We start from the raw sequence: 72,089 nt of genomic DNA on the forward strand, positions 1-72,089 counted from the left end.
TGTGTGTCATACGAACACCCCAAGCTGCTCTCATGGCTCCTTCATAATTTGCATAAGGTTTGCCTTGCAACAAACCTCATGCGAATGCAGCTGTGAACGCCTCCTGAATGGACTTCTCTAGCTTACTGTATGTATGCCAGTATCTCAGTAGTTGTGACTGTCCCACTCATGGAACAGTGGCATGGGAACCCTGGTGCCCTTTCTGTCCATCAGATCCTTCCCTGTTCACATACGCTTCAGGAGGGCAGATAGCCTATAGTGCTGCTTCTTATGTGTTGCCAGCCAGGGGTTCCAAGGGACTCAGTTAAACAGTGATTTACGTAAAAGTGCATAAAAATATCTTTAGACTGCAGACAGCTCCTTAGCAAGTTTGTTTTCAATTAACAGCTGTTTAATAAAGTTTTTCTCATTGACATATCCCCGTTCTGCTTAACCCACTCCTCCATGAAATTGTATGACCCACTTCAACCCATTTAGCCCTTGATCTAATACAAGCACTTTTAGCACTTTCTGCAAATAATTAATCCAGTTTGGGTTAGAGGGATTATACGTGGTCTTAGTCCTCACTTGATAACACTTCATTCTTACCTGGCACTTTCAATTTTACCCAGTATTATGAGATACAGGAGGCAATCAGGAATGTCTCATTGTAAATGCTCGTATATCATGATGTAGTATGAGAATTGCTGCTCTTGTTGCAGAATCAGGGACATTGAGAAATTCTGCTTCTTGCATGAACGGGATGACATTTATTACAAAAAAATGTACACGTCAAAGGAGCAAATGGTTGAATTTTATGTTCAGAGGCTGCAGCATTAAAAAAAAAAAAGAAAAAAGAAAAGAGAGGTGAACTTTAAGGAAAGCTTTATGGGTCACATTATCAAAAGTTACATTTCAGAACAGCTGAATGGATGTTTCAAAGCTCTGATCCCAAAAACGCACTTCAACTCTGAACTACTTTTCTTAAATCATAACCTATTTAATAACATTTGTGTAACTTCCTTCTCCTACTTCCCAGGTAACTTGGAGAACTTGCACAAACACCCATACCGCTGATGAAGCGTGCAAGAGTAGATTTTGCTGTTCATGCTTTGCTTTCACTCCACCTACCTCAGTAGGTAACTGGTCCCATTACCTCCCACCCAGTGATTCCCACCAGCAAGTACCAGTGTCCCCGGCTTGCCTTGCAGCAGCAGCTGTGGTGCAGTGGCAACGTGAGGAACAGAGAGTCCGTGGGGATTTTGGCAAAGGGGAGCAGTGCAGATGAGAGGGAGCACCAGCGGGACTCTCTCTGATAGCTGAGCTCCCCTGGGATATTCCCTAGGTAACTTGCCAATTTCGGCATAAATGGCGGAGAAGGAGCAAAGAGGTGAGTGAGCAAGGTCCTCCGCTGCCCTTCCCTTCCTTCTCCTTAGCCGGAGTCTTAGAAGAGCATCCTTGCGTATTTGCCAGAGAATTTCATGTGACAGTAACTTTGGACCTACAAGAGGCCTCACAGCCCACAAAAACTAAATTACAAATCAACCTGCAGCACTTTGAAGCAAATTAGGGTCCAATAATGGTTCATTCAGATCCTTGAGAAAGAATTACAGTGGTTTAAGTGATCTGGGAACCAGATCATACCACAGAAGGTGTAACTTATAAGAAGCTTTATTCTGGCAAATACACTGGAGTGAGGTGGGTAGAAGCAGACCTGCCTGCATTCCTGCACACATGGGGAGTACTGTTTTAGCAATAAGCTCCTGCACTACCAAGCTGAGGGTGTCAGACAATTGTCCAAGGAAATAAACCCGTAAAAACACTGGAATTGGATCGACACACTGAAGTTAAAGGTGGTAAATTTATTTTATTTTTAATTTCTGGAGAATTGGAGCTCCGCTCTAAATCAATTAGAACAAGTCCCAGGCAAATCTGAAGGTTGATTAATGAAGGAGCAGCTTCATCTGCTTGGATCACTGCTGTTGATTGGAAGTGGTTGGGAAGTTTGTTTCCAAAGCAGGAGTAGGGCAAACGTGCCACAGTGGCTTCATCGTTACCTTTTCCTGACAAATAAAAGTGAGTCATCCTGGATGTTATTTCTGTTCCAGTGGTGAAGTTGTGATGGTTTGCACCGCATAAGCACACATACAAACAAGTGAAGCTTCTGCCTACACCATCTACATCCATCTACACCTACATCCATCTACTGCTCCACGACCTTTGAAAAAATTACACGCTTGTATGGCTGTTTTTCCATTCACACTTAGCATAGGTGCTGTGCAGACCGGACGTCTTGCGCCACTGGTCACACAGGCACGGGAAACTTGTGCCTTCTTGTCCAAACAGTTCTGTTGTCTCTTCTGAAAGTGTTGCTATTGATTGCTTTACCTCCTTTATTTATTCAGTATAATCCATATTGGTAAGCTCGTTTCCAAACTGTCTGTGGCCAAATGCTAACAGGGGCAGTGCAGAGCGATCTGAGCGTGGTTGCCCAGGGTATAAATTAAGCAGATGGCAGGACCGCCTGCATTTCTGGGATGGTGGAAAGGAGCCCTGTCAGGTGGCAAGTGGGTCACTGAAGGGAGCCCCCTTCCATGCTCGCTGCGGCCTCGGCCTGGCAGAGCAAAACTTTGAAGAGATAGTAAAGTTATCATTGTGGAGGAGTCACCATTACCTTACTTGCCCCTTCACAACCTGGCACATTTTATACCTACATTTACTCTGAGCTCTACGTGGCCATAAATCATGCAATGCGTTTGGAGTACCATATTCCTCTAGTCCGTCATGAATTAATACGTCCTGGCATCCCTGCCACATTCAAAACATTATTAAACTCTGTACGTCAGCAGAATCCGTGATACCAGGATAGCCGACACCAGACATCCCTTAGCGAAGTGTCCTCACCGCAGAGTCGAATCGCATCCAGTCCCAGAAATGAACACATTCCAGGGCTTTATTGTCTAAGTACCTAATTAACAAAAAAACTAATGCCTTCAAATGTGTTGGTGGCAAATGATCGCAGGCACCGCTCTGCTACACCAAGTTGCAAGGCTCCCCCAGCAGAGAACTTTTCATGAAACATTTCCTGTCTATTTTTTTTACAATTTCCAGAAAGCTTTATTCCTGTCAACAGGCTTGACCAAAAAGGATTGTACTTGTCTGTGGATTCTGCAGGGTGTCTGCTAGATACCAGGATAATACCTTTGCAAAGGAGACTAGGTTTGGCTGGAAATCAGGAGGGTTGCAGAGATGCTCAGAGAAAAGCTGTAATTTTATATTTTTTTTAGCTATGAGAAAACAAAGTATTCAGCCTGAAAAAAAGGAAGAACAATATTTTTATGTAAGACAAAACAAGTAAGTTTCAAGGAATTTTAAAAAAAAAGGATTTAGGAAATGTGTTAACCTCTTTAACCTATACCTTTCCCTAGAATCCCGGCCAAAAATAACTTCTTATTTTTTACACATTTTCGAGGGCGCAATAGCTTTGCAACCAATAGCAAAAGAAGAAGTAGGTTTCATTTTCTTCCATTTGCTTTTCCTTTCTTCTACCTTTAAGGTAGAAGGTGGGGGGAGGGGAGCAGACTAAAAATCCCTTTGTTTTCAAGCATCTGAACTAATATTTTAAATAACATGTACAGAAAATACATTTCTGATGAAAACTAATGTCAGTAAATCCAGCCCAGCAAAACTGAGCAAATTTGGGATGTTTTCATAGTCATCTTCATGCTTTTTGCTTTTCCTTTTCAGCTGTAGCCTTTTGCCAGGACCCAGATGACAGAAACAAGGGCTGTGAGGAACTTTTGTGGGCCTGTGTTGTAAGCCCTGATCTGAAGATGTGGCCGGAGGTAACACAACAGTCTGACGCTCACGTAGGCAGTGCTGGGACTCGGTTATCAGCTGGAGCTACAGGCAGTGCTTCGCGGAGGGGACCAAAGGCAGACGACGGGAAGATAAGCAGGGCTTTCGTACAAGAACCAAAACCTCTCCTCCCTGCAGGGATGTGCTGCTTTGGAAGCGGGGATCAAGCAGGGTCTGGGAAGGAGGAAATGCCTTTTGTGCTGGCAGCCACCAGACGTGCGGAGGACGTGGTGAGGCAGGGGGACGTGGGGCGTGCCGGAGTGCCCTGCGTGAGCAGCGGTGACCCGGGGATCGCGGGGCACGGGGGCGCGGGCTCCACACACCGCGACCACCCTCCAAGGTGGCAGAAACACCAGCTCTTCCTAGGGTCCTACCGCCCTGCCTGGAGCTGGTGTGGACAGCTGCGAAAATGTGCTGGAGGCAAGTCTGAAAGGGCACAGTGGCAGGAGACAGATCTATTTACTGACCTTTTTTTGCTCTTTTGCTCTTATTATTTTGCTTCTTTTGCTCTTATTCTGTCTCATTTTGTCGCTGCTTTAAGAAGACGCGTTTCCCAGTTTCTATTCCAATGAAACCTGCCTTGATTTCTGAACTCCCTCACTCCTTTTTTAGAGGAGTGTCTCTGATAGGAAAAAGAGAAGCAGAAACTTCCCCCATACAGGAAGAAAAGAGCAATCTGGATGTTTTTCAGGACTTCTCTTTACCTTCTGCGCCTCAGCAAAGCCTTCTCGCCAGAGGGATCTATCTCCATGGAGCTCTCTGGAGGGGCTGCTCCACCCCACTCCCATCTGAAACACCAGTGGAAATGTGGGGCAAAAAAGTGCTTTTGATGGACTGTATCTGAAGCTTTCCAACCAGTAGACCATACTTTCTGCCTCCCAAAAGAGGAGAAGCTTCTGAAGTTTTTAAGGAGACAGAAGTAAATTTGCTGGGAATGAGATAACCCAGATGGCCCATTTTTTTATGCTGGTGTGACTGCTCCCATGCAAGGTACCTTTGCTTTCCTGTCCATACCTTTCAGAGTTGGCCAATTTCTGTCTGCAGGGCACTTTGCTTTACATCAGTCATCACATCAGAATACCCCGTCCTTATTCCCTACCCTGGGCTACTGCCCCTGGAGGTCTAAGCCGAGAGGTTGGGTATCTCTGGTGAAAACTGTCAGACATCAGCCCAGTAGTGAATCTGGCAATGCCTAATGGGTTGTGTCTTCTCTGCCCTAGTTTCCTATCACTTCCAAAAGAAAGAAGAGTTGATGAGGAACTGCAGGGTTGTTTCTGGCTGGCTCAGAAGGATTTCCTTTCCTGTGCCTTTCAATTACTGAAAGGTGGAAGATGGAATGAAGAGAGCCTGTTTGTCCCTCATGCTGCTGGTCCCTATGGACACCACCAGCCTTTCAACTTCATTGCCCGCAGCCTGGCACCCTCCAGCTCCATGGCGTGCTGGCACGGCCATCCCCTTACTCCCGCACACCACATGGGACTGCTCTTCCACCCACCTTCAAATCCTCTGACACAACCATGCCACTTCACTGTCATACCTCTACGTCTGCTCTTAGGTGTATCTGAACGGGTACTGCGCTGGTCTATCCCCATCTAACCACACACTGCTCCATGCGTGATGGCTTCTGTGGAGTCATGCCCACATCATGTGTACCTGTGCGTTTCCCCACACCGACCACTGACACAATACAGGATTCCATTTTCCAGTGTGACACTCTGTTTATCAAGGCAAGAAAACAGAAGGCTTTCCAAAAACAGCCTGGGATTCCTCTGAAGTTACTTCTGGAGCAATTTTTTCCTCCCTCCCTCCCTCCCTCCCTCCTTGGAACATCCAGTCAATATTTGAGTTGTTAATAAAAAGCTGTTTTCTTTTCAGCTTCCCTGACTCTGCTCCACTCAAGAACAACACGTGCCTTGTGTTTCCTTAGCTTTGCTTATCAGATCTCCAGCCAAAATGAATGGCCAAATCTCTTACAAACAGAGAAATTAAATGAAAACAACACCAGTGCCAAGTTCTTTGCAAACAAAGAAGTGAAATGAAAAATGCCAGTCTCTGTTGGTTCACCCGGCACATTGAATTATTATCTGTCATGGCCTGTTCTTACATTTGTCCTTTCCCTGTGGTTGATAAATAAGACTTCCCACAAGTTCTGAAGCTGTATCAGAGTTGCATAGCAGATAATGTTAATAAATCTTAGGGGTTATCTCTCTGACTTGCCTGGCAGCCTCATAGCTCAAAAGTCTTGTGGTTTCTAATGTCTTGCTTTTTCTAAACGTGTAACTTTGAAATCTTTCTTTCATTGACCACAGGCTCAGTGGCCAGGTTGATACGGACGTGACTGCAAGTCCTGATTTTCAAGGCAAGACCTCTGGGCTGATGTACCACAGTTTTTTTCCCAGAGTCTGTGCCTTCATGTGAATGGTAGGTGCCATTCCGGTGTCCGTGCTACTTGCAAGTGCTGTGCTTCCTGACCTTGCAGCCCCAGGGTTTGGTACAGATGGGTGCGGCGGGGCACAAGCCGACCCTCCTTGTCAGCAGTTTGGCTCACTGTTGCCAAGAGGCACCAGCTCTGGCTTGCTCCCCTCTGCCCTCCCACCTCCTTTGCAAACAGTAGAAAGAAGCTGCCTCCTCCAGCCAGGGGCAAAGGCTGAGCCGCATGAATTACCTTGCAGATATGTCCATTGCTCCCTGTTGAAGGGGCCTGAGGGTGATGAAGTCAGACTTGGGTATTAATATATAGACACTTGAGGTGAAAAGAAGTCCAGGCATGGGACTAAAATAGAAAAAAAAAAAATCAGAAGCCTAGATCGTGCTTAACAAGACTCCTTCTAGGCCACTTTGAATTTTTTTGCTTGGAAGCAGACCCCGGTGAAACAGTGCTTAGGTCCCCAGGCACAGGAGATGAAGAGCACCTTTCTTTTTTAGGTATTTTCCAGTCGGTCAGCTCCTCAGTTCACCTGACATTTTCTCACTGCTCTTTGGCTGCTGCTCACTGTGCAGTTTCCACAGGGGTAATGAGGACTCTAGCTGAAGACTTGCCAGTTCCTCCTCCACCAGTCCTCATAGAGCAACGTGTTCCAGCTGTCTCATAGGCTGCATCGGGGTCTATTTCTAACTTTTGTTTGTCTTCTGGGCACCCACCTGCAGAATATTGCCTTAGGTTTGGTTTGCATGCTGCCAGGTTCCTTCTCCATTATGTTTCTATGCCCCAGTGTTGGCCTTTTTGAGTACTGGCCACCAATGCCTTTCTGCTCAAGGTTGCCTTTTCCCTTGTTCAAAGACCTCTTGGGCAGCATCACGTTTTGTGGATTCTTTGTGCAAAAATTATTTCATGCACAGATTCAGTTTTTAGAAGTGTGCTTGAAATAATTAATATTTCTCCTACCTGCTGGCGTTGTGGGAATTATATCCCAGGCCGTTCTGTAGCCCAGTGTGTAAAGGACAAGTCACCAGTCTGATAGCAAAGCTGAGAAATGCATGACTGGCAGATGCCTTCTGTAGACTATCTCTGGATCTGCTGAACTCCCTGGAAAATCACTTCCAACAGAAACCCAGGTGCCTATACTGCTGCCAGCGTGGCTGTGTCATCTGGAAACTAAGTGGCATCAAATAGGATGGGCATTTTTCTTCCTTTTGTAATGCTTTTTGCAATATCTACTGTGGCCTCAGCTGTCTGGAGAGGGAATTTGTCTGTGACTGTCTCCTGTGCTGTGACAGCCTGTGCCTTTGTCACGGTACTGCACTGGAGGACACCCAGGCAAGCCACTCCTGCCTTGCCATGGTCTGATTTCTTTCCTAGGGTGGTTCAGATGTCTGCGCAGTCAGATCTGGAGTTAGATTTGTTCCTCCAAACCGCTTCTACCTTAAAGGTGAAATCGCATGCCTGACAATTACCTTGTCTTTAAATAGGGAAAATTTTCCACTTCCAATGTTACATGCGGATGCCAGAGTTTTGCACACCAATGTAACTATTTATTCCCCTATTTCTGTTTTTTTTTTTTTGTTTTGAATTGAAAATGGTATCCAAGTCCTGTCTGCTCCTGGCTGGAGCTACATTGTTCATCAGACATATTTAATAGCTTGTCTAGTGGATTTGCTATTATTTCTCACTGAGTTTTCTCTCTTCCTCTAGTTTTTGTTCCTTGACAAAATAACAAAAGCGTTACTTCTGCTGTCTCATTTTTATCCCTTCTCAGCTTCTCCTTATCACACTCTTTTCTTGTTTCTGTTATCAACATGCTTCAGCAAAGTCTTCTGTCTGCAAATCCAGTATTTGTGCTCAGTCTGTCTGTACAGCATGTATGGGGTCTTTCTAGCTTCATTTTCCTCTCATTTCTTAAAGTTGGTCTCGATAGACTTTGGTGCCCACATTTCATGTGCTGCTGCTTGCTAAGTACATGAAGGGACTCCATCTTTCAAATACTGAATTTCTGCAAAAAGTACTTCTGAAAACAGTCCAGTTCAATTAGCAGCCCAGCTCTGGGTAAACCTCTGTCCTTAGAGGGACCTCCATTAATCACTCTTTTCTTTCATCTATGTTTTTTTTAAGCTTGTTGCAGCAGGGATTGCTGTCAGCAGGGAAGAAAACTGCAGGACAACACCTTATCTCCAGATTGTAGGTAACCCTCCACTGAATGCCGGGAGCAGCCCCAAGGAACAGGACAGGCTGAGCAGTCAGGCTGTCTTTCCCCATATGTCAGGTAGCCTGTGCAGCTGCGATCTTGTGTCATCCCTTGACTCCGCGCTGCAAGCTGAGTGTCTTCGGCTGGGCTGAAGATGGCACCAGCCATGCACACCCACATTCGCGTTTATAACCAAACTGCATGTTTCAGACTCTTTTGGTGGTATTTTCCCTTATTCTAAAGCAAGGGAGAGAATAACATCTTGCTCTTTGTGTACACCTCTTCTTCTTTTCCTCTCCAGTCAGCCCATTTCTTGGTGGGTGCTTCTCCCCTCCCTCTGGTAAAGCCCATTGGTACACCTGGGCTGGCTTCCTCACCCCTCCCTCCTTCAGCTCCTTGGGATCTTCCTTTCTTCCTTTTAATTTTACTCAACATGTTTAGCAAGCCTCTGTGCACACAGCATCTCCTGGACCCACCAGTCCCTCAGTGGCAGGGAAGGTGTTGACATTTCCAGTCTCTCCTTCCTCCAAACGAGTTGCCCCCTTCCCTCCCACCACTCAGCATTTCTCCTCCTCCCAAGGGATACTCCCCGACAGCCACCTCCGTCCCGTCCCCATCCGCCTCCTGAACCAGGGCAGGACCCTGGGGGGGAAGGGGGAGCATCCCCAAGGCAGTGGTGTGCGCTGGATCTTTCTCTGCAGCCACCAGTCCCATGGCTGGGGAAGAAGAACGGGCACGGTCCTGCTGCAGCCTCTGCTCTTGGAGGGCCTCATTAAAGGAAAATGAAAGATGCCAACAAATACAGTGGGCCCTAAAGCCCACAAGAGCCTCCTTGCATTCAGGTTTTTGCAAAGAAGACAACTTACCCCAGAAGCCATGAATACCGAGGGGAATGTGTAAATAAACGACCAAGCAAGCATCCTTTTCCCGCCTGGCTGTACATATTTCTGTTGCTGGGTTAGAGGAACAAAGATGTCTTACAGGTGAGGAGATGCAGCATTTGCTACACAGGAAAGCTCTTGCAAAATAAATTAGGGCATGAATATAAAAGAGCTGTAGTATTCCTCCCTGACTCACTGAGAGGGGGCTAAAAGGGACCCTGCAGAACTGTGTATCTCCCTGGTAGAAAGACAGCTCATGATCTCTCAAAAGCAGAGTTGAAATCAAGGGCCCTTGACAGTCTTCCCAACGGAGCTGGCTGGGCTAGTCTGTGCTGCAAACGCGTGGCTGAAAAGGAGATGCTGGGAGCCAAAGTGGGCAAGCAAGAGATGCAGTGACAAAGCAGCAGCGAAACTTCCAGCAGGTGCCAGCTGGAGTGACAGAATGTGGGAAAGGACTCCAGAAGGTATGAGAACAAAAGAAAGGTGCCTTAAAAGAGAAGAGTCAAGGCTGCAAAAAAAGGTGGAACCCAGGCCTGTAAGCTCCTGTGGATCAGAAAGGCTTGCAGTGATCCAGGGGGAGCTGTGGACGGGCTTTGATTCCTCCAGGGAAGAAAGCTGGAACTGCGGGAGCACAGACCCTTTGTGGAAACAGTCGGCGAAACACACTCTCGCATTTTGGAAAGGTGTTCAGGATGAGAAAATAGCGCAGGGAAGTTATTATTAGTGAGGTGACCGAGGTTCGTTGGATGAGGCTTCATTGGCAGTCTCACGTCTGGTTTTGGAGCAGAATGGGAATGATCAGAGTAAGAAGGAAAAATGAAACAAAGGTGTTTTGTGGCTGTGTTGTATGAGGAAAGGTATCAGGGCTAAGTGGCTTCTAAACAGCCTGGGAGGGATATTTTCACCCTGATTCGGTACCACAGGATAAAAAGTTTGTTTTCTTTCCTTTGGTACCACAGACACTGAAATAGGTTAATCATAGCTCTAGATAGCTTGATATCAAAACAGGGCAGATTTAAGATCATTTAAGTGTCCTGTACACAGATTCAGTTTAGCATCTAGAAACTGGACTTGCCTCTGAAATATAGTGGTTTCCAGGGGAAATTCAGCTCATGTAGTTTAGGGAATGGGGTACACTTACGTCCGGGGATAATGAAGTGTGTGAAACAGCCCCATGGCTACTCCATGTAATCTGGGTTTGCCTGTACTCACTCCTCACAACTGGACATACATTTCCCCTCGGTCAGCGATTGCTAATGCATGCAGTGCTTATGTGTAAGGCCGTGCTCACCTTAAACAATGACGGATGGTGGATATAAAGGTGATGGATGAAGTCTGTTAATTATACAATTACAGGGGAAAGTGGAAAATGGTACTGGTGAAAACTAAGTAAAATAACTTCGCAAGCTGATAGCAGCTTCTGGACCAGAGGCAGAAAGCACAAAATAGCACAAGACAGGGTTCAGGAGGACTCTTTTGAAAGCTTGCCCAAGCGAACTCCGGTGTGCTTGGGTCAGGTGGAAGGTGGGAGAGCTGTATATTTGCATTTTATGTCCAGGGCTACAAGATCATTTTTATACATGTGTTCCCTGGGTTAATCCCAGTGAGGGAGGAAGCTCAGATGGGGTGGTTGCCCTGAGCACCTTCTGTGGAGGCGGAACAGGAGCTTTGGTTTAAACTCCCATTCATTAAAATGTAACTGTATAACATCACTCAAGCAGCCATTTCCTGCAGGTCTTGTACCCAGAAATAACCCTAGGAGCCTGAGAGCCTAGAGAGGCTGGTGGGGACTCCCTCTGGGATCCAGCATCTGCTCGCGTTGGTGCGCGTTGCATTCCAATCACGTCTGAAATTGTTGTCAAGGTTGCGAGTGCCCCTGTTTCTGTAATCAAAGCCTTCCCGAGATTTGTTACCCTGAAACGCAGATGCTGAGAAAAAGCACATTACATAACAGCCAGCTTTGTTTATTTGCTTAAACCTGAGCTTGTATTACATTTGAGAGGTAGCGGGAGAAGCGCCCTTTCCTGCGCGGAGGCCGCCACTCGGCGGGCAGGGGCAGCCTGGCCCGGGTGGGCTCTGCCCCCTCGGGACCAGGCTGTCGGAGAGATTACATGGGAATTAGGGTAATCAGAGGGCCTCGCCACGGAAACGCAATTAAAAATTCACATGCTAAGCCAGAGGGCTCATCCAAAGAACACATTTACATTTCTCTGCTACCTTTTATCCCAGAGGATCCCCTTAGAGCGTAGTGTGATGTTTTCATATACAAAGGGCTTTTATTCCCTACTGGCTTTCACTGTAGAGGCGGGGTGGGGGGAAAAAAAAAACCACCAAAAAACACCAAAAGATTTCACTTACACGCACACAAAGTTTTCTGGGAGAAAGCACAACGCGGACATGAAAAGCAGCTAGAGGCAAACTGCTTGTGACCCCTGCGGGGGGGGTGAGCTGTTGCCTGTGCAGCGTTCCCTTTGCTAAGAGGGAAGCTGAACCTCGTCTTCAGGCAATTGCCTCCTCCTATTGATCCTTCTGCCAAGGGGAAAAGAAGCAAAACTGCATTAAAAGGGCACCAGGAGTGGGGTTATGCAGGCGGCTTTTCTGATGGGCAATTTCAGAGAGAACTTTTTGGAAACAAGGCGACTCCAGGGTGCGATCTTTGGTAAAGCTGTGGGGTTAAATGCCCCCCGGAACGGTCATTTGCAAGGCTCTTAGGAGACAAGGAACGCCTTCATTCGGTTATCGATCGCAGTCCTCCCAAAAGAGATGGGCTGAAAGGGTGCAGGGTGGGGGGTTGTTTTGGCGGGGCACCTCTGGTTGTCACCGGCACTGCCTCTGGGCCAAGCTGGCTTCTCCTAGACTCCAGGCTCCTTGCGCTTGTCTGGCTTCACTTCTGCTCCCTGAAATACATTTTTGCCACAAAGATGCCCCTTTTTACATGATAGGCAGGTAATTTCCTCTTAATTTCCAGGACCCTCCTAAGTGTCAACGCTTCCTATCCAGACTGTACAAGAGAAGTGAGAGGAGCACTGCAAGAGTGGGAGGTGCTAAATCAGGGACTTGGGGCACAAAGGTTTGCTGAAAGGGACACATATTTTGTGACAAAGCAATGAAATGAATTCCTGGGTAAGCGGGCTGTCCTCCCAAGGCAGGGAAGAAAAGAATGACTTTTTTGCCATGTGGTTTGTGATGCAGAATAGTCCTGGCAGACAGCTGGAGGCCTCACAAGAGAACAGCAGTGACATCCCAATGATGCTGGGGCTGAAATGCCCATTTTTGCCAATGTTCATTAAAGACATCTGAATATGCATAAAGGAAAAAGGCTTGGAGGAGTAGCCCTGCTCCAAGTATGAGGACCAGTATATGTAATGGAGGCAGGGGATTAAATAGGAACTGTCTAATATTAAGAAAAGCACGATAAAGCTAAATACTAGAGAAAGTTTTTGGTGGTGAGATTTGTGAGGCTGGGAGCCTCCTGCGTGGGAAAAGGCCTGGAAGCTGCACCACTTGCGGCCATGAAATCCAGCCTGAGTTTGTCATGGGAAACTTTCTAACTGTTAGAAATGTGTGCTCCTGGAATAACCTTCTAATAAAAGGTGCAAAAGTAAGAAGTGGACATGGTTTTAAGCTGGTTTTTGATAGAAGCATCTTTTGGCTCCCATAAGGGAGAACTGGGTTTGATAAACCAGGAGGGTCTTTCACCCTTCGTGGGTGAAAGAGCAGAGGATAACCCCTACCGAGCACCTTTCATGGTGTCCCTCGATGGGATATGGGGTTTCCCCAAGGGTTCCCCATCCCCCTGCACCTGGCTTTCCCAGGATGAGAGAGAAAACGGTTTTCTCACTCTTCTCCTGTACCGCAGCGCATACTCCTTGCCTCCCAGTGTGAAGCTCGTGGCCGAGGCTAGCAGAGAAAAGCCCTCAGTATACCGGCTGTGGTGTGTTCCTCCAAACCCACGAGCTTATAGGAAGGGAAGAGGTGGTCGTGCACTGCAGGGCAGGGACATGTACACTTTGATGTGAGGGGTCCTGGATGGGGGGATACATGCAACCTGCTCTGCTGCGAGTACAGGAAGGGCAGCTGTGGTGCCTGCTCCAAAAAAGCCTTCGGATGAAAGCAGACAAGCCCTGTAACCTGACCTTTATCCAGAGCTCAGCAGCACTGATCGATATATTTCAGAAGAGCTGAGGTAGTTGAAAGGAAAGGGCGCTGGGAAGATTGACTGGGTTTAATGAGATGTGTGTCCTTTCCCCACGCCGCGACACGAGCGAGGAAGGTCTGTGGTTTGTTTTGGAGGGCAGGGAGGTCCGTGCTCGAGCAGCATCTGTTGGTGCGGGGGAATTCACTGCATCTGGAGAGGTTTAGCCTTTGCTACTTGCTACTCATTTGAGGCTTTACTAAACTGAGTGGAAAGGAAGAAGTTTTAAGCTGTGATATGTCAGCTGTGAGTCAGTGGTAATGCTGGCATGGTGGTGTGGCTTAACCCCCCCGGCTGGCAACTCAGCCCCACACAGCCACTTGCTTACTCACCCCCAGCGGGGCGGGGGAGAGAATCAGATGAGTGAAAGTGAGAAAACTCGAGGGTTGATATTAATAAAAGCAAAAGCCATGCACCTAGGTGAAGCAAGCCAAGGAGTTCATTCACCACTCCCCACGGGCAGGCAGGGGCTCAGCCACCTCCAGGACAGCAGGGCTCCATCACACCTAATGGCCACTTGGGAAGACAAACATCATAACTCTGAATGCCCCTCTCTTCCTTCGTCTTCCCCCAGCTCTATGTGCTGAGCATGATGTCATATGGTGGAGGACATCCCTGGGGTCAGTTGGGGTCACTGTCCCCCCATGTCCCCTCCCAGCTCCTTGTGCACCCCCAGCCCACTCGCTGGTGAGGCGGTGTGAGGAGCAGAAAAGGCCTTGATGCTGTGTAAGCGCTGCTCAGCAGGAACTAAAACACCCCTGTGTTATCAGCGCTGTTTCCAGCACAAATCCGAAGTGCAGCCCCATTCTAGCTGCTAGGAAGAAAATTCACTGTGTCCCAGTCAGAACCAGCACACACGGGGTTGCTCTTCTCTAACTTTCCCTGACGGTTTTCCTAGCAAGATCCTAACAAAAGGCTTTCCTGGGACACTCTGCACATGCTCAGTTACAGCGTCTGCTGCAGCCCCAGCTCATATTTCCTATATTTATTGATAACAGCACTTGGCAGAGGTAAAAGTAGACAGTATTTTTTTCCGAAGAGACTGCTCAAGCCTTGCCAGCATCTAGAATTCAGAGAGAAGAATCCCAGATTAATTTCAAGATTTATTTTTTTTAATAACACTTTTAAGTTTCATTCTCCTTGCCTGCTCTTCTCTCTATCTTTAAGATAGAATAGGGTCAGTTTTCCCCCAACAAGACAAATCCCAAAACACACTCTGTCTGGGGCTTCCCCTTCCCTACTTTTTTTATCTTCCTTGATGGAAGCTACAAACATGAATCCAGGACTTGGGTCTTGTGGAAAGAAAGGACAAAACGTCACATAAATTGTATCATGAGCTGGAAGAATATAAAAAATTAAACCAACAGGAAACTACAGCAATATTAAGGATGACAAGTAAGCAAATAAACAGTAAAAGCATTCCAAATTAATTTCTTGTTAGCTGTCAGCCATACTGTGCTGCTCCATCAGGGATACAGGGTTTCATTTTCCCATACACTGAACCCGCAACCATTTCCTCTGTGCACCACTCCAGGATTTGATTAGGTTATCTCAGCCCAGAGTCAGAGAGAGATCTCTGATTTAAAAAACAAACAAACAAACAAAAAACCCAAAACAAAAAACAAGAAAGAAAAAAGAATCATTTATTAGAGAAGCTCATAGAAGTGCTCATCAGCCATGCCCAACAGGTTCCCGAGTCCTGCCTGATTTATTTTCTTCCTTTTTGTGTCTGAGTGCAGCGCTGGTCCCTGATTCTTTCCCCATAGGACAGTCTCCTATTGCCAGCCGCCCATTTTCTCCAGCTGACCCTAAGCCGTGAGTAATTCCCTGACTGACCCGTGCTGGGGCTCAGCCCTTGGCCACACCAGCCTCCTCCAGCATCAGGCACATGAACATCACCCTCCTGAATGTTGCTTCTCAGACCAGTTTCTAAAAACCAAAGGCAGACACTGGGTAGGAATAACTTAACTTCACATGTCTACAGTACAGAGGTCTTCATCCGAGCTCATCATTTAGGCTCCTATAAGGAGTTAGGGGGAGAAAGGGGCACTGCTGAAGTCATTAATCTGAGTTGTTCTGGAGATCTAATCACGCCCTGGAAAATGCCTGTTTCCCTCTATCAGCACTTACTTATTTCCTACTACACCTTTTAGCAGCAGCTGGTGGAACTGGGCTCACTCCAGAGTACTCTGATAAACGTGCAGAAGCACCTAAGACACGGCCAACTGATAAGTAATGAAAAATAATGCTAGGGCTGTAGTACATCTACTAAATTAAGGAAATCCATAAGGATCCTGTTATGCACTGCAATAGCTCCCAGAAGTAATGCTGATCATTGTGTTGGTGTTCAGGATGATCTCAGTGTGGAAATCATGGGACAAAGACATCAAAGAGGTTGATAAGAGCTGCTATAGGAGAAAAGGTGCATATTGCCAAGAAAGGGGGTCACACAGCCCTGTTTTAGGAGTTGGAAATGGCTGCTGAGCATCCACAGGGAAGGGGAAGCTGGACCTGGGTGGAGAAGGATGTCTGGAGCCCACTGTCTCAGAGGACCAGATGCCCCCACTGGTGTTGCAATAGTCATTCCTACATTTAGTCTCTCCAGTGTGAGTAGCTTCATAAGCAAAGGCATGTAAACAAAAACTGTGCACCTGCAGTGTAATTTGCACAGAGGCGTATATAGCTCCATGATGCCATCCTGCACATCTGAAAAGCTCCCTTTACCAGAAACTAATTTTCTCTTTCTTTTTGTGGAAAAAAAACACAAAACAGTGCTTAGCCAAAGGAGGCAATAGTTCTTATAAGAAAAAGCTCATTAAGAAAAGGCTGCTCTGATGTCCCATGAATCCTTCATTTGAAATTTGCATGGCCAAGAACCTGTCTCTGGCCTTAGGCCTTCCCTGTAAGGCACAAAAGTAATTATATAACGGGAAATCTCTGCAAAGTGCAGGAAAGGCGGTGGAGTGGGTATTGTGCAGCCTGGGAGGTCGTGAGAAGATGTGGTTAATTCACCAGGCTGCAGCCTTGCTTATGCATGAGAGGAGCTACAGAAGTACAGTCGCAGCCTATAAAAGCAGCTCACACCATCAGATTTGGGGGAGTGACTCCAGATTCATACCAGGGCACACAAGAGCAGGTTTTAGCTTCAGATCAATGGTGCTAGAGTATTTCCAAATTCAGCCACTTCATCTGGCCAAGACCTTTAGGTTTTATGTTATAATAGTTACATTTCAGCGATAGACCATTAGAACCTCAGCCAAAATCTTGTTAAACTGCCATGACCCCCCAAAGATATAAATGTCTCTTTCCGTGATTCATGAAATATATTAAGAGTCCCTTAAACATCTCTTCAACAAATCAGTTCCCTTCAGTGCGGCAGGTTGTCGGGTTCACCCTGATGTATCGCCCCATGGGACCGACCCTGTGCTTCCCGCACCGCCCCATCTCTTACCGCAGCATGCAGCATTTTTAGCAAATTGTATTTCTAGCCATGCAGGTTTCCAAGAGCAGGAACTGAGGCGGAGCTCTGCTGTTTCTGAGCCTCACCAAGAAACATTGTCTGCCTGCCTTTGTCTCAGAGAGCTATGAATTGGACAGCCTAAAGACTCCAGTCATTAAATGGGCCCCATTCAAGAGCACAGCATGGCAGCTGCTGCTGCTGTTTTATCATCCACCCCAGGCAAGTAAGCTGACCCAGACATCCTGACCGATCTGTTAATCTGGCTTTATTTTCAGTACTTAAACACCTCCCCCTCTCCTATACATATGTATAGATATATATGCATAGTTTAAACAAGATCACTACTCCTACTCTGATCATGCGAATCCTTCAGTACCTTTTATTCAGAACCAAATAAAGTTTCTACTCCTTCCCCCAGCCTGAAGAGCCAACTTTAGTTCTTGCTACTTCTCCCACCATCTACCCATTTCAACCCTTCCTGCTAACCTGGACCTATTTAAAACCTTCACCTGGGTCTCATGGTTCCCAGCATAAGGCTTCCTTACAGGGCAGTATGTCTGATTTCCCAGCTCTTAAAGGGCCCTGAGAGGTCACATATTCCCCATTGCTTCTTGCCTCCCAGAAATGGAGCCAGAGGCACTCTCACCATCCATCGAATCCAGTGGTCTGGGACTGGTTGAATGTTGTGAATGGTTTAGGCTAAAATATAAGTTTTCAGCAGGCTGGACTGAGATTTTCTTATTTCATAGCTTGAATCTATTTAATCAAGGCACAACAGAGCCCAAGATTTGATCTCCAGGAAACCAGTACTTAAAAGCTTCAGATGCCCATCTGGTCAGCAGTCACATCGTCACTGCAAGAGCGGGCAGCTGCGCACAGGGAGGCGAGCTGGGAGCCAAGGGTGTGCAAGGCAGGCAGGGGCAATGGCCTCACTGGCAAGTGATGCACTCCCGCAACACTGGAGCCAGCTGAGCGGGACAGGCCCAGCGACAGTAACCAGGGTCAGCCAAAACCCAGTGATGGCCAAAAAAGGCTGCAGTGACATGACAGGTCCATGGTCAACACAGGAACTCAAGTCAGCCGGGCAAGGTCAGGGTCAGTGAGCACAGGCACGCCTGCAACATAGCTTCAATGCAGCTACGGATTCAAAGAGGGGATGCCACCAACAAGGCTTCTCCCAGGACTCGTCCCAGGTTGCACCAGTCAGAGCTGATCTTCAGCAGGGGTAGCTGAGCCCCCAGGGAGGAGGCGAAGCTGCTGCAGAGCCCGCTGGTGCACTCGGAACCCCAGCAGTGAGTCTGCTTGGGAGAAAGGAGCTTCCAGCTCAGAATATCTCCCATCTTCACATCTCCATCAAGGGCTTTTTCAGGAAGGTTATTACATAAAATTGATTCCTTGACAACATCAAACATTTAAGTATCAGGATATTACAGAAACCGCCCTTTATCTGGCCAGTTGCAAGTAGGTGACCCCCACCAGCCTCTGGGCTGCCTTGTTACACCATACAGGGTATGAAAACCTGACTATATACTGGTTAATCTCAAATGAGTTTTTATCTTGGCATTTGAAGAGACACAGGGCACTACTTTCTAACCTTACCTTTAAAGATTTAATCTTCCCATACTTGGTCACAGTGCTCTGACTCTTAAGCTAAGTAGGTTAGCCTGTAAAACCATCATCCAAATATAGTCAAGTACACCTCCTTCAAGGTGCCTGAGATGATACAGACCACAGTGCTTTCAAGAAATACAGCCTAAAACCTTGTCTCTTGTTCATTCTTATGTCTTTAAAAGGTTGTCAGGTTTCATGTAGTCAAAGAGAAGACCCAAAATTGTTGTAAGTCATGGGGTGTCTCAACGAAACTTGCCCTGGATATGCAAAAGCAACTCTTCCAAGCAGTACTTCCAGGTTTTAGGCAAATGTCACAATCTATCTGATGAGTTGTCTGCAGCTGAAAATGCATTTGCAAAATTTTGATGAGCTTCTTAGGTTTAATTTGCTTTTCTGAGGATAGATCTTCTGCAAATGTCAGTTCTGGGTCTATTCTCGTGCCCTTTCTGAAGTCCTAAAAAGAGCTGAAATAGCAGCATCTAGCTATGGAAGAGATCCCAGGGATTGCTGTGACCTGGGCTGGTTTTAGTTTTAGCTGTGATAACCATTGTCTAGAGGTCACAGTGACTGTTGTGTAACTAATGGCAATGCCATATATGATACTACTTCCAGAAATATCATACATAAAAAAGACATAATAAATCCAGGTAGCCAGTGTATAAGAGACCTGAGTCCTTTATGTTAAGTGGGGCTGTTTTGCAGCTTTCAGATTTTAGCTGTGATTCAATGATGAGGAAGCAGAGTGTGATGAGAAGTGTATTAAAATAACCCATGTTGGAGGAGAAAGAAACCCCCCATGAATGTCAGACTCATCCCAGGAAGGGGCTCAGGACACTGCCGCTGTGTCACAGCCCCTGCACTGGGCTTGGGGAAGGCTGGAGCTGCCAACCCAGAGGCACACAGTGAGGGTATGTATCATGAGATTTGTATACAATGATTTTAACCATATTATTAACAAGCCTATTCTGTAATAATTAGATAATTTGTACTAAAAGGCTGTCAAAATATTAATTATACTAATAGTGTATTCTTAGCTCCATATGTGTTGCATGTTCCCTTTGCCTACAGCAGGGTTTGAGTGCAACACATATAGCAAAAGATTTGTAAGTTTTAAATTTCTCCTTGCTTTATCACCCACTAGATCATGCTCTGACTTTTGGTCCCTTCCTCCTGCCAGGATTGGTGGCAGGAAAGAATACCCTCCATATAGTAATTTAAAGAGTGAAAATCCCATAAGCGATTCTGAGATCAATAGGTGACTGTGGAGTTTTGGAAATAATTATGGCAGCAGCTTATTCCAGTTTGACTATTTCTTAGCCATCGATGCCAATGTGAGCCTTCCATTGTATGAGTGAACTATGAGCTCTGATCTTTCAATAATCCCTTTGGGATCTCGACACAAAAGAATATACTCAGGCTTTCGTAGCTGACATAGTCGGATAGATAGGTATGAGAGGAAAGAGGATGGCAAGATCCTCAGGGATAGTCCTTGATGTCACAGAGAGGAGGCAAAGTAATATTTGTCATGTGGTGAAATATCTGACCAAAACTGGGATTATTGCTTGTCCTTTTTCTTCTAGTCAAGTTGTGTAGTCATGGTCCAGCTGTAAAACCAAGCCTGACATTAAGAAGCTTATTGCTGAGTTTCCAGACCCCGGTTACGGTGCTTTTGGACTGCATTCATCACGAGATGTCCCTCCACCAGCTATATGTTGTGCTTACAGCCCATACGTGACAGCCTATACATTCCCTGGTCCAAAGATCTGGTTTCTTACTCTTCCAGGTCAGATCCAGCAGCTGCTGCCCTCCCAGGGAATGCTTTTCTAGCAGATCCTTATACCAGAGTGATGTATGAAAATGCTATCTTGCAACTTATTTCTTACAAAAAGCCCATTTACATGCTTCATAAAAACCTGCAAAAAGTACCCAAAGCGGTGATGTACAGCCAGGCCTTCACACATTTCCACATCTGCTCAGAGAAGAATTAGCAAGATCTCACCAAACTGAAGATAATTTTCAGTGCATAAGACAGCCTCCCAGGAAATACATCACATTTATGTACAAGTTACTGAGACACTTCAGAGGAGCCTATTACAATAAAAAAGAAGCTCCCACCCCTCCAACTGCACACCTCTCTCTCACCCACACAGTCCTGTGCTGGAGTTCGTGAAGAAAAATCATGGTCTGAGGCAGATGTATATGGCTGTAAACAGTTACAGCCTATACCAGGAGAAGATTATGCCAGAGAATTATTTTTTCTAGACTCTTTCTCCCTATGTTTCAAACAAAGCCTTCCCTCTGATTGGGAGCAAACTTGGGAGTAAACCAAGAAATAGCAAAAGGCGTCAAGTTTGTTAATGCAATAAATGTAAAAATACATGAAATCTGTCAGTGTCTGTCCACAATTAGTATGACCTGTGTGTGCAAAGCAGATCAAAACCCAAGGATCCTACGTATGCCAATGCCAAAAGCGATGCCCGTTACCTTGCATACCAGATGGTCTCCCTAAGCTGAGGTCAGCCAGTACGTACCAGAGTGAACTCATACAAACAATCTATAAAGCCCAGGTAAAAACTGTTATTACTGAGAGAATTTTTTTTACAGAATGACTACTTCATCCTTGACCTCTCTGTCCCAGTCTTCAGAAGAGACTGAAACCTTCACAAGGAGAATGTAGGAACTAAAATTTCATAACTCTACTGATGATTGAAATTCAGGGATGCCATGGAGACACTGCATTTTCAGCTTGTTCCTATTGACCCTTTCCTGTAATACAAATGCCAATGACTCTTTTCTCCCCCTGCTCTGCAGAGGCTAATAGCCTGTGACATTTCCCCTGCCAACCTCCTTCTCACTCTGGAGGGGGTACTTCCCTTTCCTCTCAGCACCTGCAAAACTTTTTCCTGCCAGAGACCCCTGTGGCAACTGATTTCCTGGGCCCTTCTCATTTCTCCTTCCCTCTCTCTCTATATGGAAAGCTTTATTCTCAGGAAAAATGAGGTTTTGTCTTTACACACTGCTGCCCAAGCACCGTTGCATGAACTTGAGAAAATGTTTATACTGAAGCTAACACTGGGGGGGAGAGTGGTACTACTTGGGGTTTTTTGCTCCTGAAAATAATCCGTTTCCATGAATGTTTTGTCAGTGCCATTTCTCAGGCCAAGCATGAAATTTCTCCTTGAACTGAAAGAAAAAAAAAGGTCAACTTTCAGCTAGCCACTGTTCAGGGTCCTCACTGGACCTCTGGGAATGCTAGTCCAATTTTTCACAGTTCCTGTCACAGAGGTAGGAATTTTAGCTGCATTTTTTCAACTCCAAGTATGTGTGCTGCAATCCACTTGCTCAGCCAGTCTCCCTGGTCTGGATAATGATATTTATTCCAGCTGAGCGATTCCAGGAGGAGAAAATGATGGACTTAAATTAGGCCATATTTTGCCGATCCCTGTGTCCTAAATTTTCCAGAATGACAGAAATCCATTTCAGCCAATATACCATGTTGTTTATCATCATTAACAAAACTTAGTGATAGAAAGGCTAAATTAGTGCAGAGGAAAAAGCCCAGAGATAACAGCCAAGATCTCTGTCAAAATCATGGATGCTAAATGGGAGGTGAGTGACACTGGCAGTGAATAACTGAAGTCGGTACATTAGACACGAAGCCACACAAAATCGTGGGAGTGGGCTGCTTTGCGGCAGCGGCAGTACCCCAGTGCTGCCTGTCCCTGGTTTATGCACTGTGCTCCTTTTAGCAGAAAAGCAGGGTCTGATAGAAATCCCTGGTAAGAAGGTGGTTTACATGCGTGGGAAGAGCAAATCTGCTCTGGGAGAGAGACTTGCCCGGGCTGGTGTGTGCCTGGCAGAAGGGGAGACAGTGGCAGGACCATGCTGGAGCCTGCAGCCCTGCACAGACTGCTGAGGGGGGTGAGCAGCTGCCTGCGAGGGCTTGTATCTGGCGGCAATGAACGTCTTAGGGTTTGGAGGGGACTGGGTAGAGTTTGCTGCAACCCCCAGAGTCGCTGAGTTCCCTAAAAATCCGGCAGGACACAGATAAAACAGGTTGTATCATGCTTCTCCATCTCCTTTTGCAGTCCTGAAGATGTCAGTGCAGCAAGGAGGAAGCATAACTTGTCTACTGGCACCAGGAGGATGAGTGTGCAGGGTAAGGGGGGTGTGCTAAGCCTTGCTAAACCACCTCCTTGTCCATGGGCTATATTTTGAAATGAATGAGCTGCATTCCTGGAGGGGTGATATTCAAGTGGGTATTGCTTCCTGCATTGGGACTGCTGACACATGTTATCCCTGATTTGGGTAGTGGAGCTCTAGTATTGCAGATCAGATGCTCACCCATGACTGGTGGGTACTTGTGGGTCATGGGAGGTTGCTCCTTGGCTTGCCACGGGACTACTTAGCAGTTTGATTCAGGTTCTCCTTTTACTTATTGACTGTCTAGGGCCTGTACACTGTTGTTTTGGCACCTTTAGTCCCCCTGTACTTCAGGGGCTGTGATACCTTGAATGGCCTGCCCAAAGCCCAAGATCATTTTACCAAGAAGGCAACAACCTGAACTGGGTTCCTGGCACAGCACCTCATCTGCTATGGGTCCAGATGCCCTGGACATTGCAGGTGTCCCAGCACGTACCTGGTCTCTGAGCTGGTGTGGAAGAGTTGTGACGTTGCTAAGAAAGTCTCCTGCCCTCCTGAACAGAGTGGTTGCCTGCTGAAAGCCTCTTGGGAGTGGTCTCTAGATCATTCCTACTCCCAAACAACACCTGCAATTGGTTTGGACCACTGCTATTTGGCCAACACCAAAACCACGCCAGGGAGCATAGCTCTGTGTGATCTATGCCATCTTTCTTAACGAGCAGAAATATGCAAAGGGTAAAAGCTGTCACACAAAAAATCAGTTCACTGATTTAATTTTCCCAGATTTCTTTCAGGGGTTTATTATTTACCCCTAAAATGTGAGACTGGTCCTTATGGTTAGCAGGCAGAATGGTTACTAGGTCTCTCAAACCTTAGCTGCTAAGTAAAGTTCAAGATCAGCAAGCAGAGCCAAAAACCCTCTCAAAGCCTATTTAAATGATAATCTTCATCTTGTGCAGTCTCTACAGGTGGAGACAAGGCAAAAATATTCACAAACAATAGACAACTCCAAGCAACTTCTCCCTGAAATACATCCTGGACTTCTGTCTTCTTAAGTAAAGCAGATTCCCAGTAGAAAACTGGATTAAATTGGGCCATGATAGAAATTAACCTCTTTTGGACAAGAGGAGCCATTACTATGCAAAGTGTGACATTAGGTCATGTTCAAATTGTCACGATTGTATTTCCAAACATTCAAGCATGACAGGCATTTGCATTAATACAAGATGTTAATATCTAAATAAATTAGGGTAAGAAACCCAGAGACAGCTTTTCAAACCACTTCAGCACAAAAGTGCAGACTTAATTTCTGTGCACAGTTATCCCAATTCCATGTCCAATGTACCTAATTAGCCAGTTACAAGGACAATTACTCAATTTGCATGCATGGCCATGAATATTACACAGGCACTTTACACCTGTATTTACACATTTGGGGTTGGATTTCTAAAGAGCTTAGCCTTCAGCTACTATTTTTGAGTTACATACATAAGCTAACCAATTTTGTGAAGAAAAAGGATCACTTTTGTAAAACTTCTGTTGTGTCATGGATCTTGTCCCTAAATTTTTCCACTCTACACTGCAGAGAAGAAGCTGCCTATGATATAAAGTTATGGCAGATGTCACCAGATGGCACTCTTACATTGATTCTTCCTCATTTTTTTTTTTTGTTTATTTTAGCTTTATGTATGAGCAAATGTTCAGTATTGAAAAGACATGTTCTGTTGTGGAATTAATTTTTAGGCTTGGTTTAGAGGCAATTGGTATCGGAGGCTGTATTGGGTGGTGGAAGAGTTTGTAGAAAATTCAGAAGACGTTCTTCAGGAGTTGGCCGTGGTGTTGAAGTGTAATTCCTGAAAGAAGGGGTCATATAGGCCCCAGAATTTCTTTGTGTGAATTCCTCTGCTCATGGAATAATATACTGGTCTCACTCAGAATATCACAGAATCAGAATCCCAGAATGGCAGGGGTTGGCAGGGCCCTCTGGGGCTCATCCCGTCCCACCCCCTGCTTGAGCAGGCACCCCCAGAGCAGGGGCACAGGGCCGTGTCCAGGCGGGGGCTGAATGTCTCCAGGGAAGGGACCCCACAGCCTCTCTGGGCAGCCTGTGCCCCTGCTCTGGCACCCGCACAGGGAAGGGGTTTTTCTCATATTGAAGTGGAACTTGCCGTGTTCCAGCTTGTGCCCGTTGCCCCTTGTCATATCGTTGGGCACTATTGAAAAGAGCCCAGTCCCATCGTCCTGACACCTGCCCTTCAGATATTTATAGGTATTGTTGAAATCCCCCCTCAGTCTTCTCTTCTCCAGGCTGAACAAACCCAAGTCTTTCAGCCTTTCCTCATAAGGGGGATGTTCCAGTCCCCTGATCATCTTCGTAGCTCTCCAATGGACTTGCTCGAGCAGTTCCATGTCCTTCTTAAACTGGGGGGCCCAAAACTGGACACAGCGCTCCAGATGTGGTCTCGCAAGGGCAGAGTAGAGGGGGAGGATAACCTCCCTCGCCCTGCTGGCCACACTCCTTTTAATGCAGCCCAGGACACTGTTGGCCTTCTTGGCCCCAAGGGCACGGTGCTGGCTCAGGGTCAGCTTGCTGCCCCCAAGCACTCTCAGGTCCTTCCCAACAGAGCCGCTCTCCAGCAGGTCACCCCCAGCCTGTGCTGGTGCGGGGGGTTGTTCATGCCCAGGGGCAGGACCTTGCACTTGCTTTTGTTGAAGTTCATGAGGTTCCCCTCGGCCCAGCTCTCCCGCCTGTCCAGGTCTCGTTGGGTGGCTGCACAACCTTCAAGCGTATCAGCCCCTCCTCCCAGCTCGGTATTGTCAGCGAGCTCGCTGTGGTTACACTCTATCCCATCATCCAGGTCACTGATGAATTTATTGAACAGAACCGGACCCAGCACAGACCCCTGGGGAACACCACTAGTGACAGGCCTCCAACCAGGCTCTGCCCCATTGATCACAACCCTCTGAGCTCTGTTGTTGAGCCAGTTCTCTGTTCACCTCACTGTCCTCTCATCCAACCCAGACTTCCATAGCTCATCTATGAGGATGTTATAGGAGACAGTGCCAAACACCTTACTGAGGTCAAGGTAAACAACATCCACTGCTCTCCCTTTGTCAACCCAGCCAGTCACACCATCATAGAAGGCTATCAGGTTGGTCAGGCATGATCTTCCCTAAATAAAATCTTATTTTACTGATCTCTCCCTGAAAGCTGGCTAGCAAGGGCTCACTTTGGGGCCAAGCGACACCTGTGGCAAAATAGGCTAATTGTATTAGAGGGGTAAGAATTGTCACTAACACAAAACCAAATGACAGAGAGACTGAAAGAGTGATTTTATATCTTAGTGTATGAAAATACTAATACTGGGACACAGTACAGAAGGTTTTCTCTGCAGTGTGTCAATGAATTAAATATTAGCCCCAAATTCTCATGATGGTACTTCACCCAAGACGCACTTGCTGATCTTAAATGTCTTTTCCAACCTAAATATTTCTATGAAAGTTTGGGTTTTTTGTTTGGTTTTTTTTTTTTTTTTTGTCTCAAAAGGGAATAGTTAGACAAAGATGTGAGTCATCTCAGAAATCTGCCAGGAGGACCTCTAAAACATCAAAAGAAGATTGTTCTGAAATAAAATATGCCTTAGAGAAGGCGAAACAATGGATCAAAAAATGTTACTCATAACATTCAATGGAATGTATCCAGCATGCTGCTAGGAGTTAAAAATGAACCCCGAAAGAGAAGGTAAATCCCTGTTTGTTTTCTTCTGATTGCTTCTAAACTTTTATTGCTTGAAGCCAACAAAATCTATACTCCCCACTCTGGGATACTGAGTCGATAAAATATGGGACATCCTCGCCATAGACAAACATGTGAGATTGAAAGATATCAAAAATAGGTAACTGTCTCTTACATAGGCATCATTTGTGATGACGGAATTCTAATGTGGCTTCTGTGGGAGCAGTAGCTCGGTGGCTTCTCACGCATACTGTAGGCAAGAAATCATCTTGGCATGAAGAACTTAATTTTTTTCCTTTTCAACCTTTTTATTACTGTTGCTTGTTCCTTGGAGTAAAGCTGCCTGGCTGCTGGAACCGTATCGATCTCTGGCCATCAAACACTTGTACCTTCTTATTCCTGGATACAACAATATTCTACAGTGGACATTCTCATTTTGTTTTATATTGAAATCTGTGAGCTGAAAGTGCACAATAATTCCAGTGATGCCGATCATTAGTGCCAGTGCTATTAACTTAGTACGCTGCTGTTGCAACACAAGTGACACAACAGTGCATCTCCCCTTCCACCAGTGAGAGGAGGGGTCTTGCCAAGCACCTCAGTTCCAGCCCTGACCTTCTAAAAGTCTGTAAAAAGACAGGGAAGGTTGCAGGAACCACAGTGATTCAAAGACTAAAGAAAATGCCTTACACGGAGTGATTTCAGAGCTCAATCTGTTCGGCTCATTAGGAGGAGGACAGGAAGGTGATGTGATTATGGAAGACAGATGACCTTGAGAGGGTTGTTTTTCCCATCTAGTAAGGAAAGACATCACCAAGAGAGCTAGTTCAAGTACAGACAGTGGGGACTCTGCTGGCAGAGGGTTTAGAATGGGCTATAAAAGCCTAGCAGGAGGCATATGCTGCAGCGAAACCTACAAACTCTGGAGTACAGCTGCAGGCATTTCATGAGCACCACTGAGATGCTGGCACAAGGGCAGGGGTGGTGCGAATGTAACAAAAGGTTTGGTGAGATCAGGGGCTGATTCCAGGTGTGAGAGCCAGGTCTGCTGGCAATGAGTGCACCAGGGACCCAGGGGAGACAGGGTACTGCACCCAGATGGTCAGTCCGGGTCAGTCTGTCACCTGGAGCCTCTGGTGGTTTGGATTCAGCTCCTCAGAAAGAGAATCCCCCATGCCTATCCCAAACTGGAGGGTGCAGAAGCTCTTCCAGGATGAGAGCTTTGGAGTAAACCATCCCTCCTCCTCTACCTTGCCTTCAAATGGCAAGAAGATGCTAGTGCAGCCCAGCGAGGTCACAATTTGGACATTCAGACCACCAAAGTGTCAGAGTTTCAGGATGCCCTCTGGCTGCTCAGTGTGGATACAATCATAAGACCTGATGTACAAATCCAAGAGGGACACATTGTTCTTTTCTTGCTTACACAAAATGGCCACTTTTATCTCCTTTTGGCTGCAGCAGGTGATACATTGCATTTTTCTCTACTAATGCATGCAGGCACACACCAAGCAGTGGGCTATTGTTCTGCTGTCAGGCTGGACGCGTGCTTGGAAGTGAAGCCTTTCAGGCTTGTTATAGATTCAGACATCTCTTCATCTGGATGTTGCCTGCGGTCTTGGAAATAATCACGTCTTTCAGTAAGAACATAATTCTTAGGTGAATAAAAATCACTCAACACTTTAATGAGACCACTACATTTAGTTTCAACTGTCTTACCCTCTTCCACAAGGTTCTTCAGTAGGAGAAGGAGCTTTGATCCACCTCCTAATAGAAACATGTCATATGCTCTGAATTATAGATTCATTTCACTGGGTACTCTCCCTCCCACCATACTCTGCAGCTTCACTGGCATGCTGCCCCTGGTTCTCCTGAAGGAGGTCTGTCCCTCTCCTCTTCCTTTCCTTCCTCCTTCTGCCCCCAATCCTGGGACATCCCCTTCTGATGAAGCCATGGTCCAGAAGGACCATGGATGAAGAGGCCCATTAAAACAGCACCCTCTCTGCATGGAAACAATTATGGTCCTTAAAAAGAGACTAATTTAAGCTACACTGGCAAAGAGGGAGCCTTCCTGAACAGCTCTACCGAAAGGCCTATGGACCTCTACCGTAGAAGGCCTATGGCAACCTGCTGGAAGTGCCCCAGCCCTAGAGCCACTGAGGCAGGAATATGCCTAGAGGGATGATGCTACAGCTTGTAAGCACCATTTAACCCTTTGCAGATACATCTTCTTTTTCACAGCTGCAAATGATTCCTGATAATCAGGTTATTTTTCCATGCATAAATTTAATCCTATTACTTCTACTTATGCCCCGGTGTGCAACGCTAAACAAATACCATCTTTTTGTTGCATACACCCTCCAAGAAACTGATTATGTTCCATCTCAAGTCATTATGCGTAAGTATCTCATTTAATCATTCCTTGCATTCAGCCCCTCCAGACCTCAATTATTTCTGGTCCCTCTTAATGTGTTGCAATGATTTTGCTACTGAATGGACTACAACTACTTCGCTGGGTGTTATAGACCCTAAATAGATAAACAGAGGTCATTAAATGTTTTTCAGGTAACCATTTCACAGGCAATATTTTTATTTTTTTATATCGCCAAATTGCAACACACTTGACAGGTCCTTTGCTTTGGAACACGGAAGAGTTTAATCATAACACAACAAGCCTCAATTATTGGCAGAATTATTTTTGTTGTTTTATCAGCACTTTGTCAGTGAAAACAGTCCATTTCCATAATTGCTGGTTCGTTATTATAAAAGTCAAATTTTTCTGCTGAAGACTTTGGCAGTAGCCGATCATTTTAAGGTTCCTTGCAGGACAAAGCTCCTTAGGAGAATAAACAAGCAAGGAAGCAAGAAGTTTCAAGCCATTTTTCCTGAAAAAGATAATGGAGATGATTGCGTTGTGTAAGGCATGGGTACCCGCCCTTTAGCTGAGGGTTTTAGCTTTGCTCCTACAGTGATGATGAAGTTCTGCCAAGCTGAGCGGCACTAAATGCTGTCGGCTCTCAGAGTACAGTGGTGCAATCCTCTGTCTGCTGCACATCCGTATCTTGAGGAGACAAGCATGAAGCATGAGGGCAATAGAAGTGCTCACAAAGGCAGGGAGACCCTAAAGCTGGAAGTGAGCGAGGAGAGGAACAAGGGCTCAGGCAAGATGTGTGCGCACAGAGCACAGGCACAAGACCACTGGGAAGGCCTATTTGGACAACTAACATTTTTGGTGAGAAATCCCAAGTCCTACAGGGTATCACATTTCATAGCAAAGCCCCTCCTTTTTTTTAACTGCAAAGTGTCTCAAGAGCACTCAGAAACTTATTGTCTCTGTCCACAACAATGCTTGTCTCAGCCCCTAAAAGAACATGCTGCAAAGTGCTGGCATGGCCTGGTGTACCTGCCACTGTTGCCATCTACCACGTGGGTCATCATCACCATGCATGACACAATAAGCTGCAACCAACATCATGTATGAACTGTGGAGCACCTGGAAGCCATTTCTGATAGCAGTTCCTGGTGACATGACATGTCTTGATCAGTATGTGCCCAAAGAACGGGCCAGGGAGAACCAAGGCGCAGTTTGGGTGGCTGAACAAGCCTTTCGTGTGTGCTCAGCAGAAAGAGCAATGGAAGTCTCTTAGCTGTGGAAGTCTCCAGCCTTCCACATCAGCCTCCCTCTGTTGTCCAGGGAAGATTACCTAGAATCAGCAAGTTACCCCAGTAAAAGAGAAAAAGGCAAAAAACCCCTCCTAATTAGTGGTCTGTGTTTGGGATCTGCCATTGCAGAGGGTATTCGTGCTCATCGAAGGTGGTAGGCTGAATGGCAGACCAGCTCATGTCCCCTGTCACCCCCACAACCCTTGGGAGTCTTGTGAGCAAGCTGCTCTGCTTCTCAGTGCCAAGAAGCCTTTGACATCACATCCACAACCCAAATATGTGGGTTATTTAGTGGTGGGATTTACAAGGCATTTACTTGCACAGGGTCATAGCAGACAGGTTGCACCCTGCACCTACATTTGCTGCCCGATGAAAGCTCTTGAATGACAGAATGCTCTTTTCCTGGGAAACGTTGCTGCTCCCTGATTTGCACCAGTGTGTCTCTTTAGCAATGGCCTTTCTCACCATCTGAGAGCCAAATTTCTACTTGGACTGGGCTCCTGGAGTTTCTGCAACAGTTAGGGCCCACGTATCTTCCTGTAGCTCTCTGGTAATGCCTAGACATAACATCTTCCTCCCTTATTTTATGTTGAGGTCTCTCAGACTGTCTCTGTCAATGGTTTGTCAGATACAGAGGCACGGAAAGGTTGGTTGGAAAGGGTCATTGGGGAGTCTCCATTCCAGCTTCTCACTTTAAAGGGGACTATTTGCAAACAGGAGGTCAACCTTCAAGATCTGAGATGCTTCCACCCAGTGGAACGCTCTCCCAGTGCTGCACCAGCCTCCTGATGAAAAAGGTTCTCCTAATGTCCAAACCGAAGGTCTTAGTCTGTGGCTTTTGCCCGTCTTCTTTTACAGTCTGCCTCTACTAGGAATAGGTCTGCTGCATCATCTTTGTAAATGCTTTTAAAGTATTTGCAGACAGCAGTAACAACAGTGCAATGTAATGCAGAAGTTCTTTGAATTTTTCCCCAGAATGACCTCTCCCCAGGTCAGCTGAGGACTCAGCATATGGCTCACTCAGCTGGAACTGGGAATCGAGACAGAAAGTCCTTGTCTACTTTATTTGGTGGCCTTCTTGGTAAAAATTGGTGATAATTCCTTCAGGTATTTCCGCAATGTCTATCAGCAGACACTGAAGCAGTGGATTGTCACATCCCCAAGGTCTTGTCCTCTGAACATGGCACGAGCTGTTGCCCAGATTATCTTCTTCCCTGGGGATTCCTCTGTGTTCAAAGATTTCTCTTGATGCTGTATTTCTTCAGAAAAAACCAAGGCTTTAAAGACTCATTTTGATTTGTTTGAATCTAAATTAGATTAATTTCATTTTGAGATGGGCTCGGTGGAAGAGTCTATTAAAAAATTAGGAGCAAAAGAAGACATCTGAATTGCAACTGCAGCATGAAAGCATGAAGGCTCTTGTCAAAACCTTGGTATAAAGGACAATGCTGTGCTTCATTGTCAAAGGGAGATAATTGAAAATAGCATTGAGTCATGTCATCACAGAACTCCAGAGCTGAGAGAAAGTTCAGAAAGGGTTGATTTTTGTAGCAAATTATTTTCATTGTCAGAAAAACTGCTTGAACAGAAATTTGATCTTCTTTTAGAAATACTAAAGGCTTTAGAATACCATACAAACCCACTCCACAAATTGAAATTTCAGAGGCCTCCTTTCTCTGTAGTCCTTTTTACATTTCTCTCTGAGTAGAGCAGACAGAATTTGCTCTTATTAGGAAAAATCCATGCATTTAAGAAAAAAAAACCCATACCTTTTGATAAAGCTACAGCAACAATGTTTTTGTTGAAATGTTTCCCTTTGAATAAATTTGCCATCATTCTGTATGCCTCTTTCTTCTTCATCATAACTCCAGAACTACAACAATGCCACATCATATTCAGTTATATGGCTAACAAAAAATTGCGTGTGAAACCACCCCCAGAGGGTAGGGTGCTCTAATCATCCCTACCCTAATAATACCTGTGCTGCCAGTCTTTGGAGAGGCAGTAGTGCCAGTGATGGTCCCGTCTCACAGCCCACGGCGGCGAAGCATCCATGATCATCGTTTGCTCCTTTTTCCTGAACTGCCCGAGAAGATGGGACGTTTTAAGCAGAACATCAACAGCCAGCTGGAAGAGATTTGAGACCTACCCAAAGGTGTATATGGTAAAAGCAATCTCCTCCAGCCCAGCAGCTCATGTGGCTGGACATCCACGTCTGAGCTAGTCACCGTCGGCCTCGTGCTATCAAAGCAAAAAACCAGGTGCCTCCAGAGAGCAGTTCAAGCTGCCTTGTTTCCTCTGGTAAGTCTCCATTGACCACAAAAGGACCCTGATATGCAGAGGCTAAGAGGGGATGAAGGGGCCAGGTGCCTCGTCCTCACCACAGGTTCTGTTGCTTCACCCTGAAATACAGTCCCTGCTGTATGTGCAGTCTCTTTGCCCCCGTACTTGTGGGGAACCCAGCTGGTAGCTGATGTAAAAGCAGTGTTCCTCACCTTTCTGCCCATCCTTCCCATTCTTAGAGATGAACTGGGAGAAAGGCTTCAAAATAGGTTTCCTCTCCAGCATGAAAAATTTCCCAGAAAAACTTTTTTAAAAAACCAATAGTTTCCTGAGGAATGAAAAATATTAAAACTGCATCCTTCTGACTCTGTATGAAAAGCTTCTTATTTTGATTTTTGTAGGTTTATCTATTTGATAGATGAAACTACAAAAGTTTGATGATACAAACAATACTTTTGAATTATAATTACTTATTAGTAATTACTAATATGCTTGTTACTAATATTACTTGTTAGTAATTACTTAGTGTTGTTACTTATTTTGATGGTATTACTATAAGTGGGAGTGAAAAATATCTTTTTCATGTTTTAAAAAATATATTTTTTCTGCTTTAATGTAGTACCAGATTTTCTAGTTCAAAACTTCCTAGTTCAAAACCAATCATGAGACATTTCATCCATCTGTTCTGTTCTCGTTCTCACCTGTCCCCACTTTTTCTGTAATTTCTAAATGGAGAAGAAGAGACACATAAAAAATAGGTATTTTATTTCTTTTTTTTTGTTGTTCCAGAGGATAACTCCCAGTTTCTAGGTTCTTGGTTTCTGGAGGTAAAGTGGAACCAAAGCCCAAGATGAAATCAAGTAGAATTCCCTTTTAGTCATAGTCTTCAGGTTTCTCTTTAAAAAAAAAAGACAAAAATGGCATATAATTTCTATTTTTTGAAAGAAATCCCAGCATGTTTTGTCTAAAAAAAAGTTGATTTCCTACTTCTCTGGCTTAATGATAAGCATCCAGCCACAGCAAAACCTGGCACCGCAGCCCTGCTGCACTTCTGCAAAGCCACCCTTGTTCGCTGCTGCCCGTCACCCTGCCTGTCCTCCCTGCCTCCACTCCCACCGTGTTTCCTCCTGACAGCACACAGACACCTGGAGTGAAGAGCTCCCTTCATTGATCCACTTGGCACTCATGGGTTTGCTCCAAGCAGCACTCATTCGGGTTTCGTATTGATTTCTCCCAGGTGCGTGCAGTCCTTGACTCGCAGTGAGTGCTGCGAGGACAACTGAGTGGAGCACTCCACTAACAAAGCCCCAGGGAAACATTCCTACCAGCCTCCTTTTTGCATCTTCATTGGCCTGCGGGATGTTTGACATGGTCATGTTACGCTTTGAGTAATTAAATTAGACATGAGCTTTAGCACGCAACTCACTCCTGGAGCTCCCCAGTCCTTCCAGAAAGCAGGTCTGTCCTGAATGTATGGGAGCATCTTGCTGTGCACAGTCCAAGCTGTCTTTAGATTGCACTTTCCACAAAGGCCCAAGCCTCTGCTGCGTAATTGGAATGTCTTAATTCAAAGTTCAGGATAGGGCTGAGTCTCCTGCCAATGCCTTGTGCACGGCCCTGAAGATCTTCACAGAGCTGAGCCCACATCATCAACCTCACCCGAGTTTGAGTGATCCTCAGGAAAAGCTCTGACACAGGGACACACGGTCTTTGCGGTATTTTTTGGTAAATATTTAGCAGTTAAGCACTGAGGGACTGCTCAGCACAGCAGGAGCAGCTCAGTCCTAGGTGCTGAGCATCTTCCCTCCAGCCTTCCCCACTCTCCTTGTTACACACACTTGCTTCTAACTGTGCCCAGGATGAGCTGCCACCAGGATCGCTGGTTTACCTTCTCCCTTTTTCCCAATCATGCTAGAATTTACAGGTAATCATTTGATTGACTCTAAAATGAAGTTTCTGCTAGAATTTTTGCAAGTTTTCTTAGCATAACAGGACAGACACTGCAGTGCAGACAGTCCTGGGGCGGACCCACAGACACACTATATACATCAGGCACAGGAATACAAATTTCCCTGACATCCTTCAGGTGCCTGGTTACGGCAGCCTAGAACCCAGCTTGTGCAAATTGCTTTTGCACTGGCCGCTAAGGCATGCAAAGCCATTTACCACCAAAGGTGGTAAAGTGCTTTCCAAGACAAATTTAAGAGCATGAACAGTAATAGCAGGCTATGAAAAGTGATCATTTTTAGAGCAGAAACTCAGCTAGTAGAGAGGCTTTAAGTGAACTGGCACACAATCACAGGTTTGGTGAAGCCTCATAGGTAAAAATACTGTGTTTTAAAAGTGCCAGTCAAAAGCCTCAGAAGCAGTCGGTTTCCTCTGCCCTAAATGTCAAGGCTGAACTGGTTGTGTGGGCGGCTCCCTGGCATGGCAGTGAGTCAGTACCATCTTCCAGGTCTCAGCCCCTTCCATCCATCTTGCAGAGTCAGGACGGTTGAAGTTTCTAGTTGCCTGCCTCCACCCCACCCGTTCTGGGGGAAATGCTGTTTATGTATTTTCCAAACTTTGTCCCTGTGGAGAACAGATCTTCCCAGGATCTAGTAGTTTAGCAGCATTTCATTCTTTTATCCACAGAAGATCCCCTGCATGGGGATGTAGGAGACCAGTGATCACAGAAATCTCTTGTTCCATATACAGATTTGTATTAAAACAAAAACAAAGACATAAAAAATACTTAGACTTTCATACAAATCTACAAACACCACCAGATTCAGTATCATCAGAAAAGACCTACTGACTCCAGAGAGTTTTGACTCAGTTCCAGTTGTTAGTCTAGGCACTCAGCATCCTACTGCGGAGATATGTATTCATCACAGCCATCAGAGCTGGATGGAGATCTGGAGATGACACAGTGGTAGTGGCACGGCGGGTTGTCCTACCAGCAGAAATATGGTGAAAAGTAGCAGCATTTTGTAACAGACAGATAATGAATGAACTTTCAGCAAGTGATGAGACTAATACTCAGGCTGGAAAAATAGCATGCCTCCTTAAGGCTGAATGTTGCAAAACAAAACTGAACTGTCAAACCGTTCTGAATCACGAACACATTTGTAAAACTCGTAGTGCTCTTCGAGGGATGATGAGCTAGAGGGGCAAATTCATTGAGCAAAGAATAGGTTGGGAAGCATTAAACCTGTTGATCCAAATGGAGACAATCTAGGTGCAGCACTTGTCTGGAAGAACAAGATGTGCTCCCAGAGACTCAGAGACAGGAGCCGCCTTTCAAGAGCAAAAAGAGGGTCTAGGAGATGCACACCAAGCAATCACCTTCAGAAAGAAGGCATGTGTTTCTAAAATAACGATAAGGTTGCTACTCTCCACTGGTGGAAGTAACATTTTCACTGGAGAAGAAGACAAAAAGAACGAGGACTTGGGAGGGCCAGAGTGGAAGAAAATGATCAGAGAAATAGGAAACTGTCTGGAACTCCAGTGGATCTTTGCAAATCAGCACATTTGCAGGTAAGTGTATTGCCCCCAACAGTCTGTGACCTCAGGCCTTTCTCCAGCTGATGTTTTATCAGAACTTATCTGAACTTTTCGTTGCCATGGGATCTCCTTAAAATGAGAACAAAGGAAGAGAGGCAACCCCTAGGGGTGGCAGCATGACTGATGGGAAGAGAAGCTACTCTTTGGCAGGCTATTATGCAGGCAGTGATGACTGTAAAGATGAATCTGCTTTTATTCATTTTAAAACCCACAATTTTTCAATGAGATTATGCGATTCATGCTTTGTCTACATAGCTCTGATCATGTCCTGGCACAAAGTGATGACTCAGTGCTGTTCCCAGAGCTGCAGAGATGAAGCTTGGTACCTAACTGAGCTGTGCCGCTCATCCACGTGGCTCGTGGAGAGGAGAAAGTTCAGAAATCCTGTAAGAGATGCAATGGCAGTTTCTCTCCTGTCCCTGTTGAGCACATACCATGCTGCGTCTGCAGAGGAGCCTGGTTAACAGTCGCCGTTCGGTTCAGCTGATCATTTTGCCATGGGTCTCACCTGGAAGAGTCAGAGCATCACCTGGAACACAAGCACCAGGAGGAACTGCCTTCCTGCTCTGTGAGCATGGGCAGAGCTGCCCCTGCCGTGACCCTGGAGCCACAGAAGCTGTGCTACGGTCGCGTCCCTCCTCTCACTCTTCACCTAATGCAATGAGAGAACAGCTGTGTTTTCATGCCATCTCTTGGGGCTTTTCCATATCTTGCCGAATATTGTTGCAGCGAGATACATTAGTTTGTTTACAGCATTCTCTTTACCGAATAAGTTCTCTATTTAGGTTTTTTATTATGATATTTTATTTTTATTGCTCTCCGCATGATCTGTTTGTTTGCATTAACTTGATTCTAAGGTTTCATAATCTGATTATGGGGAGCAAGGCTTAGAAGGAAGTTATAAAACACACACGCTATAGCAATATACCTGCATTACTGAGCACCAGCTGTGTTTGCTCCTTGAGTGTCAGCCTACGGTCTTTACTTGAGAGGAAAAATTGCTGATGAACCTGTGGACAGCTGGACACTGAAAAGGGTGGTAAAGGTAATGAATATGCAGGACTTAGAAGTCTGAGGATTTACTCATTCTTATCTTTCAAGGTGCTCCATGGCTGTGCCCAGTGACCCAGGACCTGTCTGTCCATGAGTGGGCAGGTAACAGGTCTGTGGGTCTGAGAGGGCCAGAGTGGAGCAGGTGGAAATGGCTCTGTCTGGCTGTGAGTGACAGGGGTGCTCCTGTCTGTTTCTGTTTGGGAAGGAAATCAGTGTTATGCTCTGCAAGATCATAATGCAGTCCTACACAGGCAGCACACTTTCTTGGGTTGCCCTACTGGTTTCACCTCTGCTCAGTTATATGGGGTCAATACGCACTTGTCCCATGATCCTGTCTTTGTGTTGCGCGTAACATGAAGATAAGAGGTTTCTTTCTTTTCAGTAGATCCATAGAACTACTTATGTCTCCTGTTTTCTTGTAGGAGGAGGCTTTGATGTCTAATGCAGCTTCTGGTTCAGAAAATCATCAAACAATCATCAGGCACAGTCAACAGGGATTCACAAAGGGAAAGTCCTGTTTAACTAATTTGATATCTTTCTGTGATAATGTCACCTGCCCAGTGGATGAAGGGAAGGCAGTGGCTGTAGGGTTTTTGGATTTTAGTAAGGTTTTTGATACTGTCTCTCACAGCATCCTTCTGATCAAGTTGTCCAACTGTGGAATGAGTGAGTTTATGGTGCGCTGGGTGAAGAACTGGCTCAACAGCAAGGCTTAAAGGGTTGTAGAGAACGGGGCTACATCTGGCTGGCAACTGGTCACCAGCAGTGTTCCTCAGGGTTCAGTTCTAGGGCTGGTACAGTTCAACATGTTTAGCAGTGATCTGGACGCAGGAGTTGAATGCACCATTAGCAAGTTTGCTGATGATAAACTGGGAGGTGCTGTTGACTGTCTTGAGGAACAAGAGGCCTTGCAGAGGGATCTAGATAGATTGGAGCATTGTGCAATGGTTAATGGGATGAAATGTAACAAATCCACCTTGGACGGAATAACATCAGGCCTTTTTTTACCTTCAGCAATGTTTCTTTGCTTAATTGGATACAAGCATGTAAAGAGCTCAATAATTCTCTTTTTCACTCATGCCAGCAACTGGCAAATTGCAGGAAAGATTAGCCTGTAGCCAGATGTTAGCCAGGAAATAAATTTGCCCTTAAGCAATGGGACTTCTAGCCTTTATGTTCAACACCAAACGTGCATCAGAATGAAATAATATCATTAGGCCTTTTTCTGGCAATTTTCTTGGAAAAAGTCAAGGGAGGTGTTGACTGAGAGCTCAAATATCCCAAGGTCTTTTATTACAAATAACAAGACTTGCAAATTTCCACATGAACCTTGTGAAATTAGCTGTCTTGGGGCCAACTGGTTCAGGGCTTCATCCTCCATCTATTGAAGAACTTCAAAGGGATGTAGATGCCTAAAGAAGCAGATATATGATGAAGCTTCTATGACCTCAGAAGCCTCTGTAACCCAGAAAACTGCCTAGCGGAATTTGGTAGCAACAGGCCTTCCTGAGTGATGGAAGTGGTTTTTCTGAGCTCCAAGAACTTGTGTTAGAGTATCTGCTTTGCACCCCAGAAAATACCTGTCTTGCAGACATAACACCTGCTCTCACCAAGAATACCCAGAGTGGATGCTGCAACTCTTTTTGGATAAGACCTCTCCAAAAGCATGTGGCTCAGCAAGATGAAGAGTTATAGCACTCTGGATTTCTCAGGCCTGGATAGATGGACATTGTAATAACAGAGCACCTTCCAGCAGCTGATAAACAGATTGGATTAAGCACAGTGCTGTCCTGTAAGGATGCTGGTAAGTAGAGGACTGTTATGGCTAGTCTCTCTTTAATCTTCCATCTTCTCCCTGGAGCTGCTGGAATGACCCTGCATCTAATGCAAAATGAGGTGAAATGGAGGATGGAGGTGGTTAAACACTGGAGCAGGAGCCCAGAGGAGCTGTGGGAATCTCCATCCTTAGAGATATTACAATGCTGACTGGGCAAGACCCTGAGCAACCTAATGGGACTTTGAAGATGACTCTGCCCTGAGTGGAATGTCAGACCAGGCACTCTCCAGAGGTCCCTTCCAGCATGAATTATTTTGTGATTTTATGAAAATCAGAAAGCAGGCCATTCAGAAAGGTGTCCTGCTACAGCAGTAGAGGCAAAAGTCTTGCTGCATTTTTCATAAAATTACCAACCTGCTTCTGTGGGGCTGGGGAAAAGGGCCTACAAAAGCACCATGAAAAGAGAGAAGCATGCACAGAAGTGCTGCTGTTCCTGCCGGAGGAGGCATGACCTGATCAAGGCAGCCAGCCTTGAGGTCCAGCTCAAAAAATCATTCTTTTCCTGTTTATCCAACAGGGCAAAAGGAGTATCCATGTAGCTCAACTTCACACATCCCTCTGAACCACAGTGTTGGATGTCATGTCTCCATTCTCATTTTCCTTGTGATTGTTTAAATCTCTGTTAATTGCAGAGACATCTGCTTTCAGCAGAGGATGAACAAACAAGTTTCAAAGCCAGCTTGCTTGGTGCCAGCAGCAGCTGCTGCCCAAACAAGAGATCCCAAGTTCACCCCTCTGTGCTTCTCTATTGGAGAAATATTATTAGGTGTTCCCCCCTTACCAAGCGCTGGATACTGACGCCAAATCGGTTGTTTGACCCTGGGTATGGACATCAGCCTCTAAAGATGAACTTCTTCAGCACCTCAAAAAAGTGGTGCTCTGGCTTTCTTAGCTGGCATATCATTCCTTTTCTCCCCTGTACTGAGGCAGCGACTGGGGAACTCAGCTGAACTTCATCTCGTTGGAATGTCCTGTCCAAGTCTGCAAGAAAAGTTACCGGCCAAACCCCAAATTTTTGTTTCTTTGCTAGCAGAGACTAGTGAAGTGTTGCAAAGCAAAGCTTTCTGCTAAAACTTGTTTCCAGAAAACATAATTTTGAAGGCATTTTTAACACTATCCAAATTATATATATTTTAGATTTTTTTCAGTCTTTTTTATTCCAGGTTGCTGCCTTGTAACAAAACAAGAGTTTTGCCTATTACATCTTACTTTCAAACAGAAAATAGGATTTTTCCAATTTTTGTGAAATAATCTTTATAAGATTGATGTAAAAATAAGGTGGCAGATGTGATGAGCACAGCAGAGGTGTATTTTGAACCCTGCAAAATGGAAAGAGAGTTATCATTTTGTATTTCTTGGATGAAATGTTTTTTGATCTTTATCAGGCAAGTGAGGGCAGGTGGATCCAGAGAAACCTGTGCATCACGCAGCATGCTGAAGCCAATAATAAAGGCTGCTAATTTTTGGTTTCCTCTATTTGGTGGTGTGCACCGTGATACAGATGGGCTGCGAATGCTCCTGGGTGTGTGTGGGTTCAGCCCTGGGGACAAACTACCATCTCTAGAAGCAGAACCAGTAGCAGGGATGCATCAGTATGAACATTCCCAGCAGGGTCAGTTAATTTTTAGTAAATACTCCAAGGAAAAGGGAAACCCACCTGAAACTGCACACTGGGTCTGATCTGAATGGCTCCAGGTGGCTCTCAGGCTGCGGCCAGTCCCATTTCGGTGATAACAGTTCCCTTGTCCCAGCACCTGGACCATCCCTCTGGTTGACTTACCTAGGAGTTCTTGCTGGGCTGCTAATAGGCTTCTCCAGGTCTCCTCCCACATGTAAAGAGTAGGAACTTGTTCTCCTCCCCAGCCCGGTGTCCAGTTCAGAGGACCCCACTGAGGGACAGAGTGATGCCCAAGGGACGTGTTCTTTTACAGGCGTTTGCTGTGTGTCACAGCTCAAGAGATGGTAGCTGTGGTGCTAAGCAGGCAAATACAAGGCTCGGCTTAGACAGCCTGCCTGCAGGGAAGCTTTGCTCAGACCTTAGACCACCTCAGATCCTAGGGTCAATCTCCCCTTGAAAACCTACAGGAGAAATAGGTGTCTCATCTCCACAGCTACGTGGGTCACATTCATCCTTACCCCACCCCATGCTGCTTGGCCTTCAGCTCCTCTAAACTGAGCCTTCCTGTACCCTTTATTGTAAGAAAAGATTCTTCCCACAGAGAGAGTCTAACATGTTTTGTTGCACTGCCAGAGATCACTCTTTCACACTTAGGGGTTCCCTTTCTACCTAGAAAATATGAATCTCCATTCCCAGGAGATGGAGACGGTCTGCAATGTATTTATATCACTGGCCCTTTCTCCACACCATGATCTAATAACTCCTGAGTCCTCTTCCAGCACTACCATGCTGTATTTACATCACAGACAGCTTAGACTCAGGAACCCTTCTTGGAGACTCATTGATGCTTCTTAAAATTAGCTGCTGTGAAGAAACTATGAGAGAAAGCATGGATCCAGGGGTGGCCATGGACAGGCTGCAAAAGGAGCTGTCGATAAGGATCCATAAATACAATATTGGCCCTCTGACACCAGACCAATGGCACCATGTGGTTGCTGGGTCTCAAAAGTGACCACAATCTTGATAGCCCTTTCCATTCCCCATCAAGATCTTGACTTTCTCGTGTTTCCACATTTGAGACCCTTCTCTGAAATATTTCCCCTGCTTAGCCTTCCCCGCTGCTCTCCATTATCTTCATCTGCAGGGGGGGCTTAAAATGAAGGAAAGATTAATGCTGTCTCTGGGCAAGTCTATTCTTTCCACTCTCTGGATAGCAATGGCACACAGAGCAGGGAGACACTGCAGGTGAGGGTCTCTGCTGTGGGTGAGGGTCTAGTGGAAAGAGCTCTGTCCTGTGTTATCTGTGCCAAGAGCTGAATTTGGCCCAGAATGGGCACAACGTGGGCTATGATTGAGCTTCCTGATGGTTCCTTCCACGCTGCAGTAGGATCATGCAGCACAGATTTGCATCCAGAAATTACATCCTACTGCACACTGAAACTATTCAGACAGGCAACATTCGAGTATTGGCAGCCCTCCTACTTCTGCCTCCACTGCAATTGCTGCTAAGTCTTCCTGATAGTCTTTTGAATGAGGAAGAGATCAAATATGTACAAATGCTTATGGTGCATTATAAAATAACAAACCCTTAGGAAACATTATCTTTCAGCACTGAATGTAGGTCCAGGTGATGTGGAATTGTGCTATTTGCAAGCACTTTTGCTTACTTTTTGAGGCCTCTTGGAGGGGAGTAGGAGAGGAGGAGGAAGGTGTTGAGCATTATTGGAAAGCACTTTAATCCACAGGCCCTACTTGTCCCGGTCCTGGGCCCTGCTGAGACTGTTCTGGCCAGTTCCTTAGGTCAGGAGTACCTGTTGACCCGCTTTGTTTCTTGGCCCACCCAAGTTACCTGTTTTCGGTGTTACGTAATAAGCTCTCTGGCCTTATGTGCTGCAGCTCTCTTGAATATAGCTTAAATCTCTCCCATAACTATGTAAAAAATCTTAGCTAAACTTAAAAGCTTCATTAACTTTCCTTCTTTAGAGAACCGGGAAGACTAGACTCTTTGGGATGGTCTCTGTCTAGTTATGGTACCTCAAGGCATGAGCAGGAGAAACCTTTAGGTAGAACAACTGCCTTCACTGTGTTAAACATGGCCTACGACAAAGTTGAGAAAGCCCTTAAGATGCCAATGTTCCTAGCTGCAGCACAGATCAGAGACTATCAGGCTGTTTTTAATCTTCAAAAACAAAATATTCCAGACAGTACAAAGAAAAGATTCCAGTTCCTCTCCTGGAACTCCTCCTAGTTCTAAGTATCAAGAAGAAAAACACACACAGCAGGGACTATAATTAGAAGGGAGCTCTACAAGAAAAGGAGTGAAAATTGCTCTGTCAACCTCAGTTCTGTTTAGGCTGTATCTGCTTTCTCCATAATATGCTTTGTCAGAAATACTACACTGGGCTTATAACGGCTGCAGAGTTTAATAGTGATAGCAAAAGCAATGCCTTCCCCTGGAGCCACACTCTAATTAGAGGTTTCAGTGTTATCTTTAATAGGAGAACTAGCTTCCATTATCAATGAACTGTCCTGCAATGGAGCAAGCCCCACCACCAGGAGGGAAACCAGAAGACACTCAATTCCAGTTTTTTGGTGAGAGAGTCACATTCCTCTTCTGTGCACTTGGGTTCATTAAACAGGGCACTTTTCTGAAGTGCCACTCAGTCTATTTTTAAAAAATGCATGCAGCAAACCTCACTTTTTCCTTCTCTTCTGGCAGAGGAATGAAAAACTTTCTTGCTTTTCTACCTAGCCTTGAGAATTTCCCGAGGAAAATCTGGCTAGCATGATCCGTAGAGTTGTGTTCTAATAAGTAGGATGAACGTGGCTGTTCCGTGCTGCAAGTGGCCACCAGTCGTGTAGCATTTCTATGGATATTATTCTCACCACAGAGACCAGGTGTGAATCACTGACTTACAGCAGGCAGAAAATCTCATTCTGTAGCCACTATATTTTTTTTCTCCCCACTTTGCGGGTGTCTGATGGCTGATGATTTCCTCTTCCATACTTCAGGTATTTGGGGAAATTTCCTGAAAGCTGTGGTGGCTAACTGAACCCTGGCAGCAATGCTTTCTAATGCTTGGAGCAGTTGTTTAGACAGTCTGCTAAGTTAGGCTTGCTTTCTTTTACAAAAATCTGCTGCTGCAGTGGATCTCATTGTTTACAATGTTTTGTTCCTTCCTTACCTGCAGATATATTTCACTTAATGAAGACAATCACTGTCTTTACATCATAATGTTGTAACACCGGGTTTGTTTTGTGATGCTTTTCTGTGATTGCTTTTCAGACCCACTGAGAGTGTCTTTGTTGTTTTATGGATTATGTATCTTGGGTATATTTCTCCATATTTTCATTACTGTTTCTATTGCATAAATAGAGCAAAGCTGCTTTCAGCTCTCCAAGTACATCTTTACATTCCCAGGGGTGGTGCTTAATGAAAGACTTGGTAGCTTAATTTAGTGCCAACAGTATTTGTCTTAAGGTTTTGAAGGTAGCAAGATCAAATCCAGAAGGAGATCTATTTTTATTAAAAAATAACTCTGGTTTTTATTCTCTGAATGTCAGATGGATCACAACAGTAGCACTTAATTATCTTTACCTACCCCCCTACTCTCTTCTTAGCATTATTTAAATTGGTCGTGTTCAAGATGCAAGACTTAATCTTTAGCAGGTGCTTGATCTTTCAACCCTTATTTATATGAGAAGCTGAAATCAGTGTCACTGGAACTTGTCTGACAGTGGGCTTCACTTTTTCTGCATCTAATCAGCTCCCTGATGGTGCAGGGGCGGTGCTGGTGATTTGCACCCTCTTGCTCTTCACTAATGATATAGAGAGTAATATTGGAGGAGCAAAATATTTAGCCTACTGAAAGCCATTGTGTGTTGGGACTGCAGCAAAAGGCTGTGTTGCATGAGCGCTTGGAGAGGATGGTCCTTTCTGTCCCTTCACCTGAGGATGCACGTTTTTGGCTGGATGATCCAAAATCAGAGCAGCGGATGAAGTTTTGTCCTGCACCCACTTGTGGCACACATAGTCTGTTGTGCTTCTTTGAGACGAGGCAATTTTTCAGCTAAGTCTGTGTTTTGTCTTCTTCCGAGGTTTCACTTCTGTAGTTACAGGCTTGTACATCCTTGCAAGGAGAATAATACATAACCACAGGTGCTTATTGACTGGGGCACTATTGAGTTACAAATAGACTCGCCTGTGCCTCTGACAGGAGTAGGGGAATGAATTATTGATAAGGGCTGTGGTGTAATGAAGGAGGGTGGAGATGGCCCCTCTGACTCACACATTGGCTTTCCTGCTGCAACTAAAACACATCAAAAGGATGCACTGAGAGGCTGCTGCTCACACACCAGTGCCAATGGCGGTGATACGTCTGCAGAGGCAGAAGCAAGCGTTGGGCTTAATTACCAGACACACAATCCCCCATTAAAGGGGGCTGAGGTTAATCTTCTGGTTTCTCTGAGCTGAACACAGGGTCTTACCTAGATCTCTGCACTTTTCCAGTGAAAGCAGAAATTTTCATGAAATGCCAGGACTGGTGATGGGAAATGAACTTTGCCTCCAAGTGCTCCCTAAACAGCAATCAGGGCTTAAAAGCATTATTGACCTGAAGGAAGGAGAGATGATCTGTGAGTGATCAGGAAAATCAATCCGCCACAAATAATCTCAGATCCAGTGTTCTCTGTGCATGACTCATGAATTGGCTGTGACACACCAGAATGGGGAGGACCCCTCTTCTGGATGTGCCCCTGAAGATTTCAGGTGAAAACCTGACCTATGACACTGGTATGAAGGGTAATGATGAGCGCATTGATTTATTGGAGTTACTTACATAAGTACACAAGACTCAGATGGAGCAAGAGTTGAAGAATAGTCTTCTATGAAAAGGATGTTTTGCAAAGTGTTGGTCGTGAATTTCAGACCCAGCCCGTAGCTTTTTCTCCTGTCTTGACTGTAAGGTGCAGAAATTATCCAGTTTTTTCTGGGTGTCTGAGCCAGTGGGCGTTCAACTTCATCTGGCTTTGCAGGAATATTTTGCAACCTCGTGATAAAAAAACCCTATCAGTTCCTTTCCCATTAGAGCTTGTGTAACTCTTTGCAGGGTAGAGCATAACCAACTGTTTCGCACCAACTGTTTTCAGCTCAGGGCTGTGTCCAAACGTCAAGATGCAGAAAGATATTCTCATGGCATATACAGAAATACTTAAATAAATGAAGTGTTTTCATTACAGCAAAAAGCAGCTTGTGCAATTCCTGAAGTACTGTCATTTCATCTTCCAAAGACCAAGAAGTAACAGGAAAAAATTCAGCTCCTAATTCTGATCCAGTCAAAATCCTTGCAGCTTGTTTCTACAGGAAAGATTCAGTTAAAATTTGTCCTCTTCAATTATTTTCTTCTATCACCTCCTTTCCACTAATGGCAACTTTCTTTGCTTGGATACCTATCAAATAGCCTTGATGCCTTTGCAAGATTTTAAAGTGAAGCTGTAGGGTTAATTCCAGCTAAATTTAAATATGTTCTGATATAAAATGTAATCTCCTATCATCATCAGCTCTCATAAATGCTACTTCGCTAAAATGCCCAGTTTCCAAGCTGTGCTTTGATATACAGTTTATCCATTCACCACTCATTTTTGATTGGTAATAAAGGCTTTTAGTAAGGATGACAGAAATGTTTTATCCACCATCATAAACATGGTTTTATTAAAAAGAAAAAAAATGGAAAGGGTAGGAACGAGAAAAATGCAGGTCCCCAGTCCTCTTTTCATAACTTATTGGGAAAGACTTTATAGCTGAATCAGCTGCTGAGTTGCCATGTTTTTATCTAGGAGGATGCAAATTTAAGTGTTTCTGGGCTGTAACTGTGGTAAGTGCAGGCTCTGAGGTACCCACAATTACTGTCTGAAGGCTTAGTGCTGTGGGAGAGAAATAGGCAGTTTATTGCATTCCTCCTACCAGCCTGGATATTTACAGAGAATGCAAGAGCAGTCCTGCTGCCTTTTACCCCAGACCTCTTAGTAATGCACAGCATTTATCTTTTCGGACTTCCCTCTCAAAAAAAACCCAACCCTGTGTATTTCATTGTTTTTAAGCTTTACTGTGAATGGGCTCTTTCAGGACCTACACTAAATTAAGTGAGGTCTTGCAGCAAGAGAGCCTGGCCCCTTGGATTACTGTGGACTCTTCCAAGAAGCCAAGGGACATGGAATTATTACACTGACTTCAGGACCAGTCACTACCAGAGAAAAATACAGATTATGCTGAGCTTTTTCCAGTGTTACCTACGTCAAATCTTGGTGCAAACCCTCTCAGAGGTATTCTCGTTAGGATGTGCTTCAGGGAGTATTGGACAGGGTCCACCAAATGAATATGTTCAGATTGACCCTTCGCTGGATGAGATTGTACCTGCTCATGTCTCACTGTAACCCTTAATGCCATCCACTGCCCCTCAGTGTCTGGCCCTTAGCCTGCTCATTGAAGTCTGCTGCAACTCCTAACAGTGCTCAGGAGACCCTGGACAAGATTAGAGACCAGCCTACCATGGTGATGTTCTTGTATGAACATCATTTTTTGAAGCTCTACTGTGAACGAGATCTTTCAGGGAGCTCTTGCAGCAGGAGGTCCTGGCCCCTGGTATTACCATGGACCCTCAACATCACAAGAGCCATGACAATGTCCATCCTTTGCAATGCAACGGCCAAGCCTACCACTCGTGAGAAAGCACCTCACCTTCCTGAAGCAGCCCTTCCCCAGGGTCTCTTCCCATTTGAAGGAAGGGAGCTGAATGATTTATTTTATGACTCCAAATATCTGGACTGAGTCCTACCAAATGCTTTAGCATGGGCCTCTGCCCATCTGTCAGAGAGTCAGCATGGTGTGTCTTGACATTGTGCTGTGTTGTACCTTGAATATTGATCCAGATCTAGCACATCTCTCGATCTTGTGGGGAGAGGAATGCGTGGCAGCTCCTGCACTGCTGAGTACTGAATTTGGTGGAGTGCCACCAGGCCTCTGGAGACCCCGCAAGCCTCCAGAGAAGAGAAATGTAACTTTGCTTGAGAGATGGATTTGTCAGCAAAAGAGAATGGTGATGTTTATTGACATAAATCAAATAAATAAATAACACAATAAATTTAGAATTGCTGCTGAAAGTACTTGAAAAAGCTGTACATTGAATTTTACCTATTTTTATTGCTTGTGGAATGGGGTGCTGTTTTATGAATCATTATCTTTTGGATATACTGAGTTTGTATTATTTCATCATTTATCCTGGGAAAAAACAGAGGAAAACCCCCATTATTACAGGCCTTAAATGCATAGATGATCTAAACCAAAGTCCTAGAGATTAAAATTCAATTATTCTAACCCCGTGTGACAAAGTGAAGTGGAGGTGACCCTGAGAAACAATGCTGGTATTTGTAAGATGAAATGCTTCAGTAGCTTCCACAGCACAACTTTCCTCCTGACTTTCTGAGCACAGTAAGTAAAGAACTAGGAAATATAACTGATATAAATCTTCTGGGCTCCTTGTTCTCTAATGGGCCCCTCGTGTGATGTAAGAGTGGCCCAGGGAAGTGGCTGGTCCGCAGTGTCTTCTCAATATATTTGATTCTGCAGAACCAAGACTTGATTAAATCCTGCCCAGACATCTTGGCTTTTTCTGTGAATTTTGAGAGATTCTTTAGTTTTATCCCCTTTGTAATAATTTTGATTTTTTCCTCCTTATAATCCCAGGGAGTTTGGAGCTTTTTCTGCATGAGGTCTCAGGGAGTGACCTTGCTTTGGCTTAGTGTCTGTATTCACCTGCATACAAGAGGATTTGTGAGAAGCATTTTAACTGTTTGGTATTGGCTACCTGTTCCTCTTCTCAATTTTTTTTTGTCTCAGAGTTTCAGCAATAGACCAAGGCATCCAGCCCTGATTCCCTAGGGATTAAAATTAAAGTTACTGTAAAAGCAGCATGTCTATGTTTTCTGTGCCTTCCATTTTCTCAGAAACACCCTCTGCCCTGTCTCTCAAACTGTCCAGTTTAGTCTGATGTACATGGCATGCTCCCACCAGGGCAGATAAACAACCGCTTCTGAGCTGGGCAAAATCAGGGTCCAGACCATGGGATGGAGGGGAAAATGTAGTTTTGGCAAAATCAGTTTATATGCACGGAGAGACCATCAGCTTGAGCACATGAGAAATCTTGGTCCTTGAGGACCCTTGACTTCAGTAGTGTGTTTTGATACAGGCACTTGTGAATTGCCCCAAACCTTCAGTATGGTACTATCGAAGAGGAAGGACTGGGAGAAATACTGGGGAATCCTTTGGGCAAGATGGGCTCCCAGAGCAAATAGTGCTGGACCCCTCACAGGTGGGGTCCTTGTCGTGGGAAGGAGTTAACACTGGGACCTGTCAGAAGACATCCTCAACAAGAGGACGACATTCTACCCTGCTTTCAGGCAGTCATGCCTGAAAAGATTCAGGCTAAGAAAAAAACCTAAGCATTCAACATTCAGCTGCCAGTTGGACCCTGAGGTTTGCCTTAAATCAGCTCATTGTTCTTCCTGCCTTTCCTAAATACAGCGGTGCAGGTCCCAGCAGAAGGGTATGTGCTAATCGTGTAATGATGTAATAGCTCTGGACTCCCCTTGGAGAGCTGTGTGGCTCCTGTGCCTCTATTCCGCTCCTTGTGGGGAAATATATTAAGGAATTTAATATTATTTAGAAAGCTGATCACAGGAATATGTTTCTTATCCCCTGGGCACCATTGCAGTCACATAGTGACATTAGCTTTCCTGTCCACAGGCCCTTGCCAAGTGCTTGCCTGTCCCACAGCTCCAGCATATTTTAAACCCTTTTCAGTTTTATGGTTTCCTTTTTATTTATATCTCCCTGTGATACTCCCCTCCTTCTTCCCCAGTATCTGCAGTCATGCAAAAAAGCTGGAGAAAACCATTTCCCAGAGGTACCTCCGAAGTTTTAGTAGCTACTTCCCTGTCATAAGACTATCAATAAGGAGCCTGATGGGGTCTCTACCCCCCAGTCAGGGTGGGAGCCGATTTCCCAGGTTATCAGCATGACACAAGAACAAATTTGTTTTCAAGCCTCTTTATTAAAATTCTGCCTCGCACAGAGGAGCTGAATGTTCTCTATTTCAAAAGTTACCTTGTAGTTTGTGCTTGAATTAAAAATGGCATTAGAGACTGGGAGCCTTTTTGGTATTTTTGGTCTTCTGGCTTTAAGGAGAATATAGGGAATTTCCATTTCAAGGCTTTGGAAGACTAGAAGTCCCACCAAGCATGCATATTATTGACTGAAGCAGGACTCTCTGAAAAATAATATACTCCAAAGGACACACATCTCTGTCTGCATAGGTGAGAGAATAAACAGCACATGAGTATTAATTATACTGCTTAATGCATTACTGGACAGTACCAGAACAAGGTTGTGCTGATCATAGTGTAAGAACACATTTAGAAGAAAAATTAATAAACCTAAGAGTGTAAATTCAGATCTCCAACACTGAGAGGCTGCAGAAGTGACTGCACAGTACAAGAAGCTGAGCTTTATTGTGGCAGAGCAGCTTTCTATGCCTTGCTGGAGGTTGACAGTAGTTTCCATGCTTTGTTTTTCAAGGGTTATGGATAAAATAGTAAAGACATTTAGAAACTGGGAGAAAAACTTCACCCATGTGAAGACTGCACTTAGTTATCTAAATGTGGTGAACAGCAGACTGCCTCCAATATATCACACAATCAGCAAACTCATTCGGTGAAGCCACCGAACATTTTCTTTGGTAGATAAGGACTTTTTTTAAGTTAGAAAAGCCTCACCTTTTAGCCTTGTTTCCTGAGGAAATGAGTTGCGTGAGTGGGATGTCTGTTCACTTCTCTGTCTCTTAGCTCCTTTCCCTGATTATTGGTGAATGCGTGAAGCAATTGAGCAAATTGAAGTAGCGTTTTTCAACAACAAACAACTCAATAAAAAACCATAAAACCAGTTAAAATTCAGCCCTTACCTGCTTCCACAAGGAGTAGCCTCCTTAAAACACCAAGCCACTGTCTGTATGTAGGTTCAGACTAACAGAAAAAAGAGGAAGATGGAGGGTTGAAAATACAGGAAAATGACAGGAATCTGAGAGAATTGTAAAAGGAATTGATCAAGGACGTGGTCACAAATCCATAGGTAATAAGAGGAGAAATTGTTCTAAACTGGAATAGAGGAAATAAAAACACCCCTTAATTAATTTTCCAAGTATATTTGTATTTCAGTTTGGATCTTGAAAAGCCAAGAAATAAATGCATTAATTTGGAGACTGAAACAAGAAGAAATGAATAAAGCCCAGAAGAGAAAAAGCCAAAACACAGGTTTAGATAAAGCTCTATTTTTGAGAAACATATTTTGCAGTACATGTGAAGTGCAAGACTCTCTCTTACAGTTCAACATGTATACACAAGTCCAGACAGAGGTATTTACATTAGTAGGTTTGGGGAGATTTCTGGATAAAGCAAGTTTTAGGAATTTTCACTGTCCTGTCCACAACTGTTAAGACTTTTTACACTATAAACTTTTGAATGATGGAGGGAACTTTCCCAGAGAATCAGTTTTCTATGAGAAAATCATAAACACATGCCAAAAACAAAATTAAAATGTGCCAGTCTTTCTTACTGGTGTTCTAAGACTAAAAACTATGTCTGCAGCCTCAACACCACTTTCACTCAGGTCGCAGCTATGAAACCAGTCCCAACAAAGCGTAAGGTCTTGATTCCCACCTGCAATAATAAAGTGACAGTAGCATAAGACAACTTAAAAACGTTACTGCATAATTGTAGATATGGGATCAATCTGACCTTTTCACTACATTTGGACAGCACAAACTCTGCTGAAATTAATTAATTAATTGAATGACTAGTTTTAAATTATTTGCTCAGCTCTGCTTGTGGCCTTGAAAGAACAAAGTATAATCAGTGCAGTTCCTAATTAATGATACCTTTCCAGACACTCTAGATCAGCAGTTAAAGTTTAGGAGGTTCATTGCTTTCATGCAGCCATACCATGGCTGGGAAATGAGGTTGCCTTCTGCCAGGCTTCCAGGAGTTAGTGGTCCTTGAAAAAGACACCTTTGCTGATGCTGAAGCCTTGAAAATGCCCTGGGAAGTATTTTGTAGCAGCAGCCTTAAAAGCAGAAAGGGTAATTCTCTGTTCAACTAATACAAGTGAGGTCAATCCAAGGGAAATTATTCAGCAGGCTTTACCAGTGCTGTTGGGATGGATAAATTACACAGGCTCCTGAAGTCTGTTGGTAAAAAAAGCAACAGGCTTTCACTGCAGCTGCATTGAGCATTTAGCATCTGTCTCCACCTTCCAGCTATTTAGGACTCTCGAATTAGGCATCTGGCAACTGTGGTGGCTCCCTTTGGCTGACACGCTCTGAAACCACTTTGAGTGCCACTTTTATCAGTCAATGAGGGGAGAAAGGTAGGGAAGGGGCCAACTCCATTCTGCAAAAGAACCTAAGGCTGCACAGGTAGACATGTATGTTTTAGCTCTCTTTGACCTGATGGGCTCCAAAGAAGGAGATGGGGCCGTCTAGTGCCATCAGACTGAAGCTGGGCCTCGGCCCAGAGCAGTATAATAAAAGTCACTGTGCTGGAGAAAGAATGAAGAAACAGGCCTGGATGATGGGAAGCCTCTAGAAAGTGGGGTGCTCCTGGGTTGTGCTCCAGACTCCCTTTTTGCATTTTGTCCAATGGCCTTTCAATGTCTTGAGTATAAGCATACAGGACTTTGCTTCCCAGAAGATACAATTTAATTGGTTGTACAACGCTCCACAGACAGCAGCCATGCAGTCCCAGGTCAGCGCTCCCCTACCAACAGCTGCTTTGCAAGGCTGTGTGCCTCACAGTAGCTGAACTTCGCCTTGTGCATTGCTGTAGACCCTTGCCAGAGGGTCTGGCACTGATTTTACAGTGAGGGGAACTGCACCTTTAAATTGTTCCCAGGAGAGAAAACACATGCTCTGTGTCGTCCCTTTCATTTTCTTTTGACCCTTTTCTCAGATTGCCAGACCTTGAAACTTCACCTCTGCTACTGTCTCCTTGCCTTTTCCTGCCCTTTCCTCTTAGACCTGGACTATCACCTCCTCATATCTCCTACTCCTAGTCCCTGCTCCTGCCGCCTCAGCATGCCACAGATAACTCCTCATCTCCTCTGGATCCTTCTTCTGCCTTCATGTGTCCCAGCCTTTTGACATTACCTCCTCACACTCCCTTGGCAGCCGTAGGCAGGATGCCTTGCTGAGAAGGTCATGTCTGCCAGGGAACATCAGAAAAGGTACTCTAACATGTATGTCAGGAAAAGGAACTGGGTGCCTAGAATAGCTGAGTTCCTGGGTGGAAGACAGATTTGGAGATACCTCTCTAGTATTGCTACAAGCTGATATCAAAGCTACAACGAGAATATGTGCCTGCTCATATCAAATTCAGTTTGCTGACAACAGGCTGCTCATGCCCAAGATGTCATGTTGAACTATTGGAGTGTTTTGCAAACAGCTGCTGGACAAGATGGCATGGACACAAAAAGACTGTGGTGATCAGCCAAGACCTCAGGCCACTCCTGCAGAGCTGGAAGGGGAGCTCAGTGCGAGGCTTAGTGCAGAGGCTGAGTGTAGTAAACTATGCCTAGACCTAGAGTTCCCCAAATTGCTCAAGAGGCTGGGAAAACTGGAACCTCCTTCCAGAATCAAACTCCACCAAGTGCTCAAGCCTTTGTGCTTACAGTCTTGCTCACTGCTCCTTCCTGTGACTGGCACCATCGAGTGAAAAACCCCACCAAAATGGGATTTACCATTTCTCTATCGATCAGGCAGATGAACAACCTCGTCCTTGTATTCCCTAGTTCATTGGGGCAACACCTTGTGGAGCTGTGGTTGCCCACTTGGATGTCTGTGAGTGTCATGGGAACATTGACCTTGAGTCCTACTTAAGGCAGGCAGCTGCACTCATCTACATAACCCCTAAAGACATGAGCCCACGGTCTTCATCAAACTTGATGCTCAGTTGTCAGACAGAAGCTGTCTCTCTGTTGCAGTGCTACGGTTCACATACCCACCCTTTGGAAAATCCTGTATGCATGGGATTCAAACCACATGCCACAAAGCCTGGTAGTGGCAATCTGTTTTATTATTAATTACTACCAAGATCACTGCAAGGACTCATCAACTCATTGTTTGATGACAGGGCTGCAGCCTACTATAACCTGGTATAGTCATCAGTTTCTATAGCTGTATGGCATGTGTATATGGCATGAGTATATCTTCTAGCCCTTTCTTCAGTGGTACGTCATAACTACCACAACACACTGTGCGTATGAAAGGATCATGCTTCTTGTTCACAAGGTCTTACAAGAGAAAAGAGTTGGGGAATTTTGTGTCCTTTCTTCCTGCACTCTTGTTCTCCTGTGCCCCGTATACTGTTTTGACCATTGCAGCCCCAATTCCTAGGTCTTTTAGACAGCAGCATTTTGTCGTCAGTAGCAATGTAAGCAATAATTCCATAGCTGCTTCTGTCTTACATAAAACTAAAGTAGTTCTGACCTGCCACATAGCTCAGGCCAATGTGGGAAAACAGATCCTTGTGATGACAATGGAACAATCATGGAGATGTACTTTTGCCAGTTAGAAATACCTTTATTTCATATTCTCGTACACACCCGTAGGCCAATCTCGCACATACCATGCAGACAGCTTCTCCCTTTATTGGTGACTTTCCCAAATCCATCTTCCAATCCATGTCTTGTCTTATTAAGAACTACAGTAGGACTGTGTGTTCTCATCTCTGGCTGGGCAACACCGCCAATACCTCTAACGCTTCTTCAGGAGTGACAGATAAACTTCTGGGCTCCTATCTCAGCTTTTCCAAGCTGCAACCTTGCAGTATAAGGATTGTGATCCTCTTCATCATCTGTATCATCTGTTTTGTCTTCCCATGACTGTCCTTTCAGTCATCCTGCTGCCAAGATGCAGCAGAGCTGCCAACACAGAAATGCCTAGAGAGAAGGCGGTTGCCTTGCCTCTAATCCAAGCAGAGGTGTGCGTCCCAGGGAGAGGATGTTGATAGGCATGACAATGCCCTGCAGAGCAGTCCCATTCACACTTTAGCAGAGAAGCATTTTAATTAATTGTCAACAGTTTTTTAATATATAGATTTAGCAGCTCTGCCTGAGTAAATGCTGTTTGAAAGATTAAATTCTGTTTGGATTAATGGCCTCTGACAGCTTTTCCTCCTTTGCAAACAAAGTGGGTTTGAAGTGTAATAAAACAGAGCGTGGGATGCATTGAACATGGAGAGCTGTTCAAGCTGGCAGCCAAGAGAAACATCAGCAGCCTCCATCCAGAGGAGCCCACAAACACACCTTCCAGGCACAAAGGTTTTATCTGATGTGGCTTCAGGCTCTCCAAATGCCTCCGCCGCCAATACAGTTGCTTGTGGCAATTCACAGTGGTTGTGTGTATGGAGGCTTTGAATGTAGGACTCTGCAAACTGTGGGGCTGACATCTGCAGAAGGTAGATACTGAGCAGCTTTGTTTATTCTCCTTGTGTCACGGTTGAAAGGAGACTAATCCACAGTATGGTCACATAAACAGGTGACATCTCCTTCCCAGGAAAGTTCAAAGAAGGAATGATGCTGATCCTACGGCTATTGACACTGTGAAAAGCTCTAACTCTATCACTGTAAAGGACTCTCAGGAAGATGTGGTTTCCCCCCATGCTTACAGATGGATCATGATGATGATTAGTGAAACCTTACTACCAGGGCACTGTTTCTTTTTCAAATGCAGTCCAAATTGCACATTTTTGGGACTGAGTAGCAATTAGTTTAGCATCCTGATCATTTAGAGTGGGGAACAAAGGAACAGACTCACCATGAACCTTACAGCCAACCAAGCTGCCATGCCATACACACTGCTGCTCTAAGTCAATCCTACACGGATGGACTACAACCATCTTACATCCTCAGGCTCCAAAGCTACGGCAAAGCTCCTGATACCTTCCTTTCCATGATACAAACAGATGTCCTCTGGGCCTGCTGCGAGAAAAGCAGGAAAGGTGTTGGGGGCAATGCCCACGTGTACTGGGGCACAGTGTACAGGAAAGTATAGTGCACCTGCTCCTTTTCTGACACGGGTGTATCAACTCTCCTGAGCAAGGCCTGAGGCTCAGGAACAAGCAGCTCTGGAAAGGATGTCCTACCTCAGTTGTAGAAATCATTTTGTCATTTACAAGGAAGACTGACATGTCTTGTCCCCATGGCATGTGCACAAATCCTGAGGCCCCTTCACTGCATGCTTCAGATTGTCTCTGTGATGAAGCTCTTATAGTCAGCCATGCCCAGTAAACTATGTACAGCTTGTTTGAATACATGTAGCTTTAGCTTTCAGCCACTGGTGTCGTGATAAGGGCTTTGGTTCGGAGCCCACCTACTCTGATGTTCATCAGATGGGTGGACAGTGGAGAAACTGCTGTGAAAGCCATATCAGCCCTTGGAAACCTGTATGCTCCTGGCACTTTTCCTGCAGATCATGGTACAGACCAGTGTTTGAACTACTGAATATTCTTTGGGCAACCCCTTTTCCATTGTTTTAAAAAGAATAGAAGGTTGCCTTCAGTATATAGCCGTGTCTTATCCCTGTGAGCTTCTGTGAAACACTCTTCACTGTCATTCCGTCACATGGGTGCATCTCACTCAGCGAACACAGGCATCCGTGTGTACGATACCTGCATTTCCTTAGATGTAGGTCTGAGTTCAACAGTCATGTATCTCCCTGGGCTTTCTGATGGGGAGTATAACCCTACTGGCTACAGCAGTTTTGGCTTCCCCTGCTGTATGTAGTCTTTCCAATACTGTCACTCTCTCACCACTCTGCATCTTCAAGCACCCTCCACAGTGCCTCATACCACACCTCAGGGAACACACCAGATAACCCTGATGTCACGCTATTAAACAGCACACTCTGCTCAGTTGCTCTGCAGCCCTCCCAGAAAACCCTGCTATCTTCAGGCCACAGGGGGCCACACGGTGTGAAGGAGACGCCAAGCCAACTGCAGCCCAGTGTTGATACCCCAGTTCACTCAAGAAGTCAAGTGGCTTTGAGCAGACAATGTCTCAGCTGTGCTAGTCCATGGGTGTGAGGCAAGGCAGTGGTTGATGAAATATAGCTGTACTCTTATACTTCTATGCCCATATCCCTTTTTTCAGGTTCCCCTCTACTTGGGTCTGCAGGCTGCCCCAAGCCTACTGCTTTTACAGCATGGAAACCAGGGCATGGGGGGACAAAAAGCATTAGTGGAAGAAACATTGGCAGTACACCACCTTGACTTTGGTTTATAAGCAATTTTTTTACTGATTTGTAGCATTTCCCTTGAGACAACATTCTTTCTCATAATAACATGTCTTTAAAGGGCCAGTAGAAATAAAGGGGAAAGGAGAGAATGTTTTTTTTTTTAAATAAATTTTGTGCCTGATATTTAAGACTTTTGCTACGCCTCACAATGACCCAGTGAAAATGAAGTTGCTGTTACTGTATCATGATTCACAACTGTAGGACACCTTGAGCTTCCTGCTTATGGGATTTGAGAGGTGCAATGCATGAAAACATCAAGAACAAGTCCTGAAGAACTCATAGCAGCAAACTCTCTTAACTGATCAGTTACTCCACTCATACTTTTAATGAACTTGTTGAATATCTAATTTTTTTAAAGTATAGACTTGAGAACTCTTTAATGTATATATGTTTTATTCATGAAAATGGAACTTGAAGACGTTAAAGAACATGGTTTGTATGGCAGTTTCATGAACTTTAAATGAATGATTTTAACAAAGGATTCAAAACGTATTGGGAAGTAATTGTCAAATAACTTGTTAAAGATATCTAAGAGCTAATAGAGTGACAGACCATAGCTCTGAACTCTAAGCCCTTGTGTGATTATTTTGGTGCTAGGAAAGAGCCAACTGCAGCTTCAAACGCAATGAAAATTTTCATTAGAAATAACATTCAATAACTAACAATAATCAGGATTAATGGCACTGTCAATGATGATTCAACCGAAAGGAATTTTTGAAGTTAGAAGTGTACCAAAAATCATTTGAAACAAAAGTTGCTTTCCCAAATCACATTATTGCATAGCAAAATCATTTCCTTTGATGTACACAGGCCTTCTCTGTCTGTCTGAACATGGATTGCCCTTTAATACAGAACAAGATGGAATGATTAGAGATAAGGTATACATTTTCAACAGTAACTCAGTGAAGCATGTGGTGGATCAATGGGAGTCTTTAAACTTAAATTGCGTGTCTCCTTTCTAAAGGTCTGCTTTAAATCAACCCTAGTTGAGATACAAAACAAAGGGTGGAAACTGTACTAAAAGCTGATATAAAACTGAAATGGCTGTCCTTCAGGAAATTTCAAGATACTGAAATTATATTTTGCCCTAAGTTGAGTTACAGAGCAGGTTAGAACACACACACACACACACACCCCCGCCAAAGGTTTCATTTTGACACTACCTAAACTTTTTGTTTTGGCTATGTTTTAAAACTTACATTATATATACCAACAGATTATCCATGTTGGCCACAGTGCTTCTACGCACAGCTGTCTTCCAAATCATGCTGTTTTCCTGCATCGTGGACATTAACTGTCTTCATTTAGGACAGCTTGTGTTTCTCTGCACAGTGCTGCTGCTGCTGCTGTGTTTAGCCCTACATCGCATCTCAGGCCGAGCCAGGGGAGCGCAGGAAGGAGATAGGAGTTTCCCCAGGATGAAAAGGAAGAGTAGTGACTGGTATATCTGAAGCATGTCCCCCTGTCTCTGAGAGGGGTTACTGGGGCAGATGTAGTGCACTGCAAACATATAGATACTGTGGTGTGCTGGTTTTGGCTGAGAAGGGGTTAATTCTCCTCACTGTGGGGGGTCGGCTACCTTTCCAGCTTCCCGCGCTCTGCCGCGTGGCGGGGGGGGGGGGCTGGGAGGGGCAGGGCCATGGTGGGGGCGGCTGACCCCGACTGGCCAATGGCAGGTTCATTCCATACCATGTGACACCATGACCAGTATATTGAGGTGGGGGCAGTTGCAGCGGGGGCGGAGGCGGCGCGGCGTCGGGTCGGCGGGCGGCGCGCGGCTGCGGCGCGGGCAGTTTGTTCCGGCGGTTCGTTCCCCCTCTCCCCTCCCTTCCCCCCACCCCCCCCCCCGGGGCTTTGCGCCTCTCGTTGTTCTCCTTTACATTGCATTTCTACTGTTGTTTTCTTTTAATTCTCGTTGTTCCCCTTTACATTGCATTTCTACTGTTGTTTTCTTTTAATTTTAATTATTAAACTGTCCTTACCCCAACCCACGAGCGTTACCCTCCTGATTCTCTCCCCCATCTACCGGTGGGGGAGTGAGCGAGCGACTGTGTGGGGCTGAGCTGCCGCTAAACCACGACAGTCTTTTTGGCGCCCAACGTGGGGCTCAAGGGTTGGAGATAATAACAGCTGCTGGTCACAGCACCATGTTGTCCTTTTTGCAGTTGGTGTTACAGATTGGTGTTGGTTTGTTGAGTCTGCTGTGTTCTGCTGTGATTAGTAATGTTTTGCCTACAAGATTTGTTATACAAACACTCGTTTTCAGCTTTATCTGGTATTTGGGGTTTTTGCTGAAACCGTTACTGTACTTTGGATACCACCTTGTTGAGGCAATTAGCAATTATACCTCCTCCTCTGAGAGATTTTATATGGAGGAAATACAGAATAATACCTTTGCAACTTTGTTCTATGATGTCTGTGCCTTTGTTACAACAACGTCTTTGTATCTTGAACATCCTTGGGTGGTTAAGGTGCACTTATTGTTAGTTTTTGGGCAGGTTGTTTTGGTTTTGACTAAGCAACTTAAGAATATCACCCAGAAATCTGCCCCGAGGCTTGATAGTTACGAGTGGCAGGGCATGTGGGATAGCATGGGCAAATACCTAGGGCAGTGGGCACCCCCAGTGTTTTGGAGTTTCACCCCCGAACAAGTGCAGAATCCTAAAAAACTAGTAGAATATTTGGAGAAAGTATGTTGTTACGCTGGGAACTCCAGAGAGACACAGATAACTGCAACATGCTGGGGTCTGGCCCATGCATACCGAGCCCTGCTCAACAGCATTCAGTGCCCCCAGGGGGAAGAGAATGTCTCTGGATTGAAATGCAAAGTGACTGGCGCTGTAGACAATCCAGCCCGGACGACAGGCACTGCAGCCACTCAAACCCCCACAACAAGTACCGGAGCTAGCTCAGAAAATAAACCCGTACCAGTATCAGTTGCCCCCATACACAAGACAAAATATTGGAAGCGGACATCAACTCGTTTAGAACGGGATGATGAAGAACCAGGGCCATCGCGGGGAGAGGAGGGAGAAGTAATAAATGAAATAGAGACCACCCGATCCCTGTCCTTAAGCGAGTTGCGAGATATGCGAAAAGATTATAGCCGTCGTTCAGGTGAGCACATTGTCACCTGGCTGCTCCGATGCTGGGATAATGGGGCCAGTAGCCTGGAACTAGAGGGAAAAGAAGCCAAACAATTGGGATCCCTTTCTGGGGAAGGGGGCGTTGACAAAGCAATAGGAAAAAAGCCACAAGCCCTCAGCCTCTGGAGGCGACTCCTGTCTGGAGTGAAGGAAAGGTATCCCTTTAAAGAAGATGTTACATATCGCCCAGGAAAATGGACAACTATGGAGAAAGGCATCCAGTATCTAAGGGAATTAGCTGTGTTTGAGGTGATTTATGGTGACCTGGATGATCAACGGTCATCCAAAGATCCAGATGAAGCCGAGTGCACACGACCCATGTGGCGGAAGTTTGTACGGAGCGCACCATCTTCGCATGCAAACTCATTGGCAGTGATGTCCTGGAAAGATGACGAGACACCAACGGTGGCAGAGGTGATAGATAGACTCCGAGATTACGACACAAATATCTCTTCCTCGCTTGTCTCTGCTGTGGAGAAACTATCCCAAGAGGTCCAGCAACTCAAAGAAGATCTGTCCTACTCCCCACCTCGACAGAGCAGTGTCTCAGCTGTTAGGAATAAGCGTCCTTTGGCTCAAAGAAGGGGATACACACCACGGGCCACCCTATGGTTCTACCTGCGTGACCACGGAGAGGACATGATGAGGTGGGATGGCAAGCCTACCTCGACCCTACAGGCACGAGTGCATGAACTGCAAGGAAGAACAGTCACTCAGGGGGGCTCTTCCAGGAAAGCTGCTGCTCCAATTTCCAGTGAACAAGTCCCCAGACAGAGGAGTAGAAGCGCAGATTTTATTTCTAAGTGTAATAGAGGGACTCCTGATTCACATTTGCAGGAAGTGAGTTGTGACTGCCATGATCAGGACTAGAGGGGCCCTGCCTCCAGCCGGGTGGAGGAAAGGGATAACCGGGCTTACTGGACTGTGTGGATCCGATGGCCTGGCACGTCCGACCCACAGGAGTATAAAGCTTTAGTGGACACCGGCGCACAGTGCACCTTAATGCCATCGAACTATATAGGGGCAGAACCCATCAGCATTGCTGGAGTGACAGGGGGATCCCAAGAGCTAACTGTATTGGAGGCCGAAGTGAGCCTAACTGGCAATGAGTGGCAGAAGCACCCCATTGTGACTGGCCCAGAGGCTCCGTGCATCCTTGGCATAGACTACCTCAGGAAAGGGTATTTCAAGGACCCAAAAGGTTACAAGTGGGCTTTTGGTGTAGCTGCCTTGGAGACGGAGGAAACTGAACAGCTGTCTACCTTGCCCGGTCTCTCAAAGGACCCTTCTGTGGTGGGGTTGCTGAAGGTCAAAGAACAACAGGTGCCAATCGCCACCACAACAGTGCACCGGCGGCAATATCGCACCAACAGAGACTCTCTGATCCCCATCCATAAACTCATTCACCAACTGAGGAGCCAAGGAGTCATCAGTAAGACCCACTCACCCTTTAACCATATGGCCAGTCCGGAAGTCTAATGGAGAGTGGAGACTAACAGTAGACTATCGTGGCCTGAATGAAGTCACTCCACCGTTGAGTGCTGCTGTGCCAGACATGCTAGAACTTCAATACGAACTGGAGTCAAAGGCGGCCAAGTGGTATGCCACAATTGATATTGCTAATGCATTCTTCTCAATCCCTCTGGCAGCAGAGTGCAGGCCACAGTTTGCTTTCACATGGAGGGGCGTCCAGTATACCTGGAATCGACTGCCCCAGGGGTGGAAACACAGTCCTACCATTTGCCATGGACTGATTCAGACTGTACTGGAACAGGGAGAAGCTCCAGAACACCTTCAGTACATTGATGACATCATTGTGTGGGGCAGCACAGCGGAAGAAGTTTTTGAGAAAGGAGAGAAAATAGTCCAAATCCTTCTGAAAGCTGGTTTTGCCATAAAACAAAGTAAGGTGAAGGGACCTGCACGAGAAATCCAGTTCTTAGGAATCAAATGGCAAGATGGTCGTCGTCATATTCCAATGGATGTGATCAACAAAATAGCAGCCATGTCTCCACCAACTAGCAAAAAGGAAACACAAGCTTTCTTGGGCGTTGTGGGTTTTTGGAGAATGCATATTCCAAATTACAGTCTGATTGTAAGCCCTCTCTATCAAGTGACCCGGAAAAAGAATGATTTCAAATGGGGCCCTGAGCAACGACAAGCCTTTGAACAGATTAAACGAGAAATAGTCCATGCAGTAGCTCTTGGGCCAGTCCGGGCAGGACAAGATGTAAAAAATGTGCTCTACACTGCAGCCGGGGAGAATGGCCCTACCTGGAGCCTCTGGCAGAAAGCACCAGGGGAGACCCGGGGTCGACCCCTAGGGTTTTGGAGTCGGGGATACAGAGGGTCCAAAGCCCGCTATACTCCAACTGAAAAAGAGATATTGGCAGCATATGAAGGGGTTCGAGCTGCTTCAGAAGTGGTTGGTACTGAAGCACAGTTGCTCCTGGCACCCTGACTGCCAGTGCTGGGCTGGATGTTCAAAGGAAACATCCCCTCTACACTCAATGCAACTGATGCTACATGGAGTAAATGGGTTGCACTGATTACCCAGCGGGCTCGAGTAGGAAACCCCAGTCGCCCAGGAATCTTGGAAGTGATTATGGACTGGCCAGAAGGCAAAGATTTTGGATTATCACCAGAGGAGGAGGTGACACGTGCTGAAGAAGCCCCACTGTATAACCAACTGCCAGAAAATGAGAAGCAATATGCCCTGTTCACTGATGGGTCCTGTCGCCTTGTGGGAAAGCACCGGAGATGGAAGGCTGCTGTATGGAGTCCTACACGACAAGTAGCAGAAACTGCTGAAGGAGAAGGTGAATCGAGCCAGTTTGCAGAGGTAAAGGCCATCCAGCTGGCCTTAGACATCGCTGAACGGGAAAAGTGGCCAGTGCTCTATCTCTCTACTGACTCCTGGATGGTGGCAAATGCCCTGTGGGGCTGGCTGCAGCAATGGAAGCAAAGCAACTGGCAGCGCAGAGGCAAACCCATCTGGGCTGCCGCACTGTGGCAAGATATTGCTGCCCGGGTAGAGAACCTGGTTGTAAAGGTACGTCATGTGGATGCTCACGTTCCCAAGAGTCGGGCCACTGAAGAACATCGGAACAACCAGCAGGTAGATCAGGCTGCCAAGATTGAAGTGGCTGAGGTGGATCTGGACTGGCAGCATAAGGGTGAACTATTTCTAGCTCGGTGGGCCCATGACACCTCAGGCCATCAAGGGAGAGATGCAACATACAGGTGGGCTCGTGATCGAGGGGTGGACTTGACCATGGATATTATTGCACAGGTTATCCACGAATGTGACACATGCGCTGCAATCAAGCAAGCGAAGCGGGTAAAGCCTCTGTGGTGTGGGGGACGATGGCTGAAATATAAATATGGGGAGGCCTGGCAAATTGACTATATCACACTCCCACAGACCCGCCAAGGCAAGCGCCATGTGCTTACAATGGTAGAAACAACGACTGGCTGGCTGGAAACATATCCTGTCCCCCACGCCACTGCCCGGAACACTATCCTGGGCCTTGAGAAACAAGTCCTGTGGCGACATGGCACCCCAGAGAGAATTGAGTCAGACAACGGGACTCATTTCCGAAATAGCCTCATAGACATCTGGGCCAAAGAGCATGGCATTGAGTGGGTGTATCACATCCCCTATCACGCACCAGCCTCTGGGAAAATTGAACGGTACAATGGACTGTTAAAAACTACACTGAGAGCAATGGGGGGTGGAACATTCAAGCACTGGGATACACATTTAGCAAAAGCCATGTGGTTAGTCAACACGAGGGGATCTGCCAACCGAGCTGGCCCTGCCCAGTCAGAATCCTTACGTACTGTGGAAGGGGATAGAGTCCCTGTAGTGCACACAAAAAGTATGCTGGGCAAAACAGTCTGGGTTCTTCCTGCCTCCGGCAAAGGCAAACCCATTCGTGGGATTGCTTTTGCTCGAGGACCTGGGTGCACTTGGTGGGTGATGCGGGAGGATGGAGAAATCCGATGTGTGCCTCAAGGGGATTTGATTTTGGGTGAAAACAGTCAATGAACTGAATGGCACAATGTGAACTGCTATATAATACTGTGTGTCACCTCTGTGTTGTACCAATGATATCAGAGTACGAGCCTCCCAACCTATGGAAGATCAACTATGAAACAAGCCGTGCAGCAGTGATGGAACGATGACTGACTCGGTATGCAGCGACCCAACGCCACACACACCACCTCTCCCACCCTGACAGACTGATACGGCAGATGGAGCCCAGAGTCATGGACTGGATGAACTCAATGGACATTTTTAATGGACATTGTACAGGGAAGGTCCATGAACTAAGGGAATGATGTCTGTGTATTATGTTAAAGGATGGGAAGGGGAGGGGTGGTGGTTGGTATGGTTGTATTGCATCATATGGGACCTGGGCATGGTGTAAATGGTATGGAATAAGGGGTGGAGAATGTGCTGGTTTTGGCTGAGAAGGGGTTAATTCTCCTCACTGTGGGGGTCGGCTACCTTTCCAGCTTCCCGCGCTCTGCCGCGTGGCGGGGGGGGGGGGGCTGGGAGGGGCAGGGCCATGGTGGGGGCGGCTGACCCCGACTGGCCAATGGCAGGTTCATTCCATACCATGTGACACCATGACCAGTATATTGAGGTGGGGGCAGTTGCAGCGAGGGCGGAGGCGGCGCGGCGTCGGGTCGGCGGGCGGCGCGCGGCTGCGGCGCGGGCAGTTTGTTCCGGCGGTTCGTTCCCCCTCTCCCCTCCCTTCCCCCCACCCCCCCCCCCGGGGCTTTGCGCCTCTCGTTGTTCTCCTTTACATTGCATTTCTACTGTTGTTTTCTTTTAATTCTCGTTGTTCCCCTTTACATTGCATTTCTACTGTTGTTTTCTTTTAATTTTAATTATTAAACTGTCCTTACCCCAACCCACGAGCGTTACCCTCCTGATTCTCTCCCCCATCTACCGGTGGGGAGTGAGCGAGCGACTGTGTGGGGCTGAGCTGCCGCTAAACCACGACATGTGGTTACAGCAATTAGTGTCCTGGGAGCCACAGGTTGTGTGGAACATGCAAATACACTGATTTGGCTCTGCAGTGTGGGTCCTATGTGTCTGAGTAGCTCTGCACCAAGCCCTCGGTGTGCTGGTGTCATCCTTGCATGTCGTTATTCAAGGCGTCCAGATTCCTCGTTGCCCAGGGAAATGGAGAGCTGGATGTGTACAGCAGCTTGTTTTATGTTAGCCAAATAATAAGGGCTACAGATAATAAATCAATATGGCTAAATCCAGCATAAATAGTCTTTTTTTTCACTATTTTCTTGGCAAATATTCTCAACATCACAGCAGAGCCCAAAGGGACATGCCCACTGCTGGTAAGGATTTGTACGATTTAGGAAGTCAAGAGCCTTTTGTGCATCAAGCAATTATCTGAATAGAAGAATCTGTTTTAATTATTTGCTTATTTTTCTGGGACTGCCAAACAAATGTTCTTGCTGCAATGAAGGCAATGAACCAACATGACTCTTCTGAACCTGAAGGTGTTTAATCTACAAAGCTCCAAACGGGGCCTCAGTCTGCCTTTATTTGAAGCCATGAACATGTGAAATAGAAGCTGTCTGCTTTGAATTAGAAAGGTGGATGTGCCACATCTTGCTGCTGCAGAAGACAGTTTGCTTCCACTCTCAGTAATATCTCTGGGGAGGCATCCCTAATTCTTTCACCTAGGGAAGCAGTTTTCTTATCACAGAACTACATCGAATTATTCTGGCACAATTTACTGGTGGAAGACCATGATATATGTATTTTCTTTTGCCATTTACCTAACTGGTTTTGATATTTTTCATTCAACCTTTATTGTACAGCTTTTATTGACACTCAGGTCACAATAACAAGCCAGAGGCACTTTTATTTCTGTTTCAGATATAGGCACTACACTTGGTACTCTGCAGTCATACCGAGTTACCCCAAACCTGATAAATCTACTGAAAACATTTGCTACAAGTAGTGTGGCTTGGCATGCTAAGTCATTCCAAATTCTGAGGTTACTGAGTCCTCTTCTCCAGAGTTTATTATCTCAGGTATTCTGAGATTTGCTCTCACTTTAACTGTGACCTCTCCTCACACCCATGACTTTTTTCCCTTCGGCCAACCCACCGTGAGTAATTACTACATCATTTGAACACCAAGGACTTGCTTCATTTTGCATGCTGCCTGAACCTGCTCTTAATCTCATCTCTACCTCTCCATTATCACAGCTACAGATCTTTTGCTGTTCTCATTTTATTTGAATGGCAGGAGAAACTTTACCTCTTTGCCCTTAGTACCCTTTGTAAGGTCCAACCCGGAGTGACATTTTGTGATTTTCACCATATTCCTGCATTTCCTGATGCCAGGAAATGATTCCCTGTTCCTCAAGACCCACTTCAATATACTCAACTTTGCTAAACTCTTAATTACTTATTAATTGAATGCTGCATTCAATAAACATGCCATAGCTTCTCACGATCTAAGATTTAGCTTTTTAATAAGCACATCCAGGAGTCTAAACTCTGCTGTTATTAAACCCTTCAGAGACATAGCAAATTATAAGTTCAGCTTTTCTTTCGCAAATATATCCTTTAATGTTGTAAATTTTAAACAGAAAAAAAATAAAAACAATAGTGAATAAAATGGTCATGAATATGTGTAGTTTAGCAAACCAAAAGTTCCTGACAAAAAGAGTAGGGGAATCCCTGGGAATCCCTCCCAATCCCTTTGATCTCATAAGAAAGTAAATATTAACAAGATGATATGAAGAACAATATCAAGGAAATATTATCAGGAAATATTCACAGTGAAACTGGAAGACCTTAGATCAAGGCGTGGCCAAACCCTTCAAGTCTGCGTTCTTCTGGATGTCATGATTTCTGTGTGGTTTGCTTTCCCACCTTCAGCTGTGGGTAACAGCAATGCCTTAGGCCAAGAGACGGTGGAAAGATTAATGTCTGTAAGACAGTGCAGTGTGGTGTACAGATGTGCTAAGAAAAGCATGTGAACTCCAAAAGCTATTAAGTCTGTCACATCAGCTTCCCCTCGCAACCACAGAGAAATCAGCAGGAGGTGGAAGGAGGCTGCACGAAGACCATGTAACAAACTTCATGGGCACTCTGCACAGGAATAAATATAAAGTCTAGGCAGTTTTGCTACTGATTCCAGGAAAGCTGACATGCCTGCCCAGCAGAGGAGTTACAGGCTAGTTAGTGGAGCAAGATAAAGGAAAATAAAGATTAGGCTGGCTGTTAGGAGGACTTGGATGATGTAGGACTGCAGACAGAGAGCTCCAAGATAGCACCTCAGGATGTCCCGAAGACCTGTTGCCTGGGCTCCTAGCAGTGCTTACCGCGATTTCCTTGTCCAGGTACAACATGGGGCTGCCACTTCCTCTCTCCCACCCCACTTGAGACATCACGTGTGTGTGTTTGGAGAGGGCAGGAGGCCACATCTGCTGCTGAGAGAGGAGTCAGGCATGGGACACCTGAGGACGTCTGGGGAGTGGGAACATCCTTCTGCCCCTTTTGCAGATGGGCTGCGGTGGTGGGGGCATCCTTCACCGGCTGCCCAAAAGGCCAAAAGGTCTCTGTGACCTTTGCATTTCGCAGCAAGGGACTCACCAAGCCCTACACTCCCCCCTCAGGAGGATTTAAACAAATCACCTAGACAGGCATCCAGATGCGATTTAAGGACCAATAGGCTCTTCCACAGAGCAAAAATACATTACCTGATGCGGGGATGCTGAAGCGCTATGACGCTAAGAGAACCAAATTGCTATACCTGTTAGTGTATGACTGTTTTCCTCAGATAATGGGTTATATCTTCAGCAAATTTGATGGTTCGTTATAAAATAGTGTTAAGCACAATGAAATAATAAGCAGCTGGCATGTTTTCTTGTAAAAAAAAAAAGCCATTATAGTTGTAAACATCATAACAGCATAGTACTGCTCTTGAAGGAAACGGGTGATAAAACAGGGTTTTTTTCCAATAAATATTTTGTAGTTGATGTATTTGGAAAGTATAAATTATTTATCTCCCTATATGTTTGAGATGTGCACTTTAATAAAATGTAGAAAGGTTTTTAATTTTTCTGAAGACTAAATGCAATTGATTTTGTGACTAGCATGAAGAATAGATGGACTCTAATGTCTTTTTATTGTAGTATTTTATATTGTTTTATGCAGAAATCTTGAGTTTAATATATTTTTAAAAAATATTCCACTAAAATGGTCAGAGAGAAAGATAAATCTCATTAACTCAAAATTCTTCATTTTCCATATGCAAATATGTAAGGATTATCATTATCTTTTCTTTCATCTGAATCACGGTGTTTGCCATGTTTATTTGTTCTGTATTTTCATAAACATTTAGGATTATTAATAATTTAAAGATGTTTAATTTTGGTGTAATGAATTCATGCAGGCAAAATAAATATGCCGGGTAAGTAGTCAGTATGTCTGGTAGCGATTAAACATACTTTACTCTTTCTGTTTGTATCCACTTGAAGTATGCGAACCTGGCTTAAGCAGGCAAGAAGTCTCTCACCTTAACACCTTATTTCGGTGTAAATCCAGGGTAGCTCCTGTAGCCAGGGGAGTTAACTCTAATTTATGTCTGTGCATTTCAGCAGCCGGCACGGTTCCAGACATCGCATTGAAATTGCTTCTTACTCACAGTGCAGTGAACAGCACAGCTTCTCTGTGGACTGTCATGTAAGCGTGTCTGATAAGCTCAGTTCATAAAAGGGGTTGTACTCGGTCAGGCAGAGGCGCGTGTACCTGAGCCTCCTATCACCAATCATAGCCAACAGCAGAAGATTACAGGAACAGGGTGGGCATATAATGATAATTCCCTAGGGAAAAATCTCTGGTGGTGTAGGGAATTCCTACCTTTTTATGGTCTTAACTGGCTTTTCATCCAAGAGTTTGCTGGATCTCTTCCAGAGCAGTGGAGGCTTCAGCACCGATGCTCTGTGTCTTCATCCTGAGACAGAGGACATGTGCAGATGACAAAGTGCTTCAGTTAGCTTTGATTAAACCTTAGATAAATGCAACTTAGGTTTGCATATGGTCTGTCCTGATGCTTGACATTTTGAGCTTGTGTTACAAAAGACTCTACACACAAAATTAGAGAATTAAGACACGATCAAAATTTTAGCTCTGAAATTGCCAGCTCTGCATACTTAAGATTTAACTTGAAATTTTGCTTGTCACTACCAATGGAAAAATGGCAGCTTGGCCTGAAATGCCAGTTCAGAATTCCCTCTTTTTTCTTTGCATATAAATTTGATATCAGGTTTGAGCTTCAGGATTCAGTCCCCTCCTGTTACAGCAGCGCTTTAACGCCAATGGCAGTACATGACAGCTTTTCTGAGATTTGTGTCTAGCTATTTCTTTTACTATTAAAGTCAAAACTTCTGTTCTTTTTTCACACACTGACTTCTGGATACAGAAAAGCCATGATACACAGCAGCAGAAATTTGGCCGCACGTGGTCCTCCCTGCCATGGTCGGCATTTCTAGATGTGCTGCTCCCAACCTGCCTCCATGCTCCTGGTGAAGTTCACTGCTTGGGATTAAGATAGATCATAGAATCACAGAATGCCCTGAGCTGGAAGGGACCCACAAGGATCATCGAGCCCAACTCCTGCCCCTGCACAGGACACCCCAAATTCACACCGTGTCTCTGAGGGCCTTGTCCAAGCGCTTCTGGAATATGGCCAGGCTGGTGCCGTGATGCCTCCCTGGGGAGCCTGTTCCAGGGCTCCACCACCATCAGGGGGAAGAACCTTTTCCTAATGCCCAGCCTAACCCTCCCCTGGCACATCTCCCTGCCGTTCCCTCGGGCCTTGGCGTTGGTCACCAGAGAGGCATCACGGCACCAGCCTGGCCACATTCCAGAAACAACCAGGTGACTTCAGCCGCTCCTCGTACAGTTTCCCCTCTAGACCCTTCACCAACTTCATGGCCCTCCTCTGGACACTCTCCAGTAGCTTTGTATCCCCAATGCCCTGCGGTGCCCAACACTGCCCACAGCACTTGAGGTGAGGCTGCACCAGCACAGAGCAGAGCGGGACAACCCCCTCCCTTGCCCGGCTGCGATGCAGGGCTCGGTGCCCCCCAGGGCACGGTTGGCCCTCTGGGCTGCCAGGGCACGCTGGTGGCTCATGTTCATCAACCAGAACCCCCAGGTCCCTCTGCAGAGCTGCTCCCCAGCCTCCCGTTCCCCAGCCTGTCTGTACAGCCCTTTCCTCAACATGTGCTCAGCTGCGGAAATTCCCATCGCCACCGCTGTGCTCCTCACCGACATGTTCCGTTCTTCCTTGTAACAGTCAAGTTCTGCCCCTGTTCTGGAGCTGCGTTCAGGGTACCTTCAGGGGTCAAGCCCTGCAGGATTTCTCAAAAATTATTTCAATACACTTGAATCAACAGAGGTTTCCTGGACGCTTAGTGAGTCTGGCTGAAGATACTTGTGACATCCAAAATTTCACAGTTTAGTACAATTCTTTATTAGCTTATAAATTCGTCATAATAGCTTGTTACATACTACTCATTGGTCTCTTCTTTAAAAGCTGTTATCTCCTATGGGTATATAAACCACCTTCCCTTTCCCAAACAATTATATTACTCTACTGTCAAGGAATATACTTTCCATGAGTAAGTCATTCTGAGTCTGTAATCTGTTTAACCAAACATCCCAGACAAAAATCTAAATTGATTAGATAACTGTTTTCTTATTAAGACTCATAAGGTCCTGAATTATGTTTCTTTCTTAACGAACAAAGCATTTTCATATGCTTCTCTGCAATGAACAGCAAATCATAGGAGGTGTACAAACCCCATGCTGTCACCCTCCTTTCACTGACGCAGAACACAGACAGGATGCAGCCGTGTCCCCATGGTGCAGACTGCGGTACGGCAATCTCTGCACCATATTAGTGCAGCGGTGTGTTAAGAGTTTGTAACTAACTCCTATATGGTGTTGTTGAAATAATCTGAAACTAGGGCCACTGCAGCGTGTTGATGTACGTGAGGTTAAGTACATCTCACCAGCCTTAGACACACTGTCTGCAGTCATCATCACCTCTTTAGTCAGAGGGAACAGATCACATCAGCCTTGGGATGGAGTGAAAGACCCTCTGGGTGGTGCCTATTTCTTGTCGGGGCCTCTCTAGAAGCGGAAGGATCCCAAAGCCGTGGACCACAGTGTAGGCACATCATGCACCCTTCATGCATGGGCTTTGAGGTGACATTTGCCACCATCTGCAGGAGCAGAGACAGGCATCCAGGGCATGCAGCATAGCGGAAAGACTTTTCAGGGTGAGTGCTTTGAGCCAAGCATTTCTTTTTCTTTCTGATAGAGCAGGGGTTTGGGGTCGGGGGGCAAGGTTGTGATTCAGAGCAGATTTATTGACATTTAAAAGTTGCATCAGCTGACTGCCTTCTAGCTGTGAAGGAGAGAGCTGTCAGCACGGTGAGGCTAAGATATACAGGCTTGCACTTTACCCTGACCCCGTGGGAAGGCATCGGCTAATGAACTAGATTATTAACATGTCCACCTGTCCCAGAACAGGGGAGGGCAGTTAATGAAGAGCAGAGCTGCAACCCAGCAGCCACAGGAGAGCAGGAACCACCACACGTTGGATGGACCAGTTCAAGATTTGCACAAGCTCTGTTCTGCCTTAGTGGCTGGAGCGGAGGCAATGAAAAAGTGGAACTTACTAAGACTAGCCATTTCAAAACACACCTTTAATAAGAACTCTGATTTTCTGATAAAGGAAGAAGACTTACACGTTTTGTTATTTCCCCATTTCCATGTTTTTCATTGGGCAAAGCCCCAGTGCTTCCAATTAAAATGAGATGGTTTTATGCAAATATCTAGTTGGCTCCAGAAGCCATTTCCCAGCCTGTTCAGCTGCCTGGGGATGTTATACATGAATGGCTGTGATGCTGCACACCCACTGGACTGCTGCTTGGAGGCATGGCCCACCATCGCTGCCTTTGGAGGTGAGCACAGCAGGTGCCACTCTGACACGATTTGG

Source organism: Phalacrocorax carbo, chromosome 15, assembly GCF_963921805.1.
Source record: "Phalacrocorax carbo chromosome 15, bPhaCar2.1, whole genome shotgun sequence".
Taxonomy (NCBI): domain Eukaryota; kingdom Metazoa; phylum Chordata; class Aves; order Suliformes; family Phalacrocoracidae; genus Phalacrocorax; species Phalacrocorax carbo.